Genomic DNA, 72,089 nt, shown 5'->3' on the forward strand with positions numbered 1-72,089 from the left:
CTCTGACACCTGTCACATTGTGCTACATATGCTCGGGCATCTTTAAAGAATGTGGGCCAGAAGAATCCGACTTCTAAAACTTTAAAAGCTGTTTGATTTGCTGCATAATGTCCTTCAATTGCTCCATCATGACAGTGATATAGAATTTTATTCATCTCTTCTTCAGGTACACATTTTCTAATGATATTATCTGCACAATTTTTGAATAATTAAGGTTCATCCCACAGATAATACTTTGCATCAGATATAAACCTTTTTCTTTGCTGGTAAGAGTAATCTTGCGGTATCCACTTTCCAACCAAGTAATTCGCGATATCTGCCAACCAGGGTGGTTAAGTCACAATTGTGTCAACTGAAAAAATATGATCATCGGGAAATTCTTCTTTTATCTCATTAAAATCAAGGGGAGGTTTTTCTAATCTAGACAAATGGTCAGCTACTTGGTTCTCTGTCCCTTTTTTGTCCTTTATCTCAAGGTCAAAATCTTGCATAAGTAAAATCCATCTTAATAAACTAGGTCGAGCATCTTTCTTAGCTAAGAGGTATTTTAAAACTGCATGATCAGATAAAACAGTGACTTTGGTTCCTATCAAATAGGAGCGAAACTTATCAAAAACAAACACTACTGCTAGTAACTCTTTTTCTGTCGTGGCATAATTCACCTGTGTCTCACTCAATTTCCTACTAGCATAGTAAATGGGACGAAATATCTTATCCCTTCTTTGGCCTAAAACAGCTCCAACTGATGTATCACTAGCATCACACATGACCTCAAAAGGTTGGTTCCAATCAGGGGACACAACTACAGGTGCAGTTGATAACTTTTCCTTAAGGGTTTCAAATGCTTTTACACAGTCACCTGAAAAATCAAATTTAGTGTCTTTCTTCAAGAGGTTAGTCAGCGGTTTTGAAATCTTTGAGAAGTCTTTTATGAATCATCTGTAAAAACCTGCATGACCTAGAAAGCTTCTAATTCCTTTCACAATTGTGGGAGGGGGTAATCTTGCTATACGATTAATTTTTGCCTTATCAAATTCTATCCCTTTAACAGTGATTTTATGTCCTAAAACAATTCCTTCCGTAACCATAAAATGATATTTTTCCCAATTAAGAACTAAGTTTGTTTCTTCACATCTTTTAAGAACTAAGGTCAAATGGTTAAGACAATCCTTATATGTTTTGCCAAATAGTGTAGAATCATCCATAAAAATTTCAAGAAATTTGTCAGTCATGTTAGCAAAAATTGCCGACATGCAATGCTGAAATGTAGCAGAGGCGTTGCACAGACCAAATGGCATTCTCCTATAGGCATATGTTCCATGAGGGCATGTGAAGGTTGTCTTATCTTGATCTTCTGGTGCAACTAGTATCTGATTATATCCTGAATAGCCATCAAGAAAACAATAAAAACCATATCCAGCAATTCTTTCCAACATTTGATCAATAAACAGCAAAAGAAAATGATCTTTTCTAGTGACATCATTGAGACGCTTGTAATCAATACAGACTCTCCATCATGTAATAGTCCTGGTATGTATGAGCTCATTTTTTTCATTTTTTATAACTGTCATACCTCCTTTCTTTGGTACTACCTGAACGGGACTTGCCCACGGGCTATCAGAAATGGGGTATTTAATACCTGCTGCCAACAGCTTTAAGATCTCTTTTTTCACTACTTCCTGTATTGCTGGATTCAATCTTCTTTGTGGCTGGACTATTGGCTTGTAGCTATCCTCCATGAGGATTCTGTGTGTACAAATAGCCGGACTAATCCCTTTAATATCTTCTACAGTCCACCCCAAGGCTCCTTTGTGTGCTTTCAATACTTTAATCAAACTATTTTCTTGTTCTGCAGTAAGAGAAGATGAAATAATTATTGGGAATAATTCTTGCTCAAGATAAACATATTTCAAATGAGAAGGGAGAGTTTTGAGTTCAATTTTTGATTGAACTTTTTCGGATTTCATTTCTTCTTATTCTGAATCTTTGTCCAATATTTCAGCTTCTTTTCTGATGGTGGGATCATCGTCATGTGTGGTGCCTGATTTGATCAAGCATCTTTCCATTGAATTTGGAATTAATTGATCATCTTTGAATTCATCTGTAAGATAACTAATCATGTCAATGGAAAAACATGAAGATGATGTTTCATCTCCTGAATATCTTAGTATCTTTTGCATATCAAATATGACTCTTTCTTCATCAACTCTTAAAATTAATTGTCCTTGATGAACATCTATAATTGCTCTTCCTGTAGCAAGAAATGGTCTACCTAAAATTATTGGTTCATTAGGACATTCTTTCATTTCAAGTACTATAAAATCTACAGGGAAAACAAACTTATCTACTCTTACGAGTACATTTTCAATTATTCCCTTAGGTTTCTTAGTACTTTAATCTACAAACTGAAGAGAAACACTTGTGTCTTTTATTTCACCAAGATCTAATGTTTTAAATATAGAAAATTACATTAAATTTATTGAAGCTCCAGAATCACAAAGTGCTTTTTCAAAACATACTCCTCCCAAAGTGCATGAAATTGTAAAACTGCCTGGATCACCAAGTTTTTGTGGTAGCTTATTTTGAAGTATAGCACTGCATTTTTCCGTAAGCATTACCATAGAAACTTCTTCTAATTTTCTTTTACTTGACAAAATTTCCTTTAAAAATTTGGAATATGAAGGCATTTGTAACAAAGCATCAGTAAAAGGAATATTGATGTGAATTTGTTTTAAAATCTCCAAAAATTTTGCGAATTGGTTGTCAAGCTTTTCTCTTTTCATTTTTTGTGGAAAGGGAATATTCACAGGGAGAGGAGTCAATTTTTCAATATTGTTTTCTTCTTTTTTCTTGACTTCATTCTTTTGAGATGGTTCAGAGGGTATTTCAACATTCTTACCGTTGTTTACCTGTTGTTCTGACTGGTCTGCATAAGGTTCATCAAGCTCCTTACCTGATCGTAAGGTGATGGCCTTAAGGTGCTCTTTTGGGTTTTTCTCTGTATTGCTTGGTAAGGGACCTTGAATCTTTTTTGAAACAAGAGCTGCCAATTGGCTCAACTGTATTTCCAGATTTTTGAGGGATGAATTTTGGCTCTCCATCTTTTCATCAGTGACCTTAATATACTTATACATAAGATCATCAAGACTTGAATGAGCTTGTTGAGGCCTTTGCTGATAAGGCCCTGCTTGTTGATAAGGTCTAAAGTTTGATTGACCATGGTTTGGATTCTGGTATCCGGGTGGACCCTGTATTTGTTTCTTCTGGAAGCTTTGAGAGTTCTCTGCACCATTTGGATTGCTCCATTAAAATCCTGGATGTTTCTGTGCCATTGGACTTCCAAAAGGATACTGCTTGTAACCGATGACATTGACATGTTCATCATTGTGATTGGTTGCTTGACATTCATGGTTCTGATGATTTCCTCCACACATGTCACAAGCCTCAGATTGGCTTGGTTGTTGTGTATTCACCTGAAAAGTTTCAAACTTTTGTGCCAAAGAAACATTTTGCTGTGTTAGTGTAAAGCATCAACCTGATTTACTGTAGCGGCCTTTTTGATAATTATACGCTCAGATGGCCATTGGATGACATTCTTAGAAATTTCATTCAACAATTGCAACGCTTCCTCTGTTGTTTTTTCCATTACTGAACCTCCTGCAGCTACATCTATCACATTTCTAGAAGAGTGTTTTAGCCCGTGATGAAAAATATACAATTGCATATGTTCAGGAATATCGTGGTGTGGACATTTTCTTAATATTGCTTTTAACCTTTACCAAGCTTGATAAACTGACTCTGTGTCAGTCTGCAAGAAATTAGATATGTCTTGTCTTAACTTTGTGGTTTTAGCAGGGGAAAAATAATTATTGAAAAATTTCTGAGTCATTTGATCTCATGTGGTAATGGAACCTTGTGGCAAACTTCGCAACCAAGTCTTGGCATCTCTTTTTAAAGAGAAAGGAAATAGCCTTAACTTGATAGCTTTAGGAGGTACTCCATTATACTTAGCTGTTTCAACAAGTTCCAAAAAGTCAATTAAATGACTGTGTGGATCTTCACTTGCGTCTCCAGTGAAGATGCAAGATTGTTGAATTGTTTGAATCAGGCCAGTCCAGATTTCAAAGTTGTTGGCTGCCACTGGATGTTTTCTGACACTAGATTCATAGTTGAAGCAGTCAGGTCTAGCATAATCCCTTAGGATTCTGTTTGCTGGCCTTGGCGCCACTTCATCAAATTGATCCTCTATTTGTACTGGTGGTGGTACTTCGCGTGGGTTGATATTTTCTACTTCCTGATTCTCCTTACCTTCACAAGCTATGCTTTGGGAAGATAATGCTTATCCTTTCCTGCGTAATCGAAGAAATCTTTCAATTTCAGGATCGTAATTGACCAACTCTTTTATAGAAGAGCGGTTCATAAACTACTCAAAATTCTAAAAAAAAATAAACTGAACTTAACTCCTAAAGTGGTGGTAGTAGTAGTAGTAGTAGTAGTAGTAGTACTTAGAAGAAAATAATTAAAAGAAAGTGATGAATAACAAGGACAACAAAGATGACAAAAATAATAAGCGATCAAATAAAAATAGTAGTATGATAATGTTGTTATTGTTGTAGTAGTTGTTATTATTATTATTATTATTATTATTATTATTATTATTATTATTATTAGTAGTAGTGGTAGTAGTAGTATATGATAATAGTAATTATATTAGTACTAATTAGCAATAGAGTTATGAAAAAAAATGGTAAACGAAATCAGTTAGTAGTAACAGTAATTAATGATGGAAAATAATAATATAATACTAATATGGAATATAGTTACAAGTAGTACTAGTATTAATAATTGTGACTGCTATGCTATAATGATGATAAGAAGGATAAATGATAATAACACTTGTATAAGATGTTAGTACTTGTAATAGTAAAAGTAATAGTAGTAATATTTAGTAAACATTGATAGCAAAGATAATAATACTAATAGTAAGTTTCCAAATTAGTAACAAAATATTTAGTCTGAAGTAGACTTGTGCAAATCCCCGACAACAGCGCCAAAAATTTTGACGAGGCCAATGCGTATAAGATTTTGCTACTCGTACTCTATCAAATTCTAGTATAGTTTATGATATCGTCCCATAGAGATTGAAGAATCTAGTAGCAAATTTATAATGTTCTTACTACTATTTGAGAGAATCAAATTGATGAAGTTTTGTTTGTTGAAAATTTAAATTGCTTAAGTTGAAACTAAATAACTTTCGGAAGATTTATATTTAAAAAGAGTTAGGAATCATTGAATTCACTCGTTAGCGTGATAATAATAAAATCTTAGCTTTTACATATATATCTCTTAGGAATAACTGTTTATTGCTAATACAATTATATTTTTCTCACTAAGAAATAATCAATTAACAACACTCCGCGAGGTTATGTAAATCAATTGATATATTACTTGTAATGATTAAACCGAAATAATTTTCTTGCCTGAATTATGCTAAAAGATAGCAAAAACCTCTTGCGATTACTTTTTACTTAAAATCAATAATCTTGCCAACTACAACTCCTCCGTTAGAATTAGAATGGAAGTAAGCAGGATTACAGACTTGGAATGATAGCTTAAAAAGAATTACTCTCACTCCATTATTTTACCCAATAGTTATCGTATATTAATTTTGCTTCGTGAGAATTACAAAATTGACATACAACTAACTTTGGAGAATAAATAGATAGAAGTGATAATAATTAATTAAAACTAGTATTCCAGCACAATATAGAAATATAATTAGAAAGTTTCAGGTCAAGCATGTAGTAAAATTGAGATTAATATTATAACGCTATTGAGCTTCATCAACTATCCCAACAAAAGAGATTACTCCATTATGGAGTATTTAAATCTCACAAAGAATTAAAATACTATCAACACTCTTAGAAAATTCAAAGACTAGAAGATAAAATGAAATAGATAAAGAGAGAAGTAAAGACCAAAGCTAGAGAAAAGTTTCTAATTAGGCACGTATGATCCATTTCCCCTTTCAACACAAACATCCTATTTATAGAAACAAATCTCATAAGGTGCCACGATGCCTCGTGGTTCTTTTGCCATGATGCGTCGTGCTTCTATTGCCATGATGCCTCGTGCTTCTCTTTTTATTCCTTTATTTGCTTTATCATGATATTTTTATTTCCTGCAAAATACTATTAGAAAATACAGATAATTGACATATTATATATATATATATATATATATATATATATATATTATTTAAAATAATTTATTTTTAAGTATATAATATATGAATATTTTATAGTCATCAAACTTACCCGCACTTGAATCCTTGCTCGTCCTCGAGGCAGTAATTTTATTAATAATTGTTATTTCTTGTAGAGTTGAAAAGTAAAAAAATAAAGTTTCACATAAAATTCAAAACCTATAAATTTTTCAAGTCACCAAATCTATACCTTGTTTCTGCTTCTGCTTTTGTTTGACAAAAACTTTCAACTCTTCTTTTGATGAACCTTTTGAGATTGATAACATTATGATTACAATTTCGAGTTCTCAAATTTTGTCCATAGGCTTGCCCTTCATGTCAGTCTCCACTAATGTAGAATCAACACTAATTTCTAAAATTATTTTAGGACTTTTTCAGGCTTGTAATTATAGGCTTAATGTTGCTAAGGTAAAAGGATATATTTTTAGTGACTTTGTTCCATCCAACTTTATTATGAGAGCCAATTATTTTATCAAAGTAACTATGTACAACTCAACACAAGAAAATAACTCTAGAGATTGGGCTAAAGGTCCCGGTCTCCAATTTCATAATTAACATCACTTAATTCATCATTTCTCTCAATAGATTTCTTAAATTCAAGCTTCTCGAACCAATAATATTTTTTTACAGGTATATACACCTTGTTTTCCTCTTTTTTTTTAAGAGTAATATAAAACATTTACTCCATAAGTATTCATTCATCGCTTGCTTTAATAATTATTTTTGCTCAACTATAGCGGGAAGGAGTAGTATCAATCTTTTTGTAAGGTAAACCAATATGGTGTATCAATAAAAGATGGTTTATCACTCTCTTTTTTTTTTTCTTTTCTTTTTTTTGGGGGGGAGGGGGATGAGGGGCTTAAAGTTTGGTGCTAAAAGGTAAAATATAAATATTTGTGGTTAAAAATAGATAGGCTAAAAAAGGTGTCAAAGAAAGCCTAATTTCATGCTAAAAATAGTGTTGTCTAGAATTTCGCCTTGATAGACATTTGGGGCAAGTTCTAGCAGAATTTTATTGATTCTACCTATTGAGATCATAATGCTTCTCAGTTCCAACACTTTCTCAGATTTGGAGATACTCGTTCTTGCCTTCACAAAAATAAAATCACAAACTTGGAAGTTATATGACATAAATGAAAAAAATTATGTTTGAAAAATATGTAAACTTTTACTTTGAAACTTTAATATTGTACAAGAACAACAATTAAGAATAAAATAAAAGATGGTTATATATATATATATATATATATATAGGGAGAGAGTAGAAAAAAACTTGAAAGAGTGTGTGACAACACATGTTTTTATATGTAATAGACTGACTAATTTAAGACCTTATTAGTCATTTGGTTTTGGTTTAAATATAAACCAACAAATATACCTGTGCCAACATTTTGAATTAATTCATTAAATGGTTAATCAACCAGTTACTTAGGCATACCGATCACCATGGAGTTACTCCTGCACAGGTGACTCTGTTGTTGTAGAGGCCTTCATGAGATGTTCTGATTGTACAATAACCTGGATATTGACCAGATCAATTGATTAAACATTTAATTACCCAAATCTATGTCGGGCTTATGAAGCTCCACTGCTTCTCCCTCAATGGCTACGGGTTTTGTATCTTAGTTCGAAGTTTAACGTCGTCATCTCAACTTATTAATTGCATAATTCATCAGTCTATCAAAGTAACCGATAGATGTTGTTCAAAATGTCTTCCATAGTACAATTTTAGCCTGTGACCATTTACCTTAAACTTGTCGCCTCCATTTTTCAGAATTTCAAAAGCCCCGTACGGAGTAACACCTATAACATTGTAAGGACCCGTCCACCTGGATTTTAATTTTCCCGGGAATAACCTGAGTCGGCTATTGTAAAGAAGTACCTGATCTCCAATTTTGAAACTCTTTGGTCGGATCAACTTGTCATGCCATATTTTTGTTTTTTCTTTAAATATTTTAGCATTTTCATAGGCTCCCAATCTCAGTTCTTCCAATTCATTAACCTGAATAAATCAATTTTTACCAGCGGAGGTTAAATCAAAGTTCAGTGCTTTCAATGCCCAAAAAGCTTTATGTTCTAATTCTACGGGCAAATGACAAGCTTTTCCAAAGACTAATCTATATGGAGATGTTCCAATTGGCATTTTGAAAGCCGTTCGATACGCCCATAATGCATCATCTAATTTTAAAGCCCAGTCTTTTCTTGAGATTCCAACCGTTTTTTCATGAATTCTTTTTAACTCGCGGTTGGAAACCTCAACTTGCCCTTGAGTTTGAGCATGATATCGTGTTCCTGTTTTGTGAGTCACATTATATTTTGACAGTAAAGCAAAAAATTGCCTATTGATTAAATGAGTTCCTTGGTCACTAATGATGACTCGCGGTGTGCCAAATCTGGTAAAAATATTTTTTCTAAGAAAATTACACACTGTACGAGCATCATTCTTTCTTGTAGGGATGACTTTAACCCATCTTGACACGTAATCCACAGCCACAAGGATATATTCATAAGAGTGAGAAGAAGGAAAATGACCCATAAATCTATTCCCCAAACATCAAATATTTCACATACCTGTATTGATTGCAGTGGCATCTCATCTCTCTTGGTGATATTACCTGTTCTCTGACACCTGTCACATTGTGCTACATATTCTCGGGCATCTTTAAAGAGTGTGGGCCAAAAGAATCCGGCTTCTAAAACTTTAAAAGCTGTTCGATTTGCTGCATAATGTCCCCCAATTGCTCCATCATGACAGTGATATAGAATTTTATTCATCTCTTCTTCAGGTACGCACCTTCTAATGATATTATCTGCATAATATTTGAATAAGTAAGGTTCATCCCACAGATAATACTTTGCATCAGATATAAGCTTTTTTCTTTGCTGGTAAGAGTAATCTTGCGATATCCACTTTCCAACCAAGTAATTCACGATATCTGCAAACCATGGTCGTTGAGTCACAATTGTGTCAACTGAAAAAATATGTTCATCAGGAAATTCTTCTTTTATCTCAATTAACTCAAGAGGAGGATTTTCTAATCTAGACAAATGGTAAGCTACTTGGTTCTCTGTCCCTGTTTTATCTTTTATCTCAAGGTCAAATTCTTGCAGAAGTAAAATCCATCTTAATAATCTAGGTCGAGCATCTTTCTTAGCTAAGAGGTATTTTAAAACTACATGATCAGTAAAAACAGTGACTTTGGTACCTATCAAATAGGAGCAAAACTTATCAAAAGCAAACACTGTCACACCTCCTTTTTCCGTTCCCGCGAGGGGTGAAGGAGTTTTTCCAATTAAAGGACAATCGAAACGGGATTTGTTTATTTATTTCAGAGTCTCCACTTGGGAGATTTAGGGTGTCCCAAGTCACCAATTTAATCCCGAATCGAGGAAAAGAATGACTCTGTATTACAGTCTGCGAACCAGAAATCCGGATAAGGAATTCTGTTAACCCGGGAGAAGGTGTTAGGCATTCCCGAGTTCCGTGGTTCTAGCACGGTCGCTCAACTGTTATATTCGGCTTGATTATCTGATTTTTATACAATTATGAGCTCATGTGCAAGTTTTAACTCTTTACCGCTTTTATTATTATATTTTTTAAAAGAATGTGAACATCGTTTAAAAACATGTCTTTGGATTGCGTCACATGAAATGCACCCGCAATCCGGAACACATTTTTATTCAATGTTTTGGGATTTGGATTTGGGTCGCATGAAATGCACACCCGAGTTTAAGAAGGTAAGATTATTAAAATGCGCGCCTAAAGAGACTAACGCGTGGTTATTTTGGGAAAAAGGCCGTGAAGTTCGCTAAGCGGCCGATCCCGAGTTCTAAGTAATTAACACATACATTTTATGAGGGCCCCGCAATCTGTGCGTTTTATTTGGCGAGGCTCATCTCATTATTATTATTAAAAGGGCAATCCTAAAAGTGACTAAGGTAAATTTGTCTCTAAACATGAAAGAAGACAAGTCCTAATTAGTTTACATGCTTGAAAAGTCTGGGCCCTTTAATAACTTTTGCATATTTGATTAGTTCTGAAATGTCGTTACAGAGTAAAACGTACAGTAATCCTGGCATGATTCAAGCCACCAGAAATTGCTAACTCACCAAATCACACATGCCTATCCTTGCTTGTTACCTTAACTAACAACCTTAGACTTACAACTACGCTTCTTTTTCTTTAAAGCGTTGCAGTACCTTTTTAAGTAACAATTGAGGGTAAGATTAATGCTAAGATCTAGTTGACCAAGAACTCAAACAATCATACTATAATCCGAGATTAGTTAACAACCTACTAGCCATTTCAGGGATCAAACCACAAGTGCTATTTTGCAAATTATCGGAAGTTATATCCAACATCCATTACATGGTCAAGTTCTTATTGAATACGAGCTAAACTACGTTATTCCAATACATGATCTAACACATAGCAGTTTTCTGTAGTCCCTTACAAACAACTAGAATGACGAAACTATATTTTTACAAATTACAGATTCAGTAATGCTTTAAGGAACTAAATAAAACAGTAACAACAAGTTTTAAACAAACAGATTGCTTTTCTGGGTTTCATTTCAACTTCAACCTTTCACATGAATTCATGCTTCACATTTTTCGTCTTACAACAGTCATGATAAAGTCGTGTACCTGGTAGAGGAACAGAGACAGAGTAGAAAAGAAGTCAGCAGCAGTAGCAGTAGCAATAGCACAACAGCAAATTCAGCAACACAGCAGTAGCCAAAATAGCCCAGCAATAGATTAAGACCCAACAGTAGCTTCAGAAAACACCATGCAACAACACCAAATGCACCAGAAAATCCCAAAATGCAACCCCAATACCCAAACAGCAATATAAACCACCACAATATGACCAAAACTTGAGTTTGCAACAAGAGATAGACCAGCAGACTTTCAGAAAATTCCCACAGCTCTCAATGCAACAGTAACAGAGGTAAATACTGATTTCAACAGTAAAAGTGAAGCAGATTTTCCTTCTTTAAATCTCAAACCCACTGAACTTTAGTGTAGAAACTTCTAGCCTACTCTCTCTATTCCTCTGGAGTTTTAAAGATAAATCTCCAGTTTTAATCCTCTTTTTTTTCTCTGGCCTCTTAGGATCAGAAAAAACCAACCCTCTCCCTTGTTCTAAAAGAACCTATTTATGGGCCAAAAAAGGGCCAACACCAGCTGCCTTCCTCCCTTTGCCCATACCCCCTTAAAACTATATAAAAATGCCCATGACATTCCTGTCAGACTCCCATACTGCATGTTTTTCTTTTTTTAATCAAAGTTATGGGTATTTTAACTTATTTTAATCAACCTCCCCATGCCATTAAATCTTGTTCCCCACTATCCTTAAACAATATATCAGTTTGATGGTATTTTAACACCCTATTGTCAGCCCACCAATTTCTGATCTTTTCAATCCCCAAACTACCCTGAATCCCCTGGTTATTACTGTTTTACCCTAAGCTTCAGAAACCTGAAGTTTGAACCTATGGAAGTTCAAACTCAACAACTGCCCAAGACTAATTTCTAACTATTTCCTAATTGCACTGCAGCCACAACCAATTCATAGCTAAATTCAAACAATGGTTCGATAAAAAATGTGAGGCTATATGCATCAGATTATTCGAATATTCAACCCTGTAAAACTAAATGACGACATTTATCCAATCGACTATACTAGTTATAACATATAACAACTAATCGATAGACAAATAAGACCAAATAGGCCACCAACAGGTTCTAGCGGCTTTGCACAAAACACGGAAACTACATGAATTAAACACTCGGCGATATTAATCAAATCGAATATGTATCTTACCACACACATTTAACAATGGACAGAAGAATAGTCGACCAAATAAAAAAAAGGCCTTATGAAGATGGAGAAAATTGAAAGAAAATATCAGTAAAATCAATAAATTAACTAAACATGTTAACAAACACAAACAACATTCAAACAAGAACAAAAAGGAAAGAGAAAACTTACCTTGGAAGCTCAAAAACAAACGACCCAGGCTTGAACTGGATTTGACCATTTGAGGTCGAACGTACTTTAATCGAAGTGTTCTCAACTGAGAACACCTCGATTAAGGTCTATTAGACCCCAACCCTCCGCTTAAACTGGACGGATTCCCAAGGCTTTGTGTTCTAGGGTTTATACGGTCTGATTTAGGGCTTGAGGGTCTCCACCTAGATTCGAACCAAACCAAGATCGGTTTGGTTACGAGTGAGGCTAGGGTAGTGACCGGTGTGAATCTGGGGTTGGTTGGTGTAGATCGGGGTTTTGCTCGAACCTTCAAACGAAGATTAGAGACGATGGGGAATGATTAGAGGCAAGATGCTAATGGATTCGTGTTCAGGGTGGTTGGGTGTATCAGGGGTGTTATTTTGGTGGTCATCGGCGTTGTGGTTGCCGGGTTTATGGCGAGAGTGAGAGGTGGCGGCTAGGGTTTGAAATGGGGATGCTTGGCTTGTCTCTAAGAGAGACGACGGAAGGGGGGGGGGGTTCGGATAGGGGGCAGGGTAAAGGGGTTAGACTTATATACGTAAGAGGTGGTTTGATCCTGGCCGTTGGATGAAGTGAGATCGATGGCCAGGATCTTTCACTTAATGTGGAACGGTGCCGTTTGGCCTTGGTTGGGGTTCGGTTCGAACCAGGTAATGGGTCGGGTTTGGAATGGGTAGGGAGATGAAATCCTGGCCGTTGGATCGATTTAATCCAACGGCTCCGATTAAAAGGGGCCAATACGACACCGTTTGAGGCGTCTCAAAGTTTGACCAAATTGGACCAGATTTGTGGGGGTTGTTTTGGGCCTGATTTTGGGTCCAACCAGGGTGGCCCAATTCCGATTTCCTTTATTTTTTGCTCTCTTTTCTTTTATTTTTCTAAAAACTAAAATTCTAAATTAAGTTATAAACTAAATTAACTTATCAAAAATACTAACTAATTCCTAGCAACATTTATCATACATAATTAAACACCAATTAAAACAAAATTGCACAATTTGACATTGAATGCTAAAAATGCAAACGATGCATATTTTTGTAATTTTCATTCTTGTAAAACAAACTTAATTACTCCTAATTGTAGAATTAAATCCTAAATGCAAATGTGACATATTTTTGTATTTTTTATTAATTTAACAAATAAACATGCATGGACAAATACAAATAATTATCCTAAAATGCCGCGAAAATTCTCAAAATTGCACACAAAGGAAAATCGTTTTATTTTGAATTTTTTGGGAGTAATTCTTTCATAGGGCAAAAATCACGTGCTTACAAACACTACTGCTAGTAACTCTTTTTCTGTCGTGGCATAATTCACTTGTGTCTCACTCAATGTCCTACTAGCATAGTAAATGGGACGAAAAATCTTATCCCTTCTTTGGCCTAAAACAGCTACAATTGCTGTATCACTAACATCACACATGACTTCAAAAGGTTGGTTCCAATCAGGGGACACAACTACAGGTGCAGTTGATAACTTTTCCTTAAGGGTTTAAAATGCTTTTACACAGTCACCTGAAAAATCAAACTTAATGTCTTTCATCAAGAGGTTAGTCAGCGGTTTTGAAATCTTTGAGAAGTCTTTTATGAATCGCCTGTAAAAACCTGCATGACCTAGAAAGCTTCTAATTCCTTTCACAGTTGTGGGAGGGGGTAATCCTGTTATAAGATTAATTTTTGCCTTATCAAATTCTATCCCTTTTAGCAGTGATTTTATGTCCTAAAACAATTCCTTCCGTAACCATAAAATGACATTTTTCCCAATTAAGAACTAAGTTTGTTTCTTCACATCTTTTAAGAAATAAGGTCAAATGGTTAAGACAATCCTTATATGTTTTGCCAAATAGTGTAGAATTGTAACGACCCGAACCGTCGTTTCCTGTATTTTCGTCCCATATTCCCCGTTAAATGCTTATTCATGTTTCAATATGTGTACTTGGTGAATTTGAGTCAATTCGGATCGAGTTTGGTATGAAATGGGACAATTAGTCTCTTTAAGGAAGAATTAGTTTGGAAAAGTCACTGGATGTTGACTTGTGAGTTAGAGGGCTCGGAATTGAATTCTGATGATTTGGTTAGTTTCGGGGGATGATTTAAGGCCTAGGAGCGCAATCGGAATTAATTTTGGAGGTCCGGTGAAGAAATTAGCTCATTTTGGCGAAGTTAGTATTTTGGCGATTTCCGATTAATTGGTGAAATTTTGATCCGACGGTCGGAATGGAATTCCAAGAATTTTTGTAGCTTCGTTATGTCATTTTGGACTTGTGTGCAAAATTTGAAGTCAATCGGACGTGATTTGATAGGTTTCGGCATCGGAAATAGAAGTTGGAAATTCTAAAGTTCATAAAACTTGGATTGGAGGTTGATTCATGATTTTAGCATTGTTTGATGTGATTTAAGGCCTAGAGCAAGCCCGTAATGTATTTTGGGACTGGTTGGTATTATTGGTCGGGGTCCCGGGGGCCTCGGGTGTGTTTCGGATGCCCAACGGGTCATTTTTGGAAGATTTTTGCCGTTTTGAGCATAAATGTAATGATCTAAAGGTTCATTTTTAGTTCTAGAGATCCAAATTTGATTTCGAGACTTCCAGAATTTAAATCATGAATTATAGGACTGATCTGGAAATTTTGGTTTAATTTCATCAAGTCGCGATTGGGTTTTTGACGTGAAATGTGAGTTAATTGTTTAACGAGCGAAATGAGTATTAAACTAGGCAAACGAGCTCCGAATTGAGTTTCATTGAAATATTATGTTTATATTATTATTTGTGACTCATAGGAACAAGAATCGTCTAATTCCGAGTTCGTATGATGGAGTTAGAGCCATTTTAGTGAAAAATGGCTGTGCTGCAAATTTCTTAAAAGCTGCTGTATTTTCTGCAGCAGTGAACAGTACTCGCGCGTGAACAGTAACTGTGCGGGTTAACAGTGAACAGTGACCTCACGTGCATGAACAGTGCCCCGCGTGAACTGTACCGAAAATTTCTGGACAGATTTAATGTCCAGCAGTCCGAGTTTGGTCATTTTTTTTTACTTCCAAGCTCGGATTTTGGGCGATTTTTAGCAAGAAATCTTGGAAAATCTTGAGGTAAGTCACTTGTGATTATTTCAACTCCATAATATTGAATTATCATTAAATAATCCGACTAGATTACATGTTTTTGAGGAGTAAATTGAAGATTTAGGCCTAGGGATTTGAAAATAAGATTTGAAGATTTGAGGGGTCATTTGAACTCCGATTTTGGTAACTTTTATATGTATGGACTCGTGGCGAGACGAGGAATCCGGTGATGTGACTTTCGTAATTTTTCGAGAAGTGGGCCCGGGGCTCGGGTTTTGCGAATTTCGTGAATTTTGATATTTTTCGAGTCTTTTCGATTGGGTTATATTCCCTTAGCCTATTGTAATGTATTCGTTGTGGTTTTGACTAGATTCGACGCGCGAAGAGGTAAATTCGAGAGGCAAGGGTATAGCGGAGTAGACATTGGACCGTCTTTAGGTGAGTAATGATTTTATGATGCACTGAGGGTTTGAAACCCTGGATTGCACAACATACTGCTATGTTGAGATGAGACACGCGTTGTATGACGAGCGCGGGATCATTTACTATTGGGGATTGTGACTTGGTCCATCCCAGTTGATATTTTTACCGCGTAATTGATAAAGATTTATTGTTTTTCACTATGATCGGGCTTATTGCCATATTTGGGCTTTGTGCCAATTATCTGAAATCTTTTGTAAATTTACATCACTATTTTCCTCACGAATTGAAATATTATTTGAACTCAGTCCAATTGAATTATATTATTTTGTGAACTCAATTATATTTATACTCAACTCGAGATTTAATGATATTTATAATGTTGTTGAGCTGAGCACTATTGTTTTACTGATGCTCAAGAGGCTTATGATTATTTTCTGGATTGATTGAGGCCGAGGGCCATACGTGATGATATGTTGAGTGATGTGAGGAGGCTTTCAGGCCTCGAGGGTTATATGAGGAGGCTTTCAGGCCTCGTGTGTGATGTGTGAAGGCTTTCAGGCCTATTGATATTGCGCTTGGGCTGTAGGAGCCCCTCCGGAGTCTGTACACACTCCCAGTGAGTGCAGGGTACCCAGGTGAGTTGGGAGTGGGCCCGAGAGGCCGTTGCTTGTGTGTGGTGAGTTGGGAGTGAGCCCGAGGGGCTGATGTTGTGTGCTGGTGAGTTGGGAGTGAGCCCGAGGGGCTGATACTATACTGAGATTTACATATTGAGCCCGAGGGGCAAGCTTTTGATTTATCCTTACTGTGGAAATTATTTGTCTTTACTGTTTTAAAAGAATAATTATCTGATACTCACTATTTTACTGTATAACTGATTTTACTGCTTGGGATATCGCTATATTGAGTCGTTATGAGATTTCATGTTTTCAGTCGTTATTTATTTTTATTACTCACTGGGTCGGAGTACTCACATTACTCCCTGCACCATGTGTGCAGATACAGGCAGAGCTGAGTTTGCTCCTGAGCGCTGATTCTTTCCAGACCAGGCGGTGACTATGAGTAACGAGGTAGCTGTTGACGTCCGCAGCCCCGTTTTCTCCCTTATCTTTGTTATTTATGATAATTCCAGACTTTATAAAATATTAGTAAACTATGTAGTAGCTCATGACTTGTGACACCCCGATTTCGGGCTGAGTTGGGACGGTTTTCCTTGTTCTATCACATTTATTTCTCATTTAAGATTATATTGCCCATGATTTAGACTTATTCCTGCTAAGTTATTATAAAGAGATGTACTGTTTTGCTGATTGTCTAGCCTTGTCCTCACGAGAGGCGCCATCACGACCGGGTTGGGATTTTGGGTCGTGACAAGTTGGTATCAGAGCCTAGGTTACATAGGTTTCACGAGTCATGAGCAGGTTTAGTAAAGTCTCATGGATTGGTACAGAGACGTCTGTATTTATCCTCGAGAGGCTACAGAACCTTTAGGAAAACTTCACATTCTTGAATTCTTATCGTGCTTTCTTGATTCAGCTTGAAAAGTAACTCTTGAAATTCCTTCCACACGTTCGCATGCGCGCATGAGCGCTCAGTATCAGATGTACCTTGATGGCCTGTGATTCCCTGATTGAGGGGCGAGACGTGATCTCTATGAGTTGATGTTGGGCCAGTCTGAAGGACTTAAGGCCGGATCTTTTCCTACGGCTTAAGCACTAAGGTGCTGATTGTGTGAGAAATTGTGATGAACTTATATGTCCGATAATGGCCCTATTAGCGGGAATGATGGTTGGGTAGCAATGTGATGGGTATGTTAGTACTGTGAGATGTTTCTATATGACTTGGAAGTGTCGAGGAAGATCTGCTGGATGATAGGTGAACTATTAAGTGTATGATTTCCATTGTGATTAGAGGTGTAGCTCCGAGTTATGGGCGTGAAGAATCTTTTCAAGTCTCCTGTTTGGAGAAGTGAATTTCATGTTACAGTATGAGTTTAGACCCAGGAATACTAAGTGATTGTGTAATGTGTATGACGGTGGGAGGTATACAAAAATATTAATTGGAGGCAAAGTAGGTGGGTTATCTCATGCGGAATAATCTACGTAGGTGTGTTCCTTATAATGTTGAGTAGAGAGTTTCTTTTCTACTAACATGGTGTATGTGTTGAGATTTGAATTTGACTCTAATTGAGAAATTTGAGTTGATTGTCACGAGAATGAAGGTGATCTTAGTAGTGGCATTGAGGTATTTTACGGTCTGTGTTACCTAAGCTTGTGAAGAATTTTAGTTGAACTAGCTATAGTAATATGGCAATATTTCTGAGTTTGATAACCTGCGTGGCCTGGTTGAATTAGAGGAATTTAGTTCTGATAGCTTGATTAGGAGAAAATGGATTTTCAAGTGTTCTTGATGGTTTCTACCATGGTTTAAAGTAGATATTTTCTACAGAATGGGGAACGTGTTGTGTATTGTGAGTTCCTATATATTTCTTCATTATTGATGGGGTATGAAAGTTTTGGAGCGAGGTTCTGTTTAATGTGGGGTTTCCTACTGGTACTTGGTTGGTTTGAGTGGTTATGGTGATCGAGAATGGTGTTGCGAGTATACGAGTTGTGTAGTATGTTATGCGATTATATCTATGGTTATTGTTATGGCTTGACACAGTTTGTTCGGACTTATACAGTGTGTGTATGTGAGATTCGGGTCTTGAAAAGAATTTTGGATGTTAGAAATTGGGCTCCAAGGATTTAGGGTAAGGTTAAAGTTATGTTTATTATTCACTACAATGGGTTTAGTGTGTTTCGGAATAATAGGTTCCAACATTTTTTTATGAATTATATGCCTTACCGATATGAGGGTTCGTTATGTGCTATGAAAAAAAAATGTTTACGAAATTTATTGAGAAGAAGAAAGAAAGGAAATTGAAAACTGCAGTTGGCACAATATAAAATATTTAAACCGGGCTGCAAGCCGCGGTGGAGGTTATATAAGGACAAGGTCCTTGTGGTACATAATTATGAGTTTAAAGTTTTCCTTTGTAAAGTTTAATTCGTACGATAATATTAAAGGGAGTCATGCCAGTTAGGTTGATTTGATAATTCTTGTATATTTTATGTTCATATTCAGCCATTTTCCTGTAAACATTGAGTTTTAGCTTATGAGATGAGTTTCGAGGTGGCGTTAAATGTGACTCATTAATACGAGTAAGTAATAATGAGGTCTTCATGCCTCACATTCTGTTGTCAGTATTATGAAAATTTGAAATGAGGTGGTGGTTAATATGAGATTTATTTATAATGATGGAATTATTTATGAACAACTATTAAGACCAGAAATGTGGTTGTGATCATACAAATGATTCGTTTCATGTCAAAATATCATGGTGATAATGTCAGGCTTGTAATGCGGAGATTAATGTTATTGATATACTTGTGGTATTTGTTGGGTTGTGGACATGCTGTTAGGAGTTGTTTTGGTGTTACTCTGACAGGTGGATAGACCCAATTACAAGGGAGACTCTGCCGAAAATTTTGAAAAAATCTGGGAGTTAGTCAAATTTTGGGGACTTAAGAAAGTTGAAATGTTGGAAGAATATCTAAGATCTATATGAAGTCGTTCGGTTCATTTGGTTGTGGATTGTGGGGTGTTGTCCCGGCTATGGTGGTAGTTCTTTCATGTTATGAGAAGAAATGACTTATTACGGTCCAGGAAAGACATTGTGGGATATGTGGCTCGGTGTCTGAACTGTCAGCAGGTGAAATATAAGCATCAGAGACCGGGCGGTTTGCTTCAGCAGATGATTATTCCTGAGTGGAAATGGGAGAGAGTTACTATGGATTTCGTGAGTGGCCTTCTTTGGATTTTGAAGAATTTTGATTCGATTTGGGTCGTTGTGGATAGGCTGACCAAGTCAGTGCATTTCATTCCGGTGTGTACCATATATTCTGCGGAGCGGCTGGCTAGGATCTTTATTCTTGAGATTGTGTGGTTGCATGGTGTTCCAGTTACTATTATTTCGGATAGAGGTACTCAGTTCACTTCTCAGTTTTGGAGGACTTTTCAGCACGAGTTGGGCACTCAGGTGGAGTTGAGTTCAGCATTTCATCCTCAGACGGATGGACAGTCCGAGCGTACTATTTAGATATTGGAGGATATGTTGCGTGCCTGCGTGATTGATTTTGGAGGTTCTTGGGTTGAATTTTTACCACTTGCAGAGTTTGCCTACAACAACAACAACAACTATTTGTCCAATATTCAGATGGCACCGTATGAGGCCTTATATGGGAGGCGGTGTAGAACTCTAGTGGGTTGGTTTGAGCCCGGTGAGGCTAGGTTGTTGGGGACAGATCTGGTCCAGGATGCCTTAGAAAAGGTGAAGGTGATTCAGGAAAGACTTCGCACAGCTCAGTCGCGTCAGAAGAGTTATGCAGACCGGAAGGTCCGAGATGTGTCATTTATTGAGGGCGAGAAGGTTTTGCTGAAGATTTCGCCGATGAAGGGTGTTATGAGGTTCGGAAAGAAAGGGAAGTTGAGTCCGCAGTTTATTGGACCATTTGAGGTACTTATGAGGATTGGAGAGGTGGCTTACGAGCTTGCATTGCCGCCTAGATTATCGGGTGTTCATCCGGTATTCCATGTGTCCATGCTCCGGAAGTACATTGGGGACCCGTCTGATATTTTATATTTCAGTACAGTACAGTTAGATGAAAAATTGACTTATAATGTGGAGCCAGTGGCTATTTTGAGTCGACAGGTTCAAAAATTGAGATCAAAAGATATAGCATCAGTGAAAGTACAGTGGAGAGATCGGCCCGTGGAGGAGGCTACTTGGGAGACCGAGCAGGAGATGCGGAGCAGGTACCCGCACCTATTTGAAACTCCAGGTATGTTTCTTAACTCGCTCGAGAACGAGCGTTTGTTTTAGTTGGAGAGAATGTAACGACCCGAACCATCGTTTCCTATATTTTCGTCCCGTATTCCCCGTTAAATGCTTATTCATGCTTCAATATGTGTACTTGGTGAATTTGAGTCAATTCGGATCGAGTTTAGTATGAAATGGGACAATTAGTCTCTTTAAGGAAGAATTAGTTTAGAAAAGTCAACTGGATGTTGACTTGTGAGTTAGAGGGCTCGGAATTGAATTCTGATGATTTGGTTAGTTTCGGGGGATGATTTAAGGCCTAGGAGCGCAATCGGAATTAATTTTGGAGGTCCGGTGAAGAAATTAGCTCATTTTGGCGAAGTTAGTATTTTGGCGATTTCCGGTTAATTGGTGAAATTTTGATCCGACGGTCGGAATGGAATTCCGAGAATTTCTGTAGCTTCTTTATGTCATTTTGGACTTGTGTGCAAAATTTGAAGTCAATCGGACATGATTTGATAGGTTTCGGCATCGGAAATAGAAGTTGGAAATTCTAAAGTTCATAAAACTTGGATTGGAGGTTGATTCATGATTTTAGCGTTGTTTGATGTGATTTGAGGCCTCGAGCAAGTCCGTAATGTATTTTGGGACTGGTTGGTATTATTGGTCGGGGTCCCGGGGGCCTCGGGTGTGTTTCGGATGCCCAACGGGTCATTTTTGGAAGATTTTTGCCGTTTTGAGCATAAATGTAATGATCTAAAGGTTCATTTTTAGTTCTAGAGATCCAAATTTGATTTCGAGACTTCCAGAATTTAAATCATGAATTATAGGACTGAGCTGGAAATTTTGGTTTAATTTCATGAAGTCGCGATTGGGTTTTTGACGTGAAATGTGAGTTAATTGTTTAACGAGCGAAATGGGTATTGAACTGGGAAAACGAGCTCCGAATTGAGTTTCGATTGAAGAGTTGTGTTCGTATTATTTGTGACTCATAGGAACAAGAATCGTCTAATTCCGAGTTCGTTTGATGGAGTTAGAGCTATTTTAGTAAAAAATGGCTGTGCTGCAGATTTCTTAAAAGCTGCTATATTTTCTGCAGCAGTGAACAGTACCCGCGCGTAAACAGTAACCGCGCGGGTGAACAGTGAACAGTGCCCTCACGCGCATGAACAGTGCCCCGCGTGAACAGTACCGAAAATTTCTGGACAGATTTAATGTCCAGCAGTCCAAGTTTGATCATTGTTTTTGACTTCCAAGCTCGGATTTTGGGCGATTTTTAGCAAGAAATCTTGGGAAATCTTGAGGTAAGTCACTTGTGATTATTTCTACTCCATAATATTGAATTATCATTGAATAATCCGACTAGATTACATATTTTTGAGGAGTAAATTGAAGATTTAGGCCTAGGGATTTGAAAATAAGATTTGAAGATTTGAGGGGTCATTTGAACTCCGATTTTGGTAAATTTTATATGTACGGACTTGTGGCGAGATGAGGAATCCGGTGATGTGACTTTCGTAATTTTTTGAGAAGTGGGCCCGGGGCTCAGGTTTTGCGAATTTTGTGAATTTCGATATTTTTCGAGTCTTTTCGATTGGGTTATATTCGCTTAGCCTATTGTAATGTATTCGTTGTGGTTTTGACCAGATTCGACGCGCGAGGAGGTAAATTCGAGATGCAAGGGCATAGCGGAGTAGACATTGGACCGTCTTGAGGTGAGTAATGATTTTAAATGATGCACTGAGGGTTTGAAACCCCGGATTGCACAACATACTGCTATGTTGAGATGAGACACGCGTTGTATGACGAGCGCGGGGTCATTTACTATTGGGGATTGTGACTTGGTCCATCCCAGTTGATATTTTTACCGCGTAATTGATAAAGATTTATTGTTTTTCACTATGATTGGGCTTATTGCCATATTTGGGCTTCGTGCCAATTATCTGAAATCTTTTGTGAATTTACATCACTATTTTCCTCACGAATTGAAATATTATTTGAACTCAGTCCAATTGAATTATATTATTTTGTGAACTCAGCTACATTTATACTCAACTCGAGATTTAATGATATTTATAATGCTGTTGAGCTGAGCACTATTGTTTTACTGATGCCCAAGAGGCTTATGATTATTTTCTGGACTGATTGAGGCCGAGGGCCATACGTGAGGATATGTTGACTGATGTGAGGAGGCTTTCAGGCCTCGAGTGTTATATGAGGAGGCTTTCAGGCCTCGTGTGTGATGTGTGAAGGCTTTCAGGCCTATTGATATTGCTCTTAGGCTGTAGGAGCCCCTCCGGAGTCTGTACACACCCCCAGTGAGCGCAGGGTACCCAGGTGAGTTGGGAGTGGGCCTGAGAGGCCGTTGTTTGTGTGTGGTGAGTTGGGAGTGAGCCAGAGGGGCTGATGTTGTGTGCTGGTGAGTTGGGAGTGAGCCCGAGGGGCTGATACTATACTGAGATTTACATATTGAGCCCGAGGGGCAAGCTTTTGATTTATCCTTACTGTGGAAATTATTTGTCTTTACTGTTTTAAAAGAAGAATTATCTGATACTCACTATTTTACTGTATAACTGATTTTACTGCTTGGGATAGCGCTATATTGTGCCGTTATGAGATTTCATGTTTTCAGTCGTTATTTATTTTTATTACTCACTGGGTCGGAGTACTCACATTACTCCCTGCACCATGTGTGCAGATACAGGCAGAGCTGAGTTCGCTCCTGAGCGCTGATTCTTTCCAGACCAGGCGGTGACTAGGAGTAACGAGGTAGCTGTTGACGTCCGCAGCCCCGTTTTCTCCCTTATCTTTGTTATTTATGATAATTCCAGACTTTGTAAAATATTAGTAAACTCTGTAGTAGCTCATGACTTGTGACACCCCGATTTCGGGCTGAGTTGGGAGGGTTTTCCTTGTTCTATCACGTTTATTTCGCATTTAAGATTATATTGCCCATGATTTAGACTTATTCCTGTTAAGTAATTATAAAGAGATGTACTGTTTTGTTGATTGGCCGGCCTTGTCCTCATGAGAGGCGCTATCATGACCGGGTTGGGATTTTGGGTCGTGACAAGTTGGTATCAGAGCCTAGGTTACTAGTTCTCACGAGTCATGAGCAGGTTTAGTAGAGTCTCGCGGATCGGTACGAAGACGTCTGTATTTATCCTCGAGAGACTGCAGAACCTTTAGGAAAACTTCACATTCTTGAATTCTTATCGTGCATTCTTGATTCAGCTAGAAAAGTAACTCTTGAAATTCCTTCCACGCGTTCGCATACGCGCTCAGTATCAGATGTGCCTTGATGGCTTGTGATTTCCTGATTGAGGGGCGAGACGTGATCTCTATGAGTTGATGTTGGGCCAGTCTGAAGGACTTGAGGCCGGATCTTTTCCTACGGCTTAAGCACCGAGGTGCTGATTGTGTGAGCAAGTGTTTTGAACTTATATGTCCGGTATTGCCCCTATTAGCGGGAATGACGACTGTGTAGCAATGTGATGGGTATGTTAGTACTGTGAGATGTTTCTATATGACTTGGAAGTGTCGAGGAAGATCTGTTGGATGATAGGTGAAATATTAAGTGTATGATTTCCATTGTGATTAGAGGTGTAGCTCTGAGTTATGGGCGTGAAGAATCTTTTCAAGTCTCCTGTTTGGAGTGAAGTAAATTTCATGTTACAGTATGAGTTTAGACCCAGGAAGACTAAGTGATTGTGTAATGTGTATGATGGTGGAAGGTATACAAAAATGTTAATTGGAGGCAAAGTAAGTGTGTTCCTTATTATGTTGAGTAGAGAGTTTCTTTTCTACTAACAGGGTGTATGTGTTGAGATTTGAATTTGACTCTAATTGAGAAATTTGAGTTGATTGTCACGAGAATGAAGGTGATCTTAGTAGTGGAATTGAGGTATTTTACGGTCTGTGTTACCTAAGCTTGTGAAGAATTTTTGTTGAACTAGCTGTAGTAATATGGCAATATTTCTGAGTTTGATGACCTGCGTGGCCTGGTTGAATTAGAGGAATTTAGTTCTGATAGCTTGATTAGGAGAAAATGGATTTCCAAGTGTTCTTGATGGTTTCTACCATGGTTTAAAATAGATACTTTCTACAGGTATGGGGAACGTGTTGTGTATTGTGAGTTCCTGTATATTTCTTCATTATTGATGGGGTACGAAGGTTTTGGAGCAAGGTTCTGTTTAATTTGAGGTTTTCTACTGCTACTTGGTTGGTTTGAGTGGTTATGGTGATCGAGAATGGTGTTGCGAGTATACGGGTTGTGTAGTATATTATGCGATTATATCTAGGGTTATTGTTATGTCTTGACACAGTTTGTTCGGACTTATACAGTATGTGTATGTGAGATTCGGGTCTTGAAAAGAATTCTGGATGTTAGAAATTGGGCTCCAAGGATTTGGGGTAAGGTTAAAGTAATGTTTATTATTCACTACAATGGGTTTAGTGTGTTTCGGAATAATAGGTTCCAAGTTTTTTTTTTATGAATTATATGCCTTACCGGTATGAGGGTTCGTTATGTGCTATGAAAAAAAATGTTTACGAAATTTATTGAGAAGAAGAAAGAAAGGAAATTGAAAACTGCAGTTGGCACAATATGAAATATTTAAACCGGGCTGCAAGCCGCGGTGGAGGTTATATAAGGACAAGGTCCTTGTGGTACATAATTATGAGTTTAAAATTTTCCTTTGTAAAGTTTAATTCGTACGATAATATTAAAGGGAGTCATGCCAGTTAGGTTGATTTGATAATTCTTATATATTTTATGTTCATATTCAGCCATTTTCGTACTGTAAACATTGAGTTTTAGTTTATGAGATGAGTTCGATGTGGCGTTAAATGTGACTCATTAATACGAGTAAGTAATAATGAGGTCTTCATGCCTCACATTCTGTTGTCAGTATTATGAAAATTTGAAATGAGGTGGTGGTTAATATGAGATTTATTTATAATGATGGAATTATTTATGAACAACTATTAAGACCAGAAATGTGGTTGTGATCATACAAATGATTCGTTTCATGTCAAAATATCATGGTGATAATGTCAGGCTTGTAATGCGAGATTAATGTTATTGATATACTTGTGGTATTTGTTGGGTTGTGGACATGCTGTTAGGAGTTATTTTGGTGTTACTCTGACAGGTGGATAGTCCCAATTACAAGGGAGACTCTGCCGAAAAATTTGAAAAAATCTGGGAGAAATTTTGGGGACTTAAAAAAAGTTGAAATGCTGGAAGAATATCTAAGATCTATATGAAGCCGTTTGGTTCATTTGGTTGTGGATTGTGGGGTGTTGTCCAGGCTATGGTGGTAGTTCTTTCATGTTATGAGAAGAAATGACTTATTACGGGTCCAGGAAAGGCCATCAGCCTAGTTTAGTGCGAGCAGAATCGACCTGAAGTGGGTGAATGGATTTAAATAGGATTATGGGCTTCATGTGAGTCAGATATGTTCATTTTAGTATAGCGCTCCTCAAGGAGGGGTGTTGGAATATCATATGTTGTTCCATGCTTGTCAACTCATGTAATATTGTGATTGTGCCATGTGTGCTGTGAAACGGCTTGATAAATTCCTATTCTCTAAGGAAAAGTCCATATTAGTTGTGTGAGTTGAGCAGTCCATTACTGAATCATTTCCTTATGTATCTTGTTCGCATTATGGCCTATTGGCACATTTTTGCATCATGTGAGACCATTGGTCATTGTCTGTGGTGATTGGTTGTCTGAGCAGCTCGTACTAGGTGAGGCGAGACTATTGGTAACGGGGACCATTGCAGTGGGATTATGTGAGGTATATTATAGGGTAGTTACCAGTATTTGGGTAGTAATGAGGTGATGATTTTAGTCAAAAAGGAGAGGATTAATGTTTGGTTAACTCTGCAATTGGTTAGAAATTTCTGCACATCTCCTCCGTTGTGGTTATATCGTCAGCATTATAACAGAATGTATATGTATATCATCATATGCATTGGGAGCATCAGAGTCGTAGAATTTTGGCTATTAAGGTTCATGGAGTGTCATTGTGGTTAGATGGTGAATTATGCGATGCATGGTGCTAATTCAACAAAGGTACACAGTCGTGTTCTGGTACCTCGTGTGGTAGTTGATACAGTGTTTATATACAGGGAACAGGTCTGGCAGAGAATTTCAGGTGTTGGAATTGGGTTCTGAGCTTATTGTATGGATAAAAGAGGATATCTGCAGATTTGATCAAACTAATGTGTCCATATGAGTTGTGGTAGCACGGGCAGGTGCACGAGGTGTTAAACAGTGATTTCAGATAACTTAAGATCAGTTCTTAGAACGTTCGAGGACAAACGTCTATTTAAGTGGGGGAGAATGTAACGACCCGACCGGTCGTTTTGAGCTCTAGCATGTTGTTCGATAGTTGGAAGTCATGAACAGCTTCATTTCAGGTATATTGACTTGTACGTATGGTCAGAGTTGAATTTCGGGAAATTCGGAGTCAAATTGGAAAGAAACTTTTCATTGCGGCAACCTTAAGTTGAAGAAAATGGCTAAGATTGGAATTTTGAGTAAACGACCTCGGAATTGGGATCTGAAAGTTCTAGCATGTTCGTATGATGATTTCGGACTTGGGCGTATGTCCGTATTTGATTTTGGATAACCCATGAGCATTTCGGCGTATATTGTGGAAGTTAGTATTTTAGAAGAATTTCATAAATTTGGGTTGGAAGGCATTTCAGAGTTATAGATGTCCGTTTGGGATTCTGAGTCTGGGAATAGCTCCGTATGGTGATTCTTGAGTTGGGAGCGCAATCGAAAGTGAATTCGAATGTCCGGAGGTCATTTTGAAGTCATTTGGCTAAATATAGAAATTTGAAGGTTTTTGAGAAAATTCGACCGGAAGTGGAAATTTTAATATCGGGGTCGGAATGCGATTCTGAAAGTTGGTGCAAGTCCGTAATGTCGAATGTGACTTGTGTGCAAAATTTGAAGTCATTCGGACTAGTTTTGGTAAGGTTTGAGACACTTAGTCTCTTTTAAGGAAGCTTAAGTTAGAAAAGTCAACCGGATATTGACTTATGTGTTAGAGGGCTCGAAATGCGAATTTTATGGTTCGGATAGCTTCGTTAGGTGATTTGGGACTTAGGAGTGTGTCCGGAATATTTTTGTGATGACCGGTGTAGAATTAAGCTTGAATTGGCAAAGTTAGTATTTTGGCGAATTCCGGTTGATAGGTGAGATTTTGATCCGACGGTCGGAACGGAATTCCGAGAATTTTTTTAGCTTCGTTATGTCATTTTGGACTTGTGTGCAAAATTTGAAGTCAATCGGACGTGATTTGATAGGTTTCGGCATCGGAAATAGAAGTTGGAAATTCTAAAGTTCATAAAACTTGGATTGGAGGTTGATTCATGATTTTAGCGTTGTTTGATGTGATTTGAGGCCTCGAGCAAGTCCGTAATGTATTTTGGGACTGGTTGGTATTATTGGTCGGGGTCCCGGGGGCCTCGGGTGTGTTTCGGATGCCCAACGGGTCATTTTTGGAAGATTTTTGCCGTTTTGAGCATAAATGTAATGATCTAAAGGTTCATTTTTAGTTCTAGAGATCCAAATTTGATTTCGAGACTTCCAAAATTTAAATCATGAATTATAGGACTGATATGGAAATTTTGGTATAATTTCATCAAGTCGCGATTGGGTTTTTGACGTGAAATGTGAGTTAATTGTTTAACGAGTGAAATGGGTATTAAACTGGGAAAACGAGCTCCGAATTAAGTTTCGATTGAAGGGTTGTGTTCGTATTATTATTTGTGACTCATAGGAACAAGAATCGTCTAATTCCGAGTTTGTATGATGGAGTTAGAGCCATTTTAGTGAAAAATGGTTGTGCTGCAAATTTCTTAAAAGCTGTTGTATTTTCTGCAGTAGTGAACAGTACCCGCGCGTGAACAGTAACGGCGCGGGTGAACAGTGAATAGTGACCTCAAGCGCATGAACAATAATTCCGAAAAATCTGGGCAGTGAGTTTATATCCGATTTTGGTTCATTTATCCACCATTTTCAGTCATTTGGAGAGCTTTTGGACGGGGATTGAAGGTAGTTTCAACTGAGATCGATTGGAGGTAAGTTTTATGAGTTAAATACATGATTTTATTGAAGAATCATCCTTGAAATCCATGAAAACATAGCCAAATTATAAGAAATTAGGGCTTGAGATTGAAATTCTAAAATGAAGATTTGAGGGGTCATTTGAACTCCGATTTTGGTAAATTTTATATGTATAGACTCGTGGCGAGATAAGGATCGTATTGATGTAAGAATTTCAGAGTTTCGAGATGTGGGCCCGGGGCTCGGGTTTTGCCAAATCCATGAATTTTGATATTTTTTGATTGTTTTTGATTGGGTATTGTCTCTTTAGTATAATGCAACATATTCGTTGTAATTTTGGGCAAATTCGTCACGCGAGGAAGCAAATTCAAAAGGCAAGGCCATCGCGGAGTAGTCTTTTGGCCGTCTTGAGGTGAGTAATGATTTTAAATGATGCACTGAGGGTTTGAAACCCCGGATTGCACAACATACTGCTATGTTGAGATGAGACACGCGTTGTATGACGAGCGCGGGGTCATTTACTATTGGGGATTGTGACTTGGTCCATCCCAGTTGATATTTTTACCGCGTAATTGATAAAGATTTATTGTTTTTCACTATGATTGGGCTTATTGCCATATTTGGGCTTCGTGCCAATTATCTGAAATCTTTTGTGAATTTACATCACTATTTTCCTCACGAATTGAAATATTATTTGAACTCAGTCCAATTGAATTATATTATTTTGTGAACTCAGCTACATTTATACTCAACTCGAGATTTAATGATATTTATAATGCTGTTGAGCTGAGCACTATTGTTTTACTGATGCCCAAGAGGCTTATGATTATTTTCTGGACTGATTGAGGCCGAGGGCCATACGTGAGGATATGTTGAGTGATGTGAGGAGGCTTTCAGGCCTCGAGTGTTATATGAGGAGGCTTTCAGGCCTCGTGTGTGATGTGTGAAGGCTTTCAGGCCTATTGATATTGCGCTTGGGCTGTAGGAGCCCCTCCGGAGTCTGTACACACCCCCAGTGAGCGCAGGGTACCCAGGTGAGTTGGGAGTGGGCCCGAGAGGCCGTTGCTTGTGTGTGGTGAGTTGGGAGTGAGCCCGAGGGGCTGATGTTGTGTGCTGGTGAGTTGGGAGTGAGCCCGAGGGGCTGATACTATACTGAGATTTACATATTGAGCCCGAGGGGCAAGCTTTTGATTTATCCTTACTGTGGAAATTATTTGTCTTTACTGTTTTAAAAGAAGAATTATCTGATACTCACTATTTTACTGTATAACTGATTTTACTGCTTGGGATAGCGCTATATTGTGCCGTTATGAGATTTCATGTTTTCAGTCGTTATTTATTTTTATTACTCACTGGGTCGGAGTACTCACATTACTCCTTGCACCATGTGTGCAGATACAGGCAGAGCTGAGTTCGCTCCTGAGCGCTGATTCTTTCCAGACCAGGCGGTGACTAGGAGTAACGAGGTAGCTGTTGACGTCCGCAACCCCGTTTTCTCCCTTATCTTTGTTATTTATGATAATTCCAGACTTTGTAAAATATTAGTAAACTCTGTAGTAGCTCATGACTTGTGACACCCCGATTTCGGGCTGAGTTGGGAGGGTTTTCCTTGTTCTATCACGTTTATTTCGCATTTAAGATTATATTGCCCATGATTTAGACTTATTCCTGCTAAGTAATTATAAAGAGATGTACTGTTTTGTTGATTGGCTAGCCTTGTCCTCACGAGAGGCGCCATTACGACCGGGTTGGGATTTTGGGTCGTGACATTTTCTCTTTTCATTTTTTTGTGGAAAGAGAATATTCACAGGGAGAGGAGTCAATTTTTCAAAAAATTTTCTTCTTTTTTCTTGACTTCATTCTTTTGAGATGGTTCAGAGGGTATTTCAACATTCTTACCGTTGTTTACCTGTTGTTCTGACTGGTCTTCATAGGGTTCATCAAGCTCCTTACCTGATCATAAGGTGATGGCCTTAAGGTGCTCTTTTGGGTTTTTCTCTGTATTGGTTGATAAGGGACCTTGAATCTTTTCCAAAACAAGAGCTGCCAATTGGCTCAACTGTATTTCCAGATTTTTGAGGGATGAATTTTGGCTCTCTATCTTTTCATTAGTGACCTTAATATACTTATACAGAAGATCATCAAGACTTGAATGAGCTTGTTGAGGCCTTTGTTGATAGGGCCCTGCTTGTTGATAAAGTCTAAAGTTTGATTGACCATGGTTTGGATTTTGGTATCCGGGTGGACCCTGTATTTGTTGCTTCTAGAAGCTTTGAGAGTTTTCTGCATCATTTGGATTGCTCCATTGAAATCCTGAGTGTTTCTGTGCCATTGGGCTTCCAAAAGGATACTGCTTGTAACCGATGACATTGACATGTTCATCATTGTGATTGGTTGCTTGACATTCATGGTTCTGATGATTTCCTCCACACATGTCACAAGCCTCAGATTGGCTTGGTTGTTGTGTATTCACCTGAAAAGTTTCAAACTTTTGTGCCAAAGAAATAATTTGCTGTGTTAGTGTATTTAAAGCATCAACCTGATTTACTGTAGCAGCCTTCTTGATAATTATACGCTCAGATGGCCATTGGATGACATTCTCAGAAATTTCGTTCAACAATTGCAACGCTTTCTCTGTTGTTTTTCCCATTACTAAACCTCCTGCAGCTGCATCTATCACATTTCTAGAAAAGGGTTTTAGCCCGTGATAAAAAATATACAATTGCATATGTTCAGGAATATCGTGGTGTGGACATTTTCTTAATATTGCTTTTAACCTTTCCCAAGCTTGATAAACTGACTCTGTGTCAGTCTGCAAGAAGTTAGATATGTCTTGTCTTAACTTTGTGGTTTTAGCAGGGGAAAAATATTTGTTTAAAATTTTTTGAGTCATTTGATCTCATGTGGTAATGGAACCTTGTGGAAAACTTCGCAACCAAGTCTTGGCATCTCCTTTTAAAGAGAAAGGAAATAGCCTTAACTTGATAGCTTCAGGAGGTACTCCATTATACTTAGCTGTTTCAACAAGTTTCAAAAAGTCAATTAAATGACTGTGTGGATCTTCACTTGTGTCTCTAGTGAAGATGCAAGACTGTTGAATTGTTTGAATCAGGCCAGTCCTGATTTCAAAGTTGTTGGCTGCCACTGGAGGTTTTCTGATACTAGATTCACAGTTGAAGCGGTCAGGTCTAGCATAATCCCTTAGGATTCTGTTTGCTGGCCTTGGCGCCAATTCATCAAATTGATCCTCTATTTGTACTGGTGGTGGTACTTCGCGTGAGTTGATATTTTCTACTTCCTGATTCTCCTTACCTTCACAAGCTATGCTTTGGGAAGATAATGCTTGTCCTTTCCTGCGCAATCGAAGAAATCTTTCAATTTCAGGATCGTAAATGACCAACTCTTTTATAGAAGAGCGGGTTATAAACTACTCAAAATTCTAAAAAAAAAAACAAACTAAACTTAACTCCTAAAGTGGTAGTTGCAGTAGTAGTAGTAGTACTTAGAAGAAAATAATTAAAAGAAAGTGATAAATAACAAGGACAACAAAGATGACAAAAATAATAAGCGATCAAATAAAAATAGTAGTATGATAATGTTGCTGTTGTAGTTGTTGTTGTTATTATTATTATTATTAATAATAATAATAATAATAATAATAATAATAATAATAATAATAATAATAATAATAATAATAATAATAGTAGTAGTAGTAGTAGTAGTAGTAGTAGTACATGATAATAGTTATTTTATTAGTACTAATTAGCAATAGATGTTATGAAAAAAAATGGTAAACGAAATCAGTTAGTAGTAACAGTAAATAACGATAGAAAATAATAATATAATACTAATATAGAATATAGTTACAAGTAGTACTAGTATTAATAATAGTGACTGCTATGCTATAATGATGATAAGAAGGATAAATGATAATAACACTTGTATAAGATGTTAGTACTTGTAATAGTAAAAGTAATAGTAGTAATATTTAGTAAACACTGATAGCAAAGATAATAATACTAATAGTAAGTTTCCAAATTAGTAACAAAATATTTAGTCTGAAGTAGACTTGTGCCAATCCCCAGCAATGGTGCCAAAAAATTTGACGAGGTCAATGCGTATAAGATTTTGCTACTCGTACTCTATCAAATTCTAGTATAGTGTATGATATCGTCCCACAGAGATTGGAGAATCTAGCTACAAACTTATAATTTTCTCACTACTATTTGAGAGAATCAAATTGATGAAGTTTTGTTTGTTGAAAATTTAAATTGCTTAAGTTGAACTAAATAACTTTTGGAAGATTTATATTTAAAAAGAGTTGGGAATCATTGAATTCACTCGATAGCGTGATAATAATAAAATCTTAGCTTCTACATATATTTCTCTTAGGAATAACTGTTTATTGCTAATACAATTATATTTTGCTCACTAAGAAATAATCAATTAACATCACTCCGCGAGGTTATGTAAATCAATTGATATATTACTTGTGATGATTAAACCGAAATAATTTTTTTGCCTGAATTGTGCTAAAAGATAGCAAAAACCTCTTGCGATTACTTTTTACTAAAAATCAATAATCTTGCCAACTACAACTCCTCCGTGAGAATTAGAATGTAAGTAAGCAGGATTACAGGCTTGGAATGATAGCTTAAAAAGAATTACTCTCATTCTATTATTTTACCCAATAGTTATCATATATTAATTTTGCTCCGTGAGAATTACAAAATTGACATACAACTAACTTTGGAGAATAAATAGATAGAAGTGATAATAATTAATTAAAACTAGTATTCCAGCACAATATAGAAATATAATTAGAAAGTTTCAGGTCAAGCATGTAGTAAAATTGAGATTAATATTATAACGCTATCGAGCTTCATCAACTATCCCAGCAAAAGAGATTACTCCATTATGGAGTATTTAAATCTCACAAAGAAAGAAATTCTTAAAATACTATCAACACTCTTAGAAAATTCAAAGGCTACAAGATAAAATGAAATAGATAAAGAGAGAAGTAAAGACCAAAGCTAAAGAAAAGCTGCTAATTAGGCACGTATGATCCTTTTCCCCTTTCAACACAAACATCCTATTTATAGAAATCAAATCTCATAAGGTGCCACGATGCCTCGTGGTTCTTTTGCCATGATTCGTCATGCTTCTATTGCCATGATGCCTCATGCTTCTCTTTTTATTCCTTTATTTGTTTTATCATGATATTTTTATTTCCTACAAAATACTATTAGAAAATACAGATAATGGACATATTATATATATATATATATATATATATATATATATATATATATATATATTATTTAAAATAATTTATTTTTAAGCATATAATATATGAATATTTTATAGTCATCAGGCCCACATGGTCAAAACCCGAGGTTCGAACCAAAACCCGATTACCCATTCCCCTACGAACCCAAATATATAATTTGTTTTGAAATCGGACCTCAAATCGAGGTCCATATCCCCATTTTTTAAAAAACCTAGGTTCTACCCAAAACACCCAATTCCCCCCATGAAAATCATTGATTTTGAGTACAAATCATGTTAAAAGATGTTAATGATTGAAGGAAATGAGTAAAAATTAACTTACAATCGATTTGGAAGAAGAGTTGTTCTTGGAAAATCGCCCAAAGGAGTTTGTATTTTGAAAAGATGTGAAAAATGAGTTTAAAATCGTCTAAGTATAAAAGTGCAGGTCTCAAATGTGGGAATTGCGAACAAATTGCGAACCCCGACCTCTGCTAGCTTGGGAATTGCGAAGGGAAGCTCGCATTTGCGAACCCTTAGGAAATCTGGGCTTTTCGCATTTGCGAACAATAAGTCCCATTTGCAACTTCAAGCCTTCCCAGCATACGTCGCATTTGTGAAGGGGATCCTCGCATTTGCGAAACCTAGCTCACATTTGCGAGATAAGGCAGGCTTGGGCTGGTTCGCATTTGCGACCAAGCCCTCGCATTTGCGATATTGCATTTGCGAGCCAGGCTTCGCAAATGCGAAGCCTGCAGGCCTGATCATACCAGTAAAATTTCTGCAATTTTTCTAAGTTCAAATGCACCTCGTGGCCTATCCAAAACTCACCCGAGCCCTCAAGGCTCCAAACCAAATATACACACAACCTCAAAAGCTTCCTACAGACTTATTCGTGTACTCAAATCACCAAAATAACATCATGAACATCAAATTAAACCTCAAGATCAATGAAATTTCTCAAAACTCCTTTAAACATCAAATTTGCATTTAAGGTCCGAATCACGTCAAACGGATTCCGTTTCTTACCAAACATAACAGAATTATCTTAAATCATATATAAGACCTATACCGGGCGCCGAAACCAAAATACAGGCCCGATACCTGTCACGAACCCAACCCCGACCGTGATGGCGCCCAATACAATGCTAGGCAAGCCTGACCAATTAACATCTCACAATCTCTTTCTTTATAATTCAATACCAATTTTCGGGATTTAATACCAATTTAATATAAATAGAAGTATGAATTTAACAGATGAAATGTGCGGAAACCATAATCACGAAAAATCTCTGTAAAACAGCCCACTGATCCGTTGTCACAAGTCTGAGCCTCTAATACAAGGTTTCAACAATCTAATACAGAAATATGTATAAAAAGCGGAATATTAAGTGGATATAGAAGGAGAAATTGGGTCTGCGAACGCCATGCAGCTACCTCGATAACTCCGATGAAAACAGAACGGCAGGAAAGCTTGCTCTATGCCTCAGTAATACCTGTACCTGCACACATGGTGCATGGAGTAATGTGAGTACTCCGACCCAGTGAGTAATAACAATAAATAATACCTGACAGTATGAAATCACGTAAAGGCACTAAGTAGTTCTATATTAAAACAGTAAAATTATTTAAGTAGTGAATGAGGAAATCATGTGAAATTCTTTAAACCAGGTAAAATAGATATAATCAGTATACATCAGCTCCTCATGCATTTCAGTTCATTTACTCGTTCTTATCCTCAGTTCTCAATTCATATACTTCTGATGATAACCGAATCAATAAATGTATATACCGCTGCAGCGTGCAGCCCGATCCGTACATCGCTGTGGCGTACAACCCGATCCATAATAATAATAGTCGACTGCGCTCACTGGGGATGTGCAAACTCCGGAGGGGCTCCTTCAGCCCAAGCGCTATATAATTGTTGCGGCGTGCAGCCCGATCCATATTATATAAAATATCCTCACTATTGGGTCCTCGACCCCTCTCAGTCATTTAAAAATCACAGCCTCTCGGGCATAATGTATGGTCGGGAACTCAGCCCTCATATCTCTTTCTATTTATGATTAACATTTCAAAAATCTGGTTCATATCATTTTTAAACAATTGGAAACATGAATGAGGATATAAATTATATAACAAAATAGGTAAGGAAAACCAGTCAAAAATCCCCTAAGGGTTCTACAGGACGGCGCAAGGCCCCAAGAATGGCAACAAGCCCAATTCACAATAATAAAGTATATGTCTCAATCAAAAATGTAGTAAAATATCATTCGGGATGGACCAAGTCACAATCCCCATAGCATTGGACCTCACGCTCGTCACACAGTGTGTATCTCAACTTAGTATAGCACTACGTTGTGCAAATCCGGGGTTTCAAACCTTCAGGACATCATTTAAAATCATTACTCACCTCAAACTGGCCAAAACGCTAGCTTGCTATGCCTTTGCCTCTCAAATTGGCCTCCTCGTGTGTCGAATCTGACCAAAATCACACAAATATCGATGAAGCTTGATTTCTAAAAGACGGGGTTTTAGTCATACGTATCTGGGACTTGCCCCTTAATGGTACTACAATGATCCACTACTCTTAGGTAACTTCAATCTACAATACAACATTCAATAGGGCCAATATTAGTAATAATTCCCATAACTTATGGCATTTAGGCCTATTATCAAACATCTTGTAGGCATAGATATTTACACCTCATAACTATAGTATTGGTTCCGCCAACTATCATCATTAACCAACAATTTCATCCCACCATGAGTCTTTAACAATTTATACTCCTAACATCACATGTGTGATCAACCATTCACACCCAACCAACAAAATTCCATCAACTAATCACCTTTAAATTCCTACCCTGATCATGTATTTAAATTGGAAATTTATGGCCTCCAATCACCATACCTCAAGTTCTAATGTATATATCATACATAAATAATCACCATACAGTAGTTGGAGATAATAGACATACCTCTTGTAGTAAGAATTTTAAGAACTCCCACTTGTGGTGTTCTTGATAAATTCAAGGATTTGAAGGAAAATCTAAGGATTTTCAAGATCAATCCAAGTTAATATAAGTGTTTAGGAGTAGTAATCAACTCAAAATACCCCAAAAATCTTACCTTGGAACATAGAAATGAAGAGTGGGACGGATTCCTCTTGAAAGAGCAAGCCCTTGCCCCAAAAATGACTTGGGAACTCTCTATACCCGGTCTTGGGGTATTTAGGGGCCTGCTACTACCGTGGTCGCGCACCTGAGCGCGCTAAAGTAGCGCAACGAAGGCAGAAAACTTCGCAATATGCGCGTTCACTAGCGCAATCGCGCATCTGGGCGCGCTAGTGACACATTCCCAGTAAAATGGTCATAACTTTCTGTATACACCTCTAAATAACTAACGGATTGTTGCGTTAGAAACCAGACCCAAAGGGCTTTAAGTTGATAGGTTGTGGATAACACAACTCTATATATAACCGGAGATATGATTGTCCAAAGTGAGGTCTTGTGCATACTCATTTACAACTTTCGTCTATTATGAAATTTTCCAACTACAAAAGTTCCCGTTAGCCATCCGAAATCACTCCGAGGCCCCCGGGACCTCAACCAAAAGCACTAAAATATCTTAAAACATCATCCAAACATGTTCCAATCATCAAAACGCCTCAACTAACACCAAATCATCGAATTCAAGCCTAAGTTCTTTTAAAACTTCTAAAACATGCATTCGATCAAAAACCCAACCAAACCATGTCCGAATGACCTGAAATTTTGCACACACATCCCAAATTACCTAACGAAGCTACAACAACTCTTGGAATTCTATTCCGACTCCTGGATCAAAATCTCACCCATCGACCGGAAATCGCCAAAATACTGACTTCGCCAATTCAAGCTTAATTCTACACTGGACCTCCAAAATCACTTCTGATCATGCTCCTAAGTCACAAATCACCTCCCGGAGCTACCCGAACCATCGAAATTCACATCCGAGCCATCTAACACATAAGTCAACTTCTGGTTGACCTTTCCAAATTAAGCCTTCCTTAAAGAGATTAAGTGTCTCATTTCTTATCAAAACCATTCCAAATCAATTCGACTACATATGACACGGATAACGAAGCGTATAGAAATAGAAAATGGGAGAAATGGGGCGGTAACTCATGAAACGACGGGTCGGGTCATCACATCCTCCCCAATTTAAACAAACGCTCGTCCTCGAGTGAGTTAAGAAACATACATGAAGTCTCAAATATGTGGGGATATTTGCTCCGCATCTCTCGCTCGGTCTCCCAAGTAGCCTCCTCCGCGGGCCGACCTCTCCACTGCACTTTCACTGACGCTATATCTTTTGATCTCAATTTTCGTACCTGACGACCCAAAATAGCCACTGGCTCCACATCATAGGTCAAATCACCCTCCAACTGAACCGTGTTGAGGTCCAAAACATGAGACGGGTCCCCAACATACTTCCGAAGCATAGACACATGGAATACCGGATGCACACTTGACAGGCTGGGTGGCAAGGCCAGCATATAAGCCACCTCCCCTATCCTCTTCAGTACCTTAAATGGACCAATGAACTGCGGGCTCAACTTCCCTCTCTTTCCGAATCTCATAACACCCTTCATAGGTGAAATCTTCAGCAAGACTTTTTCACCAACCATGTAAGACACATCTCGAACCTTCCGGTCCGCATAACTCTTCTGACGCGACTGTGCTGTATGAAGTCTTTCCTGAATCACCTTCGCCTTCTCTAAGGCATCCTGAACCAAGTCTGTTCCCAACATCCTAGCCTCGCCAGGCTCGAACCAACCAACTAGAGATCTACACCGTCTCCCATACAAGGCCTCATATGGTGCCATCTGAATGCTGGACTGATAACTGTTGTTGTAGGCAAACTCTACAAGTGGCAGAAACTCATACCAAGAACCTCCGAAATCAATAACACAGGCGCGCAACATGTCCTCCAGTATCTGAATAGTGCACTCGGATTGTCCGTCCGTATGAGGGTGAAACGTTGTGCTCAACTCTACCTGAGTAACCAACTCTCTCTACACGGCTCTCCAAAACTGCGAAGTAAACTGAGTACCTCTATCTGAGATGATGGAAACCGGAACACCATGCAACCGAACAATCTCCCGGAGTAAATCCTTGCCAACCGCTCTGAAGAATAGGTAGTACACACAGGAATGAAGTGCGCGGACTTGGTCAGCCGATCCACAATCACCCAAATAGCATCAAACTTCTTCAAAGTCCGAGGAAGTCCAACCACAAAGTCCATAGTGATCCTTTCCCACTTCCACTCGGGAATAACCATCTGTTGAAGCAATCCACCCGATCTCTAATGCTCATATTTCACCTGCTGACAATTAAGACACCGAGCTACAAATCCCACAATATCTTTCTTCATTCTTCTCCACCAATAGTGCTGCCTCAAATCCTGATACATCTTCGCGGCACCCGGATGAATAGAATACCGCAAGCTATGGGCCTCCTCTATAATCAACTCTCTAAGCCCATCCACATTGGGCACACAGATCCGGTGCTGCATCCTCAACACACCATCATCACCAATGGTCACATCTCTGGCATCGTCATGCTGAACCCTGTCCTTAAGGACAAGTAAATGCGGATCATCATACTGGCACTCTCTGATGCGATCATATAAGAAAGACCGAGAAACCACACAAGCCAACACCCGACTGGGCTCAAAAATATCTATTCTCACAAAACGATTAGCCAAGGCTTGAACATCAACTGCAAGGGGCCTCTCCCCAACTGGAATGTACGCCAAACTCCCCATACTCACCGCCTTCCGGCTCAAAGCGTCGGCCACTACATTGGCCTTTCCCGGATGATACAGAATAGTAATATCATAATCTTTAAGCAATTCTAGCCATCTCCGCTGACTCAAATTAAGGTCCTTTTGTTTAAACAAATGCTGAAGACTGCGATGATCAGTGAATACCTCACAAGATACGCCATATAAGTAGTGCCTCCAAATCTTCAAGGCATGAAGTATAGCAGCCAACTCTAAGTCATGAACAGGGTAGTTCTTCTCATGGGGCTTCAACTGACGAGAAGCATAGGCAATAACTCTACCTTCCTGCATCAACACACAACCAATCCCAACTCTAGAAGCATCACAATATACAGTATATGCGCCTGAAGCTGATGGCAACACCAGTACCAGAGTTGTGGTCAAAGCTGTCTTAAGCTTCTGAAAGCTCTCCTCGCACTCATCTGACCATACAAATGGAGCACCCTTCTAAGTCAACTTGGTCAAAGAAATGGATGATAATCCCTGAACGAACCAGCGATAATAGCCTGCTAACCCAAGAAAACTCTATATCTCCGTGGCTGAGGACGGTCTAGACCAACTCTGCACCGCCTCTATCTTCTTTGGATCAACCTAAATACCCTCGCGGGACACTATGTGTCCCAAGAATGCCACTGAACTGAGCCAAAACTCACACTTGGAGAATTTTGCATAAAGCTTCTCCTCCCTCAATCTCTGCAACACTACACGCAAATGTTCGGCGTGCTCCTCCTGGCTGCGTGAGTACACCAAAATATCATCAATGAATACGATAACAAACGAATCCAGATAAGGCCGAAATACACTGTTCATCACGTGCATGATCGCTGCTGGGGCATTGGTTAGCCCGAAAGACATGATAAGAAACTCGTAATGACCATATCTAGTCCTGAAAGCAGTCTTAAGAATATATGACTCCCTGATCTTCAACTGGTGATAACCCAAACGGAGATCAATCTAGGAGAACACCCTCGCTCCCTGAAGCTGATTAAATAAATCATCAATGCGAGGTAAAGGATACTTGTTCTTAATTGTTACTTTGTTCAATTGCCTATAATCAATGCACATTCTCATCGTGCCATCTTTCTTCTTCACAAACAAAACTGGTGCATCCCAAGGGGACACACTAGGCCGAATGAACCCCTTATCTAGGAGTTCTTGAAGTTGTACTTTCAATTCCTTCAACTCTGCTGGTGCCCTACGATATGGCGGAATAGAAATGGGCTGAGTGCCCGGCACCAGGTCAATACCAAAATAAATATCCCTGTCCGGTAGCATGCCCGACAGGTCTGCAGGAAACACATGGGGAAAGTCCCTCACAACTGGGACTGAATCGATACTAGGAGTCTCAGCTCCAATATCCCTCACAAACGCTAGATATAAAAGACAAACCTTCCCAACCATACGTTGGGCCTTCAAGAAGGATATCACTCTACTAGGAACATAATCAGTCACACCACGCCACTCGATCCGCGGTACACCCGGCATAGCCAAAGTGACTGTCTTAGCATGACAGTCTAGAATAACATGACACAGAGATAACCAATCCATGCCCAAAATAACATCAAAGTCTACCATGCTCAATAGCAATAGATCGACTCGGGTCTTTAGAACCCCAATAGTCACAACACACGACCGGTACACACGGTCCACAACAACAGTATCGCCCACCGGGGTAGACACATGAATAGGTAATGCAAGAAACTCTCGGGGCGTACCCAAATAATGAGAAAAAATTGAGGAAACATAAGAATAAGTGGAACCGAGATCAAATAATATAGAGGCATCTCTATGGCAAACTGAAACAATACCTGTAATGATAGCGTCTGAAGTAATAACATATGTCTTGCCTGGAATAACATAGAAATGATTCTGGACACCGCATTATCGACCTCCTCCTCTGGGGCGACCCCTGGCTGCCTGACCTCCACCCCTAGCTGGCTGGGCGAGTGGTGAAGTAACTGGAGCAGAAGTTGAGGGCTGACCCCTTTGCTGATACTGACCATCGTGAAGTCGAGGACAATTCCTCCTCATATGCCCAAACTCTCCGCACTCGTAACAACTACCCGGTGCTGGAGATGGGGACTGAAGGGAACCCCTGGCACCAGAATAGCCAAAAGAAGGACCTGCCATGGAAGAACCCTGGACTGATGGGGCACGAGATGAACTCTGAGCTGGAAGGGCGTTGAGTGATGACTAGCCCTGCTGCGACCCATGATAACCACGACCTGAGGATGCCCCACGATACTCTGGACGGGCCGACTGAGCGGGCCTAAAAGAATGAACTCTACCCTGCTGGAACTGGCCCCTCGAAGGAGCACCACTGAAAATGCTAGAGCCTCAAGGCCTCTTGGCCTCCCTCTCCGTTCTATCCTGACGGCGAACCATCTCAATTTCACGAGCGATATCAACCACCTCCTCGAATGTAGCACCCAATACCCTCTATCTAGTCATCAAGATACGGAGATAGTAGTTAAGGCTATCCACAAATCTCCTGATCCTCTCACGATCGGTTGGAACCATCCAAACAGCATGACGAGACAACTTAGAATACCTCGCCTCATACTGTGACACAGTCATATCTCCCTACTTTAGCCACTCAAACTACCTACGCAACTCCACCCTGCGAGATTGTGGTACATACTTCTCCAAGAAGAGAGTGGAAAACTCCTGGCAAGTCAGGGGCACTGCACCAATCGGCCTACGCCTGTCGTACGCCTCCCACCAAGTAAAGGCAGCCCCAGTAAACTAAAAAGTAGTAAATGCCACCCCACTAAACTCAAGAATCCATGCTATACGGAGCATCCGCTGACACTTATCAAGAATACCCTAGGCATCCTCGCCCTCAGCACCACTGAATAACGGAGGCTGGAGTCTACCAAACCTCTCAAGACGACGCTGCTTATCGTCCGGCATGACTGGCACAACAAACTCCTGAGTTGGTGCAACCGGTTGAGCTGGAGGTGCCCCCGGTGTCTGTAGTCCCTGCACTACCTGCTCAGGTGTGCGAGCAGCGGGGGTCTAATTGCCTTCCCCGGCCTGTGAAGTAGCTGCTGTTGTGGTGGCTGAAACTGCCTGAGCCAAGCCTGTGCAAACTGTCAAGATCTGTGCCAAGGCCTATTGTAGACCCAGAATCACGATGGGCACTGCTGGTTCCTGAACCGGTGCTGCTGCTGGAGCCTGATCCAGAGTTGGGGTAGCTGGTGGATCAATAGGTGCTGCCCTCGCTACTCTGCCTCTACCACAACCACGACCGCACCCATGGCCTCTTGTGACCGCAGTGGGTGGCACTGGTGGTCTTCCACCTCGTTCGGTAGCGCGAGTCCTCGCCATCTACGAGAGAATAGAATAACGGAAGTTTAGCACTCGGATCAACAAGTTTGCACGATAAGAGTTTCAAGAATATGAAGTTTTCCTAAAGGTTCTGCAGCCTCTCGAGGATAAATACAGACGTCTCCATATCGATCCGCGAGACTCTACTAAACCGGCTCATGACTCGCGATACCAAGTAACCTAGGCTCTGATACCAACTTGTCACGACCCCAACCCTGGCCGTGATGGTGCCCAACACAATGCTAGGCAAGCCCGACCAATTAACATCTCACAATCTCTTTCTTTATAATTCAATACCAATTTTCGGGATTTAATACCAATTTAATATAAATATAAGTATGAATTTAACAGATGAAATGTGCGGAAACCATAATCACGAAAAATCTCTGTAAAACAGCCCACTGATTCGGTGTCACAAGTCTGAGCCTCTAATACAAGGTTTCAACAATCTAATACAGAAATATGTCTAAAATGCGGAATAATAAGTGGAGATAGAAAGAGAAATTGGGTCTGCGAACGCCATGCAGCTACCTCGATAACTCCGATGAAAACAGAACGGCAGGAAAGCTCACTCTATGCCTCAGGAATACCTGTACCTGCACACATGGTGCATGGAGTAATGTAAGTACTCCGACCTAGTGAGTAATAACAACAAATAATGGCTGACAGTATGAAATCACGTAATTGCACTAAGCAGTTCTATATCAAAACAGTAAAATCATTTAAGCAGCAGTGAATGAGGAAATCATGTGAAATTCTTTAAACCAGGTAAAACAGATATAATCAGTACACATCAGCTCCTCAAGCATTTCAGTTCATTTATTCGTTCTTATCCTCAGTTCTCAATTCATATACTTCACGATAACCGAATCAATAAATGTATATACCACTGCGGCGTGCAGCCCGATCCATATATCGCTGTGGCATACAGCCTTATCTAATAATAATAGTCGACTGCGCTCACTGGGGGTGTGCAGACTCCGGAGGGGCTCCTTCAGCCCAAGCGCTATATAATTGTTGCGGCGTGCAGCCCGATCTATATAAGTAATTGTTGCGGCGTGCAGCCCGATCCATATCATATAAAATATCCTCACTATTGGGTCCTCTACCCCTCTCAGTCATTTAAAAATCAAAGCCTCTCGGGCATAATGTACGGTCGGGATCTCAGCCCTCATATCTCTTTCTATTTATGATTAACATTTCAAAAATCCGGTTCATATCATTTTTAAACAATTGGAAACCTGACTGAGGATATAAATTTTTTAACAAAATAGGTGAGGAAAACTAGTCAAAAATCCCCTAAGGGTTCTGCAGGTCGGCACAAGGCCCCAAGCATGGAAACAAGCCCAATTTATAATAATAAAGTATATATCTCAATCAAAAATGTAGTAAAATATCATTCGGGATGGACCAAGTTACAATCCCCATAGCATTGGACCTCACGCTCGTCACACAACATGTATCTCAACTTAGTATAGCACTACGTTGTGCAAATTCGGGGTTTCAAACCCTCAGGACATCATTTAAAATCATTACTCACCTCAAACTGGCCAAAACTCTAGCTCGCTATTCCCTTGCCTCTCAAATTAGCCTCCTCGTGCGTCGAATCTGACCAAAATCACACAAACATCGATGAAGCTCGATTTCTAAAAGACGGGGTATTAGCCATACGTATCTGAGACTTGCCCCTTAATGGTACTACAATGATCCACTACTCTTAGGTAACTTCAATCTACAATACAACATTCAATAGGGCCAATATTAGTAATAATTCCCATAACTTATGTCATTTAGGCCTGTTATCAAACATCTTGTAGGCATAGATATTTACACCTCATAACTATAGTATTGGTTCCTCCAACTATCACCATTAACCAACAATTTCATCCCACCATGAGTCTTTAACAATTTATACTCCTAACATCACATGTGTGATTAACCATTCACACCCAACCAACAAAATTTCATCAACTAATCACCTTTAAATCCCTACCATGATCATGTATTTAAATTGGAAATTTATGGCCTCCAATCACCATACCCCAAGTTCTAATGTATATATCATACATAAATAATCACCATAGAGTAGTTGGAGATGATAGACATACCTCTTGTAGTAAGAATTTTAAGAATCCTCACTTGTGGTGTTCTTAATAAATTTAAGGATTTTAAGGAAAATCTAAGGATTTTCAAGATCAATCCATGTTAATATAAGTGTTTAGGAGTAGTAATCAACTCAAAATACCCCAAAAATCTTACCTTGGATCATAAAAATGAAGAGTAGGACGGATTCCTCTTGAGAGAGCAAGCCCTTGCTCCAAAAATGATTTGGGAACTCTCTATACCCAGTCTTGGGGTATTTAGGGGCCTGCTACTACCGCGGTCGCGCACCTGGGCGCGCTAAAGTAGCGCGACGAAGGCAGAAAACTTCGCAATATGCGCGTTGACTAGCGTGATCGCGCATCTGGGCGAGCTAGTGACACATGCCTAGTAAAATGGTCATAACTTTCTGTATGTACCTCCGAATGACGAACAGTTTGTTGCGTTCGAAACTAGACCCAAAGGGCTTTAATTTGATAGGTTGTGGATAACACAACTCCCTATATAACTAGAGATATGATTGTCCAAAGTGAGGTCTTGTGCGCACTCATTTACAACTTTCGTCTATTATGAAATTTTCCCATTTCAAAAGTTCCCGTTAGCCATGCGAAATCACCCCGACGCCCCCAAGACCTCAACAAAAAGCACTAACATATCTTAAAATATCATCCAAACTTGTTCCAATCATAAAAATGCCTCAACTAACACCAAAATCATCGAATTCAAGCCTAAGTTCTTTTAAAACTTATAAAACACGCATTCGTTCAAAACCCAACCAAACCACGTCTGAATGACCTGAAATTTTTGCACACACATCCCAAATCACCTAACGAAGCTACAACAACTTTCGGAATTATATTCCGACTCCCGGATCAAAATCTCACCTATCGACCGGAAATCGCCAAAATACTGACTTCGCCAATTCAAGCCTAATTCTACACCGGACCTCCAAAATCACTTCCGATCATGCTCCTAAGTCACGAATCACCTCCCGGAGCTACCCGAACCATCGTAATTCACATCCGAGCCTCTAACACATAAAACAACTTCTGGTTGACTTTTCCAAACTAAGCCTTCCTTAAAGAGACTAAGTGTCTCATTTCTTATCAAAACCATTCCAAATCAACTCGACTACATATGGCACGGATAACGAACTGTATAGAAACAGAAAATGGGAGAAACGGGGCGGTAACTCATGAGACGACGGGCCGGGTCGTCACAATACCAACACGTTCTAATCAAAATTCATTTCCAAACCTTATGAACAATTTTAGAAAATAATTTTCTTCAAAAATTCATTTCTCGGGCTTGGGACCTCGGAATTCGATTCTGAGCAAACGCCCAAGTCCCATATTTTCCTACGGACCTTCCGGGACCGTCAAATTATGGGTCCGGGTCCGTTTACCCAACATATTGACTGAAGTCAAATTAACTCATTTTATAGCCAAAATTTATCATTTTCCACAGACTTTCACATATAAGCTTTTCGGCTATGCACCCGGACTATGCACACAAATCGAAGTGATATTAAAAGAGGTTTTTAAGGCCTCAAAACGCAAAATTTTATTTTAAAACAAGTGATGACCTTTTGGGTCATCACACCTAATTGTATTCTTTTGTATCTTTCACCTTTTTTTTTTTGGAGTTTGAATCGCGTCCAAGTATCTCTTAAGAATAGACATTTGGATTTGGTCATTCACGTGATTACCAGAACACTATTGCAGCATTTCATAAAAAGATGTAATATGACTGTAGATGTTAGTATAAATGGTATATATTTAATGGCGGATGATGCTTAATTTCGACCAAGGAATTATTCCCAAAATCACACCTCAAAAAAAAAAAAAAAAACTCAATGTTCATGAGTGAATTGAAGGCCTGAGTAATCAGTACTCTAGATATATACTCTTGTCGAAGTATCACATTATTCATGATGTTAGGGAATAATATGTCATATGTTCAGTCCACATTGCTTAGTTGTCAAAGCCAATGATTCCAAGTGCATGTCAATGCGCCTTTGGTGAACTTCATCCGCAATGGCACCTAAAAGCAGTAGCATTGATGTTGTTGAAAGATTGACAGCCTTGAGAAAATATTAGCAACATTTTCTTGAAAATATTTGTTGCCTTTTAACAGAATGTTATTCCTTACATTTTTCCTACAAGTACTTAAAAAGAAAAGTTGCATAGTAGCATAAAGTTTCTGTCCCCTTGCATTTCTGGTTCATAGACATAATAACCTCTTTTATAAAATGCTACTCACACTTGTTGCATTTAAAGAAGAAAACTAGCTTACCAATTATCTCATTTTTATCCTCAGTTTACACCAGCAATATGTTGCCAAGGAGTCGAACTCTTCCTGCTAGAATATATTATGGCGAAGTGAGTAATTACAGTACAATTAAGAATTTCACCGGTTCAGTTCAGTTTGAAACTTCTTGGCTAAATCTTGGCACCAGTTTCAAGGAAAAAATATTAGTTCAGTTTGTTTGAAACTGCATATTAAAATGGCTACTTTCCTTATCGCTGAAAAATCTATTGACATTCTTGGCTAAATTTTGAAGTCTGTTAAACTTTTCTTTAATCTAACTTGACTTGTTGAAACTTATTTTAGTGGTCGATCTATCTTGACTTTTAAGTGATGGGCAATAATATTTTTTTTGACAGTCTGAATTTCAGAATCGTCAAAGTTCAGGAGAAACAGCAGATAATACATTTAGGGATGTTGGAAAGGAGCAGCATGGTCGGGTTAGATGCTATGATAGATCGGTGACGACAAGCTCTCTGAAAAAAGATGAAGAAATCACCAAGCTTAAACAACAACATGCCAACGAAATAACTTCTCTGAAGGAAGAAATGAAGGAAATGATGAGAGAAGAAATGCTATAATTTTTTAGTCAATTGGTGAAAAACAACCCTGGACTGGATTTTCATGATATACAAGGGTGTGTTGGATCTATTATTCCTTCACCGATTGATGTAAGTAGTGCACGAGCTATGAGAGGCCATAATCTACCACATTCTTCTGGCTCAACTCATGCCCCGAGTCTTGAAAAGGTATTTATATTTTACCAAATAGTATAATGATCGGGGTAAATTTGACCGGATAGTATAATGAAGATAAAATATAAACAATATTTAAAGGTAGAGGGTATACCTGGCCCTTTTCTCTTCTTATTAAATTAAGTGATTGTTGCGATTATAGAAGGAGATAGGTAAAATATATGTTAATTCACATTTTTGCTTCTCTTTCACTTGTATATCTTTTTTGTGTTTGATATTGTTATGCTATAGTAGTGAAATAAAATCTCATTAGATCTTAGTAAGATATAACCATTGCATACTATATATTTGTTTCTTTCTCATTTTTAATTTCATTTTGAATGTGTAGGAAAATACGGGTGATGCAATTGGAAATGGTGGCCACAAATCAATTTGATTCATTAAAGTGAATGGTGAACACCTTTTGAACAATTGTGATATTTATTTTTATTTTATATTGATACTATAAATATGAATACATTTGATTTTGTAGAGGTCTTTGCTAGTGAACTTCTTGAACCAACAGTGCTTTATTACTATAGATAGTACGCAAAGTATGTTTCTAATTTGTTGAAGTTTATTTCAAGTATATGCATTTGAATTATTTTTATTCTATTGCTTATTATCTAAATTTAATGCTTGAGATCATATATACTGGAAATAAATGTGGACAGAATTTAATGTAAACATATATAATTTTTTAACCACAAAATTGTGGCTTCGTAGTATAGAAAAAATTGTCACGCTTAGAAAGTGTGGCCATAGGAATTATTAATTTGGTGTTGTTAATGATAAATGTTTCTCTAGAAGCCACACTTTATAAGCGTAGTCTATAACGTGACAAAGATCACCCTTCAATTGTGTAGCCTTATGTCATAAAAGCGTGGCTATATGAGAAAATATAAGCGTGGCCTTTGTACTGTACATGCCACATTTTTAAAGTGTGGCTTCTAAGGCAACACCTACAAAGCGTGGCCAATAATCAAAGGTCACGGTACTTTAGGCCACCCCCAAAAAGTGTTGCCTTTAATCAAATGCTACACTTCTTGACATTTTAGGCCACACTTCTCAAGGGTGGTTGTAAGGCTAAAATGTTGTAGTGGGCTATGTTATTCAAACTCCATGCCAAATGGAAAAAGAATCAATCAAACAAGCATAAGGAAGGAAAGACAAATCAATGCTAAAGATTCTCAAGAGTGCAAGGAAGGAAAGAGAGCCAATCAAGGAAACTTTACGGAAGCTCTAAACAAGGTTAATTGGAGGAGCCAAAACTTCAATCTTGCCACACCTCTTAAGCTAGATTTATGAGGCTAACCTTGAGTCCTACTCTTAAAAGACTATACCTCACAAGGAAAGACCTCCACTTAATAATCTTTTGCGATCCCAGAAAAGAGAAATCAAAAGATTCATCGAGTACTATTAAAGAAGAAGTAGAAGGACAAGGAAGCTCACGCCACTTAACATCTATTTCTATACCTTTCTAGTTCTTAGTACAAAAACTGTATTCTTGAGTCTACAAGTGTCTAAAAGATAGGAAGAGTTAGAAAACAAAACAAGAGTTGTGCCAACACTAGATAAATATTGTTGCTAAATATCATTGGTGGTGAACGTACTAAAACCATCACTGTTGTAAAGATTTATTGAAGATCTAAGAGAACCCTTTTGACCCAAGAGAACTGGACGTAGGTATCACACCGGTATTGAACCAATATAAAATTGTTGTGCCTCCTTTTAGTTTTCATTCTGCACAATTTATTTCTGCTACAATTGATCCTAATGTGAAGTTTAGTCGACTAATTCCTTTCTTAGTCAACTAAATTTTAAAATCGGTTAATTCACTCCCTCCCCCCTCTTGTACTTTCACCAAGTTTTACGGATTCACTCATATCCACTATGTCTGACGCTTATCCCACAATCGGTGTGTATCTCGGCTACTAACAACCACCCAACGCAACATGTGGGAGTAGAACTAGGGATGTCAACGTTAGGTTTAGACTATAAATACCTCTAGTCCTCTCATTCGTATATTCATTTTGATTCCGCTCTACTTAATTACTCATTATTATAAACTACCGCATTTCGCTCTTGTCAAGCTGGGTAGTTGATCCTTACTTTACTCATTATTATTCTTTCCTTTACTTGCCTACTTTAATCGCATTATTATCATTGTTTGTTACTTATTAGTCTAGTCACACGATTCATTCAACTATGCTCTGATTTGAATTGATTGTTAGTGACCTCATTAAATATAAATATATTTAATTGTTTACCTAAAACTATTTTTGGGTTAAACAATTTAGATGGATATTTCTTAAATGATAAAATTGAAGTAGTGACTTTTGTGCAATGAGTGTAATAAACCTTCAATTGAATGACCACTAATAAAATTGAAAGACAATTTTCTTTAATAGGTAGTTTTATTGCCACATAAAATATAGAAATTTCACAAGAGATGTATTTATTTGGGAGCAGCTGCAGCTTGAAAGCGAGCTTGGAAATGGGCAAATAACGCATCTTTTGAAGGTAGATTATCTTTTACTTGGCTGCAGTTAAGGTACTCTTCTCTCCAAACACAATAATTGGAAAACTTTTCACTTGTCACCAAAACTACACCAGAGGCTTCCTCAATAATTCCCATCCAAAATGCCATTAAATTAGCAGCTATATCAGCAAATCCAATTTTGTCTCCAACAAAAAACTTCTTATTCTTGAGCTCATTATCAAGAATTTTCAGCAGCTCATTACATTCCTCCTTAGCTTTGTCTGACTCCTCTCCTGTCCCAAAATAAACTTTTCCCATTGCTGGCAAGCACTGCAAAAACACTCAAAATTTAAGTTCCAATAGATTTATTCAACTCTACAAATAGAAATATATAGCGTGAAAATGAATGGGGTTTTTGAAGTTTTATGTACTAGTGTTGTAAAAAAATATTTATACATTCAGATCACTTATAAGATAATTAAATGTAAATTTATATTATAGTCTTTGAGTTTAACTTATATATACCATGGTGAAGAAAATTTTGTAGGTTATCAGGTCATCCAAAAGATATCTATAGGTTATATGCTATAACAAGTTAATATAACCCAATAGTTATAACTGTATTGTTAATGTGACAAAAGAAGATTTTTACACAATCACTGTATAAAACTCAAATCCAAATAAATTCACCTTCTCGTCAAGGAACTTAGCCCAGAAACGAGCTATAGCTCGATCATAAGGGTCTTCTGGCAAGATGGAAGGGCCTTCAAAAGTCTCATCGATGTATTCAAGAATGACCATAGACTCAGAAATGGGTTTTCCATTGTGAATTAGCACTGGTATTTTCTTGTGAATAGGATTGGATTGAAGAAGTAGAGGGCTCTTGTTTTGTGGATCTTCTACTATAAGTTCATATTCGACGCCTTTAATCTTCAGAGCCCACTCAACTCTGTGAGTAAATGGGCTCAAGGAAACACCAAGCAATTTCATTTCTGCCATCTCAAAACTTTGGATATGGTGGTTTTCAATCTTGATCAATTGTAGCCTTATTTTTATAGAGCAAAAGATACAATGAAGTGTCTTCGCAACCAAGCGAATGAAATGACTTCTCTGACAATTATGTTGCCTAATTTAATGCTTCGATATGGACCGACGACTTATCCTCAATTATAAGTCTAAAGAATATGAGAGGTACTTTATAATTTTTGTAATTAGTATCTAGTATTCGAAATTTACTAATTCAATTTACTATTCGGATTCGCGTCGATGCTTCGCACCCTTGATGGTTAGGGGTAAGTACTGCTTGCAGGTTCTGTTATTTACGTCGGTGCTCCATTTTGAGGGTAACTCTTACCTAATGTTTGGATCAATTTCGGGAATCCAATTTTTATTTTTTCCAGAATTCAGAATTTTTGTATGAAGTAGTAGAAGAATATTTATAATATTATTTTTCCTTTAATATGAAAAAGTTTGCTTTTCTACAAAAAGTACTCAATAAATTTTCTTCAAAAAATCTATAAGTCTATTATTGTTAAAAGTGGGGAGGCCTAAAAATTGGGGGTCTAAAACACTTTGCCTTAGACTTCGCCATAGAACAAGTAAGATTTTTCGCCACAAATTTAAATCTACCCCTTAGACATATAAAATTTATTAAGTTCAATCCATACAAAATTTGGATTGAATCTTAATTTTATTTGGGTTAAATAATTAATTTGGGCTTTGCAAGTTAAATTAGTCCATTTATTTTTTTCAAACCCCATATCCATTTCATTTTAAGGCCTAGACTCATGCCATGTATCAGGTTACATGGCATATCCAGTCAAACTCAAAGCCAACAAGAAGACACCACGTGCGAAATGATGTGGCAATCCCAGTCTAAAATAGTGACCAATCAAGAGTTGTCAGGTGTCTAAAATGACATGTCTTGGCCAATCACTATCAAGCTTATCATCACATAGTTTATGTGATAAGTTTGATGGCTCACATGAGCCAATCAGAATCAAGCAAGAGAGTTCATATGTAGCCAGACTGTCCATCCTCTACCATTATAAATGGAGGGGTTACATAACTCTCTGAAAACATTCAGAGTTGGAGAAGAGCTTCCGCAATTGGTGAAGGCATCCACAAACAAAAGATCAATCACCAAGTGCATAGTTCTTCAACAAAGGAGTGGTCAACGGAGTTCTTCCCGGAGATCAACCTGAAACATTGAAGTGCTTCTCGACGTTCTTGGCGATTAATTACATTATAAGGAGGTATGCGTCTTTCTATATTCGAGAAAGACGTTTCTCAAGCCTTCGAATTATGGAGAATTTCTAAAAGGAGAATCAAGGGATACATAGAATTGTACTCACAAATATTTATCAATAAAATCTCTTTTCTTCATATTTTTTATTGCAGTTTATTTTTCATACTACGAAAAATTTGTTATGAAAAAGGTTTGACACGCCCAGCAGGACAAGTTCTACCCTTCGTTTCTTCCTCTTGCAAGTTGAAACTACAAATTTCAGATCTACTACTGCAATGGCCTTTCAGAAGTGTGATGATGTTCCATGCAAGGATGCTACCCCTGCCGCACCCGTTGAGCTCAGTCATGTTGTCCCAATCACTCGAAGCAAGTTCTCCTATGACATCCTCAACCGCAATCTCTAGGGGCAACACCCCATTCTCGCTATTTGACGAACTTTCTCAAATAGCCTCCAACCTTGGTGGATTTGAGGATTTGGTGGATTCTCCTGTTTCAACGCCTTAATGACTGACGCAACTAATGTGGACGAAAAGTTTTCCATGATGGAACATACTATAGAAGTCTTAAAGAAATCTGTTGAACATAAAGACCTTCAAATCGCTCAACTCATGAAATATTTTGAAGCCTATGCACCAGAAGAGTCAAGCCATGTCCCTCCTCGTTCACCTGTTTTCACTTCACAGAAAATGGCTGTTGAGGAATGGCTTGCCAAGTTCAACACTCAAAAATAAAATCAATCCATTTCAGTTGCGGCATTATCTGCCCAACAATTGCAAGACAGGATAAGGAAATGCCATCAGAGCTCAATATGGTGAACCATCACAAAATTCGGTGTACTATTCTAAGCCTTATACGAAGCAGATGATTGTCAAACTATGCCAACCAATTATCAACCACCAATGCTGCATCAATTTGATGGCAAAGAAAACCCAAGGCAATATATTGCCTACTTTGTCGAGACTTGTAGTAATGTTGGAACGCATGATGACCTTTTGATAAAACAGTTTGTTCGTTCAATGAAATGGAATGCATTTGACTGGTATATTGGGTTGGAGCCTGAGTCTATTGATAGTTGAGATCAACTTGAGAAGGAATTTCTCTATCAATTTTATAGTACCCGAATAATTGTAAGCATGATAGATTTGACAGGCACTAAGCAAAGGAAGAACGAGCCTGTGGTAGGTTACATCAATCGTTGGAGATCATTATGTTTGGATTGCAAGGATCTTCTTTCAGACATATCTGCTGTGAGATGTGCATTCAAGGAATGCACTCCAGCTTTTTTTACATCCTACATGGGATCAAACTGCGAACTATTGAAGAACTTGCAATGCGAGCACACGCCATGGAGTTAAGCATCACAAGTCATGGAAAAACATCTCCATTTGTTGATCAAAAGGAGTTCAAGAAAAGTGTTGCATCAAAGAACCAAACCAAATAATCTATGGCGGTGAAAGCAACTTCTATGAAAGCCACGACCAAGCAAAAGGTGAAGGAGGAGAAGACCCCGAGTCAATATCCCAAAGAGGAGAAACGTCATCCAACCTTGAAGGAATTATAGGCGAAAGTTTATCCATTCCCAGATTTTGATGTACCCACGATCCTTGATGAATTGCTGGCCAAGAAAATCATTGATCTCCCTGAATCAAAAAGGCATGAGGAAATTGGTAAAGTTGGCGATCCAAAATTCTACAATTTTCATCGCGTCATTGGCCACCCTACACAGAAATGCTTTGTTTTGAAGGAGAAAATCATGTCTCTTGTAAGTGAAAGAAAAATAATCATAGAGATGGATGAAACAGTGGAAGCAAACCATGCAAGTGTCGCGCCCAAGGAAAATAAGCGTTCAAGGTTGCAGAACATGTCAAGCACTCCCTTCTTACAATTTAGAAGTTTCGAGCCTGTTGAATTTGATCGTCCAAGGAAAAATTTTAAAGGTTCACTAGAGCTAGAATATCACTCCAAAACAATGACAACGATGGTTGGACTCTAGTCACTCGCAAGAAGTGAAAATATCAGGCAGTTTTGAGGCTACGAATTCCTAAACCAAGAGAGATGATGAGCAATGTGGATAGGCTACAACCACCAAGAAATATCAAATCTTCTACTAGCAAGAAAATTATTGGTGCCTTATCACAAAGTTTTGAAAGCCCATTACCTTGCATGAATGCTTTCTTGAAAAATTCCTTCATGGAAGTTGTGTTGATCCACCAAAAACACAAGAACATCATGATAACGGAAAAGTTATCACATGTTGTGCAACAATTTCCTTCATAGATGATGACTTGTTGCTGGATAAGCCACATAACAGACCTTTGTTTGTTAGAGGGGCCATTCGGGAACAACACCTCAATCGTATACTTGTTGATGATCGGCTGTCAACATCATGCCAAAGATGGTGCTAAAAAATCTTAGGATCTATCCATGATCTATCCAAAAGTAACCTAACAACCCAAGGTTTAAACCAAGAAGGACAATGAGCCATAGGTATGATCTGCGTGGGATTATCCATTGGTGAGATGAAGTCAACACCCTGATTCACATCATATATGCTAAAATATCATACAACTTGTTGCTTGGACGTCCCTGAATTGGTGAGAATGGAGTGGTTTTATCTATTTTTCATCAATGTCTGAAGTACAGAAGGGATGGAGAGAGAGTCAAAATATATACAGACATTTATCCTTTCGCTGAGACAGAGTCATACTTTGCAGATACAAAATTCCATCTAGATTCTTGTGAACAGAGTGTGGAGAAACCATCATCAGTCGATAAAGTTGATATCAATTCAAAAGAACAAAATGAGCTCAATGGACTACCACCAAGCTATCTAAAAAGACAATTGAAGAAATCTCCTATAAGCTATCATCATCTAAAGGTGACATATAGACAAATACTGATAACGAGCATCCAGTTTTTCGTTATGGTTTCGCATGAGAATCGAAAGAAAGGGAAAGCTCTATTAGAGAAATGTACTCCAAGGAAGAAAATGAGCCACAAAGCTATCCAAGATTTGAATGATCATATGACAATTCCAGTTACACAAACCCAATCCGTGACTTGTGAGTCTACTAAAGGCAATCCCCAAGTTGATAAAATAAAAGGGAACTTTTATCATAAGGCCTTCATACTACTTGAAAAGTCTGGTTATGACTTTTCCAATCCATCAATAGTAGGAGAACTCAAAGATGAAGTCATTGGTGAAAAGATATATGGGCTTACTGAGTCTCAAACGAGGTTGAGAAAGTAAGGTCACTGCGTCGCCACTCCTAAGTTTGGGTTAGGATTTAGTTTGGTCGATCCTTTTCAAATTTCATCTAAGAGAGTCAAAGAGATAGCTTCATCACAACACACCTCAGTAGAGGAAAAGAAGAAAGTTAAACACAAGAAAATAAAATAATGGTCTTTAGTGTTTGATCGCATTGGAGGCTCAACACCTCGTGTCTTAGTGTTTAAAAGGCTAGGTCACAAAAGTGAAAGTATATCTTCCAAACATCTAAAGGGAGTGGCCGATATCTCAAAGACCTCTGCCTTTTTTCTCCTGGGAACTATAAGAAAGTCACCATCTAGCAATATGTTATCGAAATATGAGGTTCAGTGTCACTGCGAAGTCGTTGCTAATAAGAAAATCTGTAGTAATTTCCCATCACGTATGAAGAGGAAGTTCATTTTATCAATATCTACAGATGGTCCGGTGAAGGTGAAAAGGAGTACTATCGTTTACATTTCCCAGCCTCATAGAGAAACAAAAAAAGAGGAAGAAAACATGTGGACCATCCAAGAAAGTCAAAGAGAAAAGTCAGAATTTGTGGAAACTTCCCATCAGATAATAGTAGAAGATAGCCCATACATTGACATAATGGAGTCCAAAAGGCTCCCCTCAACTAGAAGATGGAGGGAAATAAACTCTAGATGAGCTTAAAGAACTCAATTTAGGCACACTGAAGATCCATGCCCAACCTTCATTAGTGCGCTTTTTATGGCTCAAGAAAAGGAGGAATACTTCAAGTTATTGATTGAGTACAAAGATGTCTTTACTTAGTCGCATAAAGAAATGCATGGCCATAGTCCTAAGGTAGCCGTTCTTCAATTAGGAATAAAGAGCGGAGCACACCCTGTGAAGCTGTCACAACACAAGTTTCGACCTGAGTTAGTACCACAAATTGAAGCTGAAGTCAACAAGCTCATCAAGGCGAGATTTATTCGAGAGGTGAAATACCCATCATGGATCTCAAATATTGTACCTATCAAGAAGAATAATGGTCAAATATGTGTTTGTGTTGACTTTCGGGACCTAAACAAGGCATGTTCAAAAGATGGCTTTCCGCTACCACTTATTGAACTCATGGTTGATTCTACAATAGGTCATTAAGCTATGTCATTCATGGATGGGTCCTCCAGATAAAATCAAATTAGAATGTCTCTAAAAGATAAAGAATATACTGATTTTCGAACTCCAAAAGGAATATACTGCTACAAAGTGATGACCTTCGATCTGAAGAATGCTGATGCCACCTACCAACGCAAAATGCAAAACATCTTTGATGACATGCTTCATATGAGAGTTGAATGATATGTCAATCACTTAGTGGTGAAGATAAAGCATAGGCTCTACCACCTTGATGACCTTCGAATTGTTTTCAAAAGGTTAAGAAAATTCGACCTGAAGACAAATCCACTTAAATGTGAATTTGGAGTTACCTTGGGATATTTTCTTGGCTTTATTGTGCGTCATCATGGAATTGAAATTGATCCCGCAAAGATTGGTTCCATTCAAAAATGCCCGATCTAAAGAACTTGAGGGAGCTTTGCAGTCTCCAAGGAAACTTAGCATTCATTTGGAGGTTCATCTCTAATCTGGCCAGACGATGTCAATCCTTCAATCGTCTATTAAGGAAGGATGTCCCTTTTCACTAGGATCAATCATGTCAAAATGCTTTTGAAAGCATCAAAAGGTACTTGCTAAATCCGTTTGTGCTAGGGGCACCAATCCTAAGGAAGCCATTGATGCTCTACATCGCGGCACAAGAACGTTTACTTGCGATTCTACTTTCTCAAGAAAATGAGGAAAGCGGGAGTCGTTTCAGTTGTATGCCACGAGGAAAGGAACAAGACTTGTACTACCTCAGTCGAACTCTGATAGGACTAAACGCCTGTTGAGTAAATATGATTAATGTTACTTTACGCGATAAAGAAGCTAAGGTATTATTTTGAAACATACACCATCAAACTCATCTCTTGAACAGATCCTGTGAAGTTCGTGATGACTCAACCTGTTCTTTGTCGATGCCTAGCAAGATGGTCCATATTGTTTAACCAATATGAGATAACATACACACCTCAAAAGGGTGTGAAAGGACAAGCACTCGCCGAGCACCCTTTTTCCGGTGGAATGGGAGCTTTCTAATACATTTCCAAATGAAGATGTTTTGTTCATTGAAGAATTGCCACTATGGACAATGTTCTTTGACGGATCTACACGTCATAATAGTGCGGGGACAGGTGTTGTGTTGATCTCTCTAAAAATACAAGTCTTGTCATTCTTCTTTGTTTTAAGTGAAACATGCTCCAATGATGCCGCAGAGTACCAAGCTTTGATCATCGGTCTTGAAATGGCATTAGACATGAAGATTCTATAGTTGGATATCTACAACGACTCTACGATGATCATCAACCAACTTTTGGAGAGATACGATATAAAGAATAAAGATATTTTGCCATACCACCAATATGCTTCTTGTTTACTTGAAAGATTTGACCAAGTGTTCTTAAACCATATCCCAAGATAAGAAAATTGCATGGCTAACGCTTTGGCTAACTTGGCCACGACGATGGCACATAGAGAGAATGAGTCAACAAAGGTACATGCGTGTCATTTATGGTTCATTCCTAAACTTCTTAATCTTCAATTCAATGAAAGCCATCATACGTTCGTTTGGGTGATTGAAGAAGAAGATTGGAGGCAACCACTGATAGAGTATCTTGAATATGGAAAGTTACTTGAGGATCCTTGACAAAGAACATACATCAAGTGAAGGGCACCACGATTCATCTTCTATAAGGGGACATTATTTTGTCACTCTTTTGAAGGACTATTCTTGAGATGTCTTGACAAAGAAGAATCCCACCAAGCAATGGAGGAAGCACATTCTGACTCATGTGAAACAAACCAATCTGGTCTAAATCTCCACTTTAATATTAAGAGGATGGGCTACTACTAGACGACAATGGTGAATGATTGCATGGAGCATAACAAAAGATGTCAAGCGTGTCCATTTCATGCCAACCACCACATCCACCAACCTCCAGAGCCTTTTCATCAAACTGTAGCTTCATGGATTTTTGAGTCATGGGGACTTGACGTTGTTGGACCACTTCCAAAGTCATCAAAGGGATATATGTATACACCAACCTCCAGAGCCTTTTCATCAAACTGTAGCTTCATGGATTTTTGAGTCATGGGGACTTGACGTTGTTGGACCACTTCCAAAGTCATCAAAGGGATATATATATATTGTCTGCCACAAACTACTTCTCAAAATGGGTTGAAGCCATTCCACTTAAAGAAGTGAAAAAGGAAACTGTTGCCGATTTTATCAAGTCAAATATAATTTTTAGGTACGATATACCAAGATACATAATCACTGATAATGGAATTCCATTCGACAACAAGAAGCTTATAAGGAGTCTATGCGAGAAATTCGGTTTCAATCAACATAAGTCTTTAATGTATAATGCATCCACTGTCGCGCCCCCTTTTTTTCCTTTTGACGGAGAAGTCGAGGTTTCGACATTCATGGGGTAATAACTCATTTTCTTTTTGGAATTGGGTATTTGAAGAGTCTCCACATAACGGGTTATGGTACATTAGGGCACCTAGAGTGATTAACTCTTGAATTGGTTTGCATTACCAGAGATTAGGGTAAGGACTCGAAGTAACCTCGAGGGGAAGGTGTTAGGCACCCCTCTTAGTCCACAACTGTGGGTCCCAACCGAACTTATATTCACAAATTAGTCCATTACAAATAAACAGTTGGATCAAATAAGTTTCAAGTAAAACACGTTGGTTAAGAAGATAAAGATTTGGACAAGTTGCAAAACAAAGGTTTAAATAAAAGAGAGTTTTGGTAAAGAAGGGGTCCTAGGTTGGTTATCCTACAAGATCACCCCATACAATGTCCGGTAAACACTCCTCGATGAGGAATTACATGTGACATTAGCACGTAGTCATCATATCCCATATCTACCCTTCCCATCCCCTTATTGGTCATGCAGAGTGAGTGTTTGGTCAGTGATCTCTATTGTGTGCTACTACCTGTCCCGTCTTAATGGTCCTAGAAGGAGTTAGGACCTCTATTTAAAGGTGGTTCTAGACTGACCCCTAAGGTTTTAAAAGGTGAAAATTCTAAGGCGACAATCAAAAACACTTAGGACTTTCAACATATAAAAAGGAGCAATTAGAGGCTCAAAGTTTCCTCCTCAAACAAGCACATAAACAGCACGACTCAAGTACAATTAAAGGCTTTTATTAGATAGTGTCCTAAGGTAGGATATCTAGGTGAATATGTAGAAACAAGCAACTTTTTTTTAGACACTCTGGAGTAGTGACCCTAGCAGTTGCCTATGGATTTTTTAAGCCTATTAGGATCAGAAAACGTTAAGCAATAGAAACAGTTTTCAGAAATATTGTTTTGAAAACGCCCTAAAGGCTTGCCTATACGCGCAGTATTGATTAGCACATTTATATAGAAACAAATCAAGTTTTGAAACGAATTTTCTGCAATACTTATAAGCATGATATCTAATGAGATTGAGGCAGTTTTAAAGAACTTGTTTCAGGAAACATGAAATACCTAGTTAAACCAATTTAGAAGTGAACTAATCATGGACTAAGTTGAATTATTTAGACTAGCTTAGATTAACAGGCAATAATTTGAGTATGATTTCCTATAGGCATGATATCTACGTTTGATATTGATATTAAAGACTTGCAGACATGGAAACATACATAACACTTGTTATAACAGAATCCGGATTAAGTCCTATAGGCATGGCATCTATTAGTTAATCCAATTTTAAGACATTGAAAGCATACATAAACACTCATCATAACAAAATCTGGATTAAGTCCTATAGGCATGGCATCTATTAGTTAATCTGATTTTAAGACATTGAAGGCATGATTATTTGGAACATATAGACATAGTTTCTAGCATGGTAAGATGAAAAAATGTAAATCCCTATGAGCATGATTTCTACCCGTACTACCCCATAAAGCATGCATCTACCCATCCCTTTCACTAAATACCCCAATATTGTTTACAAGTTATTACAGACCAATGAATGGATTACATAATTAAATACGAAAACAAGAAGCTATTCTATAGGGAGCCTCCGATTAGGCCCAGATTTCCCAAAGCCTCCAATGGCCTCAAATGCCTCAATTCCATAGACAATGTCAGAGTCTAGGTACATCAAAGTTCCCTAAGGATATCAAGGATCCCGGGTAGTGCTTACACCTAGACTTGGTAACTAAGAATTGAACAAGTGCAGTGTAGAAAGGCCAACCTCAGTATGCCAGAGTTCAGAGGGTTCTCAAGATGATCCCAAGGCAGTACACATACTGGGGGGGGGGCAGAACCTATTGACTAGGAGTAAAGTGAAAGTGATTGACACAAGTTGAGAGGTTTTAGTAAAAAACTATATTAAAAGGAAGTCTGTTTGAAAGTAATGTAGTAAAACAACAAAGACTGTTTGGAAAGAGATTAAATAAATGAACATAAGTCCAAATACAATACCTTAGGACAGGTTTATACATAGCTAGTAGTCACAGAACCAAAGTTAATTCAGTAGTCACAAACATGGGTCAAGGGGTTTGGGATACATAGAACACTTGATTACAAGCACATAATCAAGCAAAGGTCAAGGAATTGGTATAGACATGCTCAGAAACAGCTGACCAGGCATAATCACAAAAATACACACAAATAACAAGATCACTTACAGGGTGATAGGGATATGGGGATTCATGGAGCACATGATGGTAAACACACAGCAAGTAAGGGATAATTGGTAAGACATGCTCAGAAACACACATAAGGGGGAAATATACTGGTCTTAAGGAAGGAGAAGATATAATAACATACTAATAATGTAACCATCAACTACAAGTTTCACAACAAAACCACAAATAGAAGCAAACTAGAAACAAAATGAACTGAAGCAATAAGAAAATCATATTGTTGTTGGAACTTTGAATTAAAACTAGAACATACCAGTAAATAAGATAGTAAGTAGAGTGAAAGAATAAGAGAAGACAATGGTTAGCCCTCGTTTGCAGCCGGCTAACTTAGAGCAGTAACAAGTAGTACAAAAAAGAGCAGAAAGTTTTAAGTGTGAGAGATAGTTTTGAACCAAGAGTTCGTGTGTTGTGTTAATGAAAGACTAAGGTATATATAGTAGTTCGAAATTAGATAGAAAATAAGGTAAGAATCATAATATCATAGTAATTATGGAATTCAGAATCAATTAGAGCAAAGTCAGGACAAGTACTCCCTTAAATTAAGGGAACTAATTCAAACGGTAAGAACATGTAGCATATAAGGCAAGAAATCAGTATATGACTAATAAGGAAAGAATAAAATTTAGTGACTATAGGGTAAGAAATAAGGGCTAAGTTCAGAAAACTCCTAATTAAGGAAATGATTCAGTGAGAATAAAGTACCACAACAAATAAAGTAGGAGAATCAGTTAATTTAAACAGACGAAGTAGAAATTTAGGGTTTAAAAGAGAATCTTCCAATCAGACCATAAAATAAGGAAATCAGAATCAGACAAGAGGAAGTTATGATTCCATACTCATCAGATTAATAGAGTAAGAACACTTAGACGTAGAAAACAGGCAGGGTTAACAATAGAAAGAGGTAAGTATGGAACAATCGATGAACATAATCACATAGAGGTGGCATAAGTTAGGCTAAAAGCTTAGTAAGAACATATTTGAAGCAATGTAACCACAAAAACTTAACAAGAATCGAGTAGTCATGCTGACACACAGAACAAAACAAAGAAGATCTAGAAAACTTAGGGCTTTTAACATAGGCGAGTTGAAAAAGCAGTAAAACCATAGAATCAATCCAGATATGAAATAGATAGAAGTTTGAACATACAAACGATTTAGACAAAGTGTAGAAGAAGTTCTGGAAAACCCTAACTTTAGAAGAAAGTGAAAACAACTCGAAATCGATGATTTTTGCAAAAGAAGTTCAAGAACAATGTAAACATAAAAGGAACAGACTTGAATCGTTTAAAAATAGCACAGATCTAGGAGGTGTAAACAAAAATTAGGGTTTTAGAAGAAAACCAAATAGAAACGGAAGAACATGTTTAGAACTTTAAGGATCATAACAAATACAATGTGACTTTGCTGGAAATCACACCGGACTAGCCATGAACAGCCGAAACAACAAATCCTAGATACAAGTTGTTGATACCCAATTTTTCCCTAGGTATTTTTGTACCCAAAATACTTCCAAATTAGCATGTATGTGCATATATAAGCACACCCAAGAGTTTTAATTTTTTTAATGATTTTTAAACCAATTTACTACCCATTTTAATACCACAAAATCCAATAGTTATTCTCAAAATTATCATTTTTTGGTGAATAACTTATTTCAGTCCCGTATTTACACCAAAATATAATTAAGGTAATTTTTGCATATTTTTTACAAATTTATTTGGCATTTTTAAGCAAATTGCATGTAATTGCAATTATAGCCTATTTTACAATTAACAACATTTTATAATTATAAGATCACTTTTAGTATTTTTACATTAATATTTATATGTTATTAATTATTTCAGTGCCTTTAATTTATTTTTAAATCATCTTTTTACTATTTTATAAAATAATAAAAGGGGAGATTGGCTATTTAACAAACATCCCTTATTATTTCAATTCTAGCCAAATTGGCCACACCCACTATTAGATTCAAATGGCCCAATATCCTGATTAAATTAACCCAGCCCAATCCCCAATATAACCCGGTCCAATCTGAGCCATTGATCAAATAAGATCAACGGCCCAGATTTAATTCCCTTAATTAAATTCAATTACACCCCCCCCCCCAAAACCCCTCATTTCCACAGACGTTCTCTCTCTCTATATCGTCTCTCCCTTCTCTCTAGAACCTTCTAGTTCTCTATTCTCCGATGATCTCCACCGTCTTCCTGGCCATCTCCGGCCACCTCCCTTCAACCCCAAGGCTCCGATGGACCTCTCATCGTCCTGTTCAACACCTCGAAGACCTTTGAGGCTTATGGACCATGGCGATTTGAGACGTAAGGTTCCTGGTTCTTCTATATGTGAGTTCTCCGGTGTGATTTCAGGCGAAATCACACCCTATATGTCACGATCTAAGAGGTTACGATAAGTTTTTCCCACTTCTATTAGGTTTCCTTTTTTTTTGGAAACCCTAACTCTCTCCTGAATCTCTCAAAAATGGTGTCATTTCATGCTATTCTCATATTTTCCTCTGTGCTCTGTTTATTCTCGAGTTTATTCTGAAAGATCCTTTGCTTTGAACCATTTTTTTTTACTTTCTTCGAAATTAGGATTTCTGGGATTTCTTTTTATGCATGCTTCGATTGATTTTCTTTATGATTAAAACCTTTTCTTTGTTTATTCTGACCGATTTCTATGCTCTTACTGTTTTTTAGTTTGACTCTGCTAAAAACCCTAATTTCTAGAAAATATTTCTTCATTCGATTATGTGTGTTAGCATGTTTCTTTGCTTCGATTACCTGTGTTAGCCTAATTTCCTTTGTCTTGTCTCTATGTGTTAGCATGTTTCCTCGTTTGATTGTGTGTATTAGCCTGATTTTCCTTGCTTTGGTTCTGCCTGCTGGCCTATTTGCTTGATTCTTGTTAATGTTTCATAGTCATCATGCTTCGAATATGTCTTGCTGAATCTTAACTTGTTTTCACTATCTCTGAGTGGTTATGTTTGTTCACCCCTTGTTCCTTTCTAGTTAACTTTGCTCGCTACTTTTGTTCATTTACCTCTATTTATATGTTAAAAATGCAGAATCATGACTTCATATGATTGATTCTAATTTCCTTGATTGATTGGTAATTCAAAAACTTTCTTAAAAAAAAAACCTAACATTCTACCCGCCCGTTTGAATTAATTGGTTTTGTTACCTCATTTGTTATAGTACTCTGTTCTTTTAAGCCTTTCCTTAATTGGAATTTTCCTGAATTTGGTCTTACTCGACTACTATATGCAATACTGAACCTTGACTCTTTCCTTATTTAATCCTACGTTGATTTTTTCCTATTTGCCTTATATGGTGCTGAATCTTTTCGTTTGATTTTTGATTCCCTTAATTAATGGGAGTACTTCCTTGATTCTTTGATTAATTGATTCCGAGTTCTTCAATTAACATATTTTCGTGATTTTTACCTTATTTTACCACCTACTTTTGACTATAAATACCCTAAGTCTTTACAAAAAAATACACAACAGTCTTCTGACTTACACACACTACTGAATACTTTCAAAATCTTCATTCCCTTTTGCTCTTTTTCTCTGTTGCTGTTCTCTGCTCCTTCTTATTATTAGCCGGCTAAAAGCCAAGGCTAATATACTACTACTGCTTTGTCTTTGCATCCTACTCTTGCTCTTTTACTGCTATGTCTTAACTCAGTTCCCAGCAATCATCCTAATGTGTTTACTTATAGTCTTTATATCTATGCCTATTACCTGCAGAGTTTGACATGTTCATATGCTACTGTTCGCTTTACTTTCCTGCAAATGCTTGATCCCTACTCCCTTACCCTCTATGTGTTTATAAATGGGGATTAAGGGATGACAACATGAATTGTTGTCCATGAACTAAATTTTGACCCCAAGTAAAGAGTGTGTCAGTATGTTTCATTGCTGATCATGCCATTTGCCCCTCTTCCTTTGTTTACTGTTTCTGTTATGAATTCCCTATCATTACCCCCTATGTATGCTGAGTTAAAGTTTATGGTCTGGTAGCCTTTAAATGGCTATCCAGGCCTGAACTTAGTTTTCAATAAGTCATAACTCCTCAATTTGAAAATGACAAATTGGTCAGGGGTGTGCCATCACTTCAAATAGCTTGACATGACCACCAGCTTATCATTTCCCCTCCCCTGCACTTGCACTTACTCTTAGACTTTAAGTTCTGCCTTTCTCATATGAGCCTTGCCTTGAGACCTTGAGTTCCCTCTGAACTTGGGCATTTGAGGGCTGGCTTTTTCACACTACACTTTACTACAATTCTGGAATGATGTTTAGGGTGTAAGCACTGCCTGGAGCTCTTGAAGCTCCTTGAAACTTTGACACATTCCAAATAAGAGAAGGTTTTGGAAACCTGGATCCTTGGAAGTTGGTTTACTACATATGTCAGACTGGGAGTCTGAATTAGGCCCTCTTTGGTTGGAATTCTGATTTTGGATGTGTTTTATTTATTTTTTGATCTGTAATAATTTTGTAATAACATTTGGTGTCGGTTAGTAAAAAAAAGGGGTGGGGAACTATGCATGCAAGGGGTAGATATCATGCCTATAGGGATTATCATTTCTGAAATTCTGTATCCCATCTAGAGATCATGCTTGTAGGAATTACTGTCTCTAAAAGTTCTGCATCTTATACAAATCACTGAAACTCTGCATTTTCATATAGATGCCTTAGGAACTCGGCATTTTCATACTATGCCTATTGGATTTTCTGCACTTTCATATAGATACCATGTCTATAGGATTTTCTGCAATTTTGCATGTGCATCCGTCATTAGGTAAACTTGTTATAGGATTTAAACAACTAACCAATTGCATATAGATGACCTGCCTATGTGATTTATGTATAATAATAACAGTGTTTAAAAAAACAGTGTTTAAAATCAGTGACACTTAGAAAGCATGCCTATAGGAGTTGTTAACTAACTTGAATCGCCAATTCATCTAAAATCAGTAGCAATAACGCGTAAGCACCTGCAGAACTTATGTTTTTGTAACTAACAAATCTTTTCTGCAATCAGTTTACTCTCTTTGTTTTTCTTGAAATTGATAGATATCATGCCTATAGGTTCTGTTTAACGCCTAGGCAAGCCTTAGGGTAAATTTTTATAACTGCATCAGTCTTTGATAATTACAACCAGCAGGTAGGTCTAATTTGGACTTCTTATCTGAAAATATGTGATAAATCAGCCTGCCTTAACGTTTAAGTTTAATGCAGACCAAACCAGTATGTGCAAGACATGCTAAACTCTGTGGCTTATCTGATTTAAGGAGGTTTACTTGAGCCTTACTTGCTTATTGGCCCTCCCATTTATTGCATTATGTGTTTTGATTGACGGCTTAGTATTTTGTCCTTTGAAACTACCTAAAAATCCCCAACTCCCTCCCCTTTAGGATTAGTAGTCTCAATGCCTCCGAGACTGATAGGATTGTGGGACGGGTACTAGCATGCAATAAGTAACGATACCATTACGCTCTTTAATACCTTAACAGGGTGGGAAGGGTAGATATGGATATGATGACCGGTGCGCTAATATCACGTGCGACCCCTCTTCTGAGGAGTGATCATTGGGTATTGCATTGAAGTGAACCATATTAATTATAAACTTAGGACCCCCCTCCCTTTATTTGCTTTCATCTTTTCTTGTAAAATTATTCAAATCTCTTTTTTTATTTCTGCCCTCTCTATATACTTTTAAAAGTTTTCAACCTAATTGCAATGTTATATGCGAGTCCTTATTTGAGCTTTGATTGTTTACTTGTAAAGTCACAATTGCAACATGGCCGGGAACCACACTAGTGGATCTCGAGGGGTGCCTAACACCTTCCCCTCGAGATAATTTCTAGCCCTTACCCGAACTCTGGTTTTCCAACTCAAACTCTTCTAAAAAAAGTGTCCTAATGCACTATAATCATTAGGCGGAGACTCTTAAACTTCTAAACCTAATTCTCTAAAGGGAATAGAGTTGTCCTCCCAATGTCGTATACCCAATTTCTGACCCCATGGTTAGAGAAAAAAAGGGGGCTTCGACAACATGGTGACTCTGTTGGGGATTTTATTTAGGCTTTTACCATTGCATGTTGCTTGTGACTTTACTATCTCATTAATTGCTTTATTTACTGTCTTTTATTCGCTACGAAACTGACTTGGCTGTTCATGTCTTTTCTTTCCTTTAACTGCTTTCCTTTACTGCTTTATTTCAATACTATTGTAATTACTGCAATTATTGTAATCATTTATCTTATGAACGTGGAAATACATGTCAATTTGTTTCATTCTTGTAAACTGCATCTTCAACATCATATTCCACTCGTGCCAAACAAATACCATAGCAACGCTTGTAATGAGTGGTTGCGCTCTTCCAATATTATCACCCTTTAAATTTGGCAAAGGCGTATTTGCAATAAAACCAGTCGATCAGCGATGCAGTCGACGGTTCCGTGCCTTTCCCTCTTGAGTTGTCCGCTCAAGGGTACCTATCTAATACCCCAATAGAAACCTTACTTTCTTTAATTGTGCATGCATCATGGTTAAACCTAGCCGAGTTAGTTATGTTGTCCACATAATAACTCATTAAGATAGCCTTGTCCGAAGTCCACTGGGTTTCCCTGAAACCCAAAGGGACACCTACATGTTCTGTACATTTATTTGGAGAACTAAATGCTTTTATGCTGATTACTGGTATTAAATAGTCGAGTCCGGTGGGGGGGGGGTGAGGTCTTAACCCTTTTGTTTTGCAGAAAATGAATGACAAAGTTCCTGACTTCGGTATGGTAAACATACCTTCACTCTTGCAGACTTGGTGGAGAAACCTCCCATCGAGCAACCAAATCAACGAATGGAAAGAGAGAGTCACCAAGGCTAGTGAGAAGCTAGAATACCTGGAGTACAACTTGCTGGAATTGGAAGGGAAAGTGAGGAAAAGAGTCATCGAACTGTCAAAATGCTGAGGAAGGCAAAGGAGAACGTCTGGCGATAACATTTTTACTGGAAAATCTGCGCGAGCTGGAGGACTTGATCAACGAGAACATTCAACCTGAAGAAGGTCCTTCTGGGACCAAGTAGTTAGGAGTCTTTCTTTTCGTTTTTGATGTAATAAGGCCAATGGCCATTAGTGACATTTTTACTTTCCGCTATTTTAGTGTCGTTTTGGGATTCGTCTTATTTTTATCAATAAAATGAGGCATTTAGCATTATAAGTTCTCCAAATTAACTTGTCGCTAGGCCTACCTCGGGCACAACGAGGCACCCAAATTAGGACACGATTTATATTTTTGCACAATATGTTTAAATATTGCAACATTTTCTTCTCATAACCCGCACTAACTTGTTACCTTTTTTTTGTTTTTCTTCATTTTTATTCCCCTCCCCAAAGGTTAGTTCGTGCATTCTGGCACCCTCATCACAAACGACCTGATGTCAACTTCTCAAATGCTCAAAATCCTGCACCTCCATAGAACACCCCACAACCACAGATGCAACCCACTCACGCTCAACATTGCAACACATGCCACACTCTACTACCCATTCCTGAACCACTGAACACCACAAACGACCACCCCCACAACACTCCCATCTACGTAGATACCATACCCCACTATACTCAAACAATCTCAAGTGCACCTGAGTCTGATGACAAGGACTCTCTTATCAGAAACTTGGTAGCAGAACTCAAGAAATTGACCAGCCGAGTCTAGGGCATAGAAGGAAACAAAGGCATAGAGGGGATGAATTATGAGGACCTCTGTATTCGGCCAGATGTTGAACTTTTGGAGGGATACAAACCTCCCAAGTTCGAAATGTTCGATGGCACGGGAGATCCCAGAGTCCATTTGAGGACATATTGTGATAAGCTGGTCGGAGTTGGAAGGAATGAGAAAATCCATATGAATCTCTTCATGAGAAGCCTGAAGGGGGATGCTTTATCCTGGTACACCAGTCAGGACCCCAAGAAATGGACAAGCTGGGTAGGTATGGCATCAGCTTTCATGGATAGGTTCCGATTCAATATAGAGAATGCATCGGATGTATTCTACATCCAGAATCTGAAGAAGAAGCCTACCGAAACATTCCGCGAGTATGCTACTCGTTGGAGATCAGAGGCTGCTAAGGTCAGGTCGGCCTTAGAAGAGGAACAAATGAACAGATTCTTCGTCCGGGCTCAGGATCCACAATATTATGAGAGGTTGATGATGATCGAGGGCCAGAAATTCTCCGATATCATCAAACTGGAAGAAAGAATTGATGAAGGCATTAAGAATCGTATGGTTACTAATCTTGAAGCATTGTAAGCCACCAACAAGGCTTTTCAGTCTGGTGGCACATCCAAGAAGAAGGATGTCAATGCCGTGATGGTCGCACAGGGAGCCAAACCACCACTAAAATACCACACTTACCCGTCACCCCCACTTACATATCAGTCTATCCCGAATTGCCAAGCACCCGCACCCTCTTACCAAAATCCACCACCCGTTTACCAATCATCTCCACCTCCCGCTTATCAACCCACTTCGCCTAGATGCTCTCAACCTACACTTGTTTACCAAGCTTATAATGCCCAACCCTCTCACTACCAATCACCTCCCACTCGCCAAAATTTCCCTAGACCCAGACCAAATTTTGACCGCAGACCTCCCAGACAATATACAGCCATCGCTGAGCCAATTGACCAGCTGTATGAGAAACTTAAAGCTGCTGGTTATGTCTCCCCTATCCCTGCCATAACTCCAGAAAATCCTTCCCATTGGGTCAACCCTAATAAGACCTGTGCGTACCACTCCGACATGAAGGGACATACCATTGATGAGTGCCGCTCGTTGAAGGACAAGATTCAAACACTGATCGGCAATAAGGTTATCGTAGCAAAAGAGCCTACTCCCAATGTCTGCAACAACCCTCTGCCTGATCACAGAGGTGGGGACATTCACATGATCGAGATCGAAGATGACTGGGACCCTAAGGGATCGATAGGATTGATTGTTGAGGATGATGAGCCAAAGAAACCGGCAGTCACACTTAACCCGATTGTTGTACAGAACCAGCCCTCCAGGGGCAATGAAGTCAACATGTCTACACCTCTCAAATTTGAAGCACCTTCTTCTGCGAAGGTAGCCGGGCCAATTGAGGTTGAGTTTGGGGCTCCAAAGGCACCTGTACTCTTTGAAGTTGCTTTGTTACCACCGAGGGTACCCATTCTTGTAGTAATATCAGACATAACACCGTTCCACTCAAATTCCATACCATGGGATTACACAGCTGAAGCAAGGAGGAAAGGAAAGACCAAGACGGGAGAAGCAATTATTGCGCAGGGTATGACCAGAACAAGCAGGGTTTACACTCCAAAGCACCTAGCTAAGTCCAGTAAGCAAGCCTCGGGACGGACTACTGAAACTGGTCCCGATGACCTTTGGAGGAAAATACAAGCTAAGGAGTATTGGGTCGTTGAGCAGTTGAACAAAACACTGTAAACACGTGATTTTTTCCCTATGAAAGAATTACTCCCAAAAAATTCAAAATAAAACAATTTTCCTTTGTGTGCAATTTTTGTTATTTTTGTGTGGTATTTTTGTATAATTATTTGTATTTTTATGAGTGCATGTTTATTTGTTTTAATAATAAAAATATAAAATATATCACATTTTTATTTAGTATTTAATTAGGTTTGTTTTACAAAAAATGAAAGTCACAAAAATAGGAATATTTTGCATTGTTAGCATTTAATGTCAAATTATGCAATTTTGTTTTAATTGGTGTTTAATTGTGTATGATAATTTTTGTTAGGAGTTTAATTAATATTTTTGGAGTCAATTTAGTTTGTAGCTCAATTTAGAATTTTAGTTTTATCAAAAAATAAAAAATAAAAGAAAGAAAAGAGGGCTACAAAACGTTAATATTTGAATTGAGTCTAATATAGCTATTTTGACTATTTTATCTTATTTCGCAAAAGAAAAATTACAAAAAATATATATGAAAATTTTAGCTTATGTATTTCTCATAAACTTGAAAAATACAAAAATAGTACCTTATTTTTT

General features: G+C 38.1%; 2 protein-coding genes and 1 non-coding gene across 3 annotated transcripts; 1 reads left to right on the forward strand and 2 right to left on the reverse strand.

Annotated features, from left to right (window-relative positions):
• Nucleotides 1-2,465: 2,465 nt before the first annotated feature.
• On the reverse strand, nt 2,466-3,724 carry LOC138873895 (uncharacterized). The gene is made up of 3 exons (XM_070152381.1): nt 3,536-3,724; nt 3,362-3,473; nt 2,466-3,283 (listed from the first exon to the last, which is right to left on the reverse strand). Exons 1-3 carry the CDS (start codon nt 3,722-3,724, stop codon nt 2,466-2,468), a joined length of 1,119 nt encoding a protein of 372 aa, XP_070008482.1.
• A 27,724-nt stretch (nt 3,725-31,448) lies between these two features.
• Nucleotides 31,449-31,555, forward strand: LOC138874233 (small nucleolar RNA R71). Its single transcript, XR_011401277.1, has one exon. It is a non-coding gene; the product is annotated as a small nucleolar RNA R71 (small nucleolar RNA).
• A 19,070-nt stretch (nt 31,556-50,625) lies between these two features.
• LOC104236318 (probable glutathione S-transferase) lies at nt 50,626-51,866 on the reverse strand. The gene is made up of 2 exons (XM_009790219.2): nt 51,451-51,866; nt 50,626-51,090 (listed from the first exon to the last, which is right to left on the reverse strand). Exons 1-2 carry the CDS (start codon nt 51,757-51,759, stop codon nt 50,737-50,739), a joined length of 663 nt encoding a protein of 220 aa, XP_009788521.1. The 5' UTR covers nt 51,760-51,866; the 3' UTR covers nt 50,626-50,736.
• Nucleotides 51,867-72,089: the final 20,223 nt, after the last annotated feature.

The sequence above is a fragment of the Nicotiana sylvestris genome, chromosome 7 (genome assembly GCF_000393655.2).
Source record: "Nicotiana sylvestris chromosome 7, ASM39365v2, whole genome shotgun sequence".
Lineage (NCBI taxonomy): Eukaryota > Viridiplantae > Streptophyta > Magnoliopsida > Solanales > Solanaceae > Nicotiana > Nicotiana sylvestris.

Bases quoted from the DNA above. Each gene is read 5' to 3' on its own strand.
- LOC138873895 (XM_070152381.1), bottom strand. From the start codon at position 3,724: ATGCAATTGTATATTTTTCATCACGGGCTAAAACACTCTTCTAGAAAT. The intron at 3,474-3,535 runs GTTGATGCTTTA...GAAACTTTTCAG, and splicing joins AGGCCGCTACAGTAAATCAG to GTGAATACACAACAACCAAG. The intron at 3,284-3,361 runs GTTACAAGCAGT...CAAATGGTGCAG, and splicing joins TGAACATGTCAATGTCATCG to AGAACTCTCAAAGCTTCCAG.
- LOC104236318 (XM_009790219.2), bottom strand. From the start codon at position 51,759: ATGGCAGAAATGAAATTGCTTGGTGTTTCCTTGAGCCCATTTACTCAC. The intron at 51,091-51,450 runs GTGAATTTATTT...GTGTTTTTGCAG, and splicing joins CTAAGTTCCTTGACGAGAAG to TGCTTGCCAGCAATGGGAAA.